The sequence below is a fragment of the Musca autumnalis genome, unplaced genomic scaffold, assembly GCF_047663935.1.
Source record: "Musca autumnalis isolate F117 unplaced genomic scaffold, ASM4766393v1 scaffold_1, whole genome shotgun sequence".
In the NCBI taxonomy this organism is placed as follows: domain Eukaryota; kingdom Metazoa; phylum Arthropoda; class Insecta; order Diptera; family Muscidae; genus Musca; species Musca autumnalis.
Window position 1 is genome coordinate 226,123,416 of NW_027411644.1, and position 72,089 is coordinate 226,195,504.

The window sequence follows — 72,089 nt, forward strand, 5'->3', positions numbered from 1 at the left end:
GTATTAATTGGAAGTTTGTGTTCCCAGTGTGTAGAAAGACTATTCATATACATAAAAAATACAACAACTCGCATTGTATATTAGGGATATAACCAAAAAAATACAACTTCAGTACCATATGCGGAATATTGTCCTGATAACGAAAACGCGTGTTTTAGTTCGATTCGGTGCAAAAAGTTTCTGCACCGACTGCGATTACTAAAGCCATTTTGATATTTTTTAATTTGCTTTGTTTGAATAAATATTTATAGAAAACAAATACTATTCTCAAAGGCAAAGTCATTAAAAACAGTCTGTAATTTTCGTGAATTCGTTGCAAATGACCACATATTCTCTTGACCGATAGGTACAGTAAATACAAACATAAAATTCGCGAGTTTATAAAGAAAAACAAAAATTGCAATATTGTCAAAGGTGCATTAAATGCAAATTGGTTTAGAATGGTGTGATATTGATTTTAAATAATAAATAAGTTATTACAAAAAGCGTATATGCCATTATAACAAATAAAATTAAACAAGTATAAAGTCGTTAAGTTCGGCCGGGCCGAACTTTTTATACCCTCCACCATAAAATAGCCTTAATTAAAATGGAATAATTAGGGTCCTATCACAATTTTAAGTGGAACAACTTTTCGACAATGGATAGACGCCTACTGTCTCCCACTATTGCTTAAATTACACTGTGAACACAAATGTTGGGGCAGAGATAATTCCTTTTGGAGATGAAAGCCATTGGTGTGTGTATATTAACAACCCCGAAGGACAGATGCGCCGTGAGTCGAACTTCCGTGTTATGGCGTGATGAAGTTTTTGCAAGAGACCCTGTAAGCCATCATGAATTAGCATTATATCTTTGTTTGTTGTTTTTGTAGAGCACTTAAGCAACAGTGAACAAAGAAATAACGCTAATTCCTGATGGCCCACAGGGTCTCTAACAAAAATTTCATCACGCCATAACGCGGAAGTTCGACTCACGGCGGATCTTTCCTTCGGGGTTCATAATATACTCACCAAGGCCTTTCTTCCCCAAGAGGAATTTCTGTGCCCCAGGCTTTCACCTCTATTTTGTTGCACAGTGTTATCTAATCTAATCTAAAAAAATGTGTTCAGCTAGGTGAAAGGTACCACCAACGGGGCTATATCAAAGAGTCAACCTATCTTTAAATTTTTTGGCGGAGTTTCATTAATTGAGGGTAGTTTCATCAAAACAATGTAGACAAAATTGTAGCTAAAATTCTCAAAATACCGATCATTACAGCTAGTACGGTTAAAAATTGCAGCTAAAATTCTCAAAATACCGAAAATCAGGAGGTACCGATATATGGGGGCAATACCAAAACATGGACCTATGTTGACGATGTTTGGTGGAAATGTTTAATGACCACTGAGAACCTCAAATGTCAAATTGCAGATAGTTCGGTCACAAATTGTAGCTAAAATTCTCAAAATACCGAAAATCAGGAGTTACCGATATATGGGGGCTATACCAAAACATGGACCTATGTTGACGATGTTTCGTGGAGATGTTTTATGACCACTGAAAACCTCAAATGTCAAATTACAGCTAGTTCGGTTAAAAATTGTAACTAAAATGCTCAAAATACTGAAAATCGGGAGGTACGGTTATAAGGGGGCCATACCAAAACATGGACCTATGTTGACGATGTTTGGTGGAGATGTTTAATGACCACTGAGAACCTCAAATGTCAAATTGCAGATAGTTCGGTTACAAATTGTGGCTAAAATTCTCAAAATACCGAAAATCGGGAGGTACCGTTATATGGAAGCTATAACAAAACATGAACCTATGTTGACGATGTTTGGTGGAGATATTTCATGACCACTGAGAACCTCAAATGGCAAATTACAGCTAGTTCGGTTAAAAATTGTAGCTTAAATCCTCAAAATACCGAACATCGGGAGGTACCGATATATGGGGGCTATACCAAAACACGGACCTATGTTGACGATGTTTGGTGGAGATGTTTAACTAAAATGCTCAAAATACCGAAAATCGGGAGGTACGGTTATAAGGGTGCCATACCAAAACATGGACCTATGTTGACTATGTTTGGTGGAGATGTTTAATGACCACTCAGAACCTCAAATGTCAAATTGCAGATAGTTCGGTTACAAATTGTGGCTAAAATTCTCAAAATACCGAACATCGGGAGGTACCGTTATATGGGGGCTATACCAAAACATGGACCTATGTTGACGATGTTTGGCGGAGATATTTCATTACCACTGAGAACCTCAAATGGCAAATTACAGCTAGTTCGGTTAAAAATTGTAGCTAAAATTCTCAAAATACCGAAAATCGGGAGGTACCGATATATGGGGGCTATACCAAAACATGGACCTATGTTGACGATGTTTGGTGAAGATGTTTAATGACCACTGAGAACCTCAAATGTCAAATTGCAGATAGTTCGGTTACAAATTGTGGCTAAAATTCTTAAAATACCGAAAATCGGGAGATACCGTTATATGGGGGCTATACCAAAACATGGGCCTATGTTGACGAGGTTTCGTAGAGATGTTTTATTACCACTGAGAACCTCAAATGGCAAACTACAGCTAGTTCGGTTAAAAATTGTAGCTAAAATTTTCAAAATACCGAAAATCAGGAGTTACCGATATATGGGGGCTATACCAAAACATGGACCTATGTTGACGATGTTTCGTGGAGATGTTTTATGACCACTGAAAACCTCAAATGTCAAATTACAGCTAGTTCGGTTAAAAATTGTAAATAAAATGCTCAAAATACTGAAAATCGGGAGGTACGGTTATAAGGGGCCATACCAAAACATGGACCTATGTTGACGATGTTTGGTGGAGATGTTTAATGACCACTGAGAACCTCAAATGTCAAATTGCAGATAGTTCGGTTACAAATTGTGGCTAAAATTCTCAAAATACCGAAAATCGGGAGGTACCGTTATATGGAAGCTATACCAAAACATGAACCTATGTTGACGATGTTTGGTGGAGATATTTCATTACCACTGAGAACCTCAAATGGCAAATTACAGCTAGTTCGGTTAAAAATTGTAGCTTAAATCGTCAAAATACCGAACATCGGGAGGTACCGATATATGGGGGCTATACCAAAACATGGACCTATGTTGACGATGTTTGGTGGAGATATTTCATTACCACTGAGAACCTCAAATGTCAAATTGCAGATAGTTCGGTTAAAAATTGTGGCTAAAATTCTCAAAATACCGAAAATCGGGAGGTACCGCTATATGAGGACTATACCAAAACATGGACCTATACCCATATCCTTTGGGATATAAGTTTGTTGATCACTAGGAACCCTAAGTGCCAAATTATAGCTAATTCGGTCTGCAAATGTGGCGAAGAACGTCAAAATAAGTCAAATCCGGAGGTACCGTTATATGGGGGCTATACCAAAGAGTGGACCGATATAGCCCATCTTCGAACTTGACCTGCCTATGGAAAAAAATACCCTCGCGTGCAAAATTTCAGCACTCTATCTCAATTATTGCGGACGCTAGAGTGATTACAACAGACGGACAGACAGACGGACAGACGGACATGACTAGACCGTCTTAGAATTTTATCCTGATCAAGAATATATATACTTTATAGGGTCGCAAATGATTAGTTCAATGTGTTACAAACGGAATGACAAACTTAATATACCCTCCATACTATGGTGGAGGGTATAAAAATGCATAACTGAACTTCAATGCATTTGGTGCGGAAACATTTTTCGCGATTGAGAAAAAATTACACCGATTTCATAGTACTTTTTCATGCTCTACACGGCTGTGCGGTGGTATTTTTGATATTTGCAAAAAATGCAAAAAAGTTATAACCCTAATGTATATGTTTTAATCCAGCCCCGGGAACGGATATTTTCGAACCCAGATTGATGTAAATATTGTGTGTTGTTAATTGTTAATGTTTTGGATAGGACAACGATTATGCCCCAGGTGAGCTCTTTTAAAGGGGTTTGCTAAATTTTTCTTCCGAAGTGGATCTAACTTGGTATTTTGGAATCTCAGGGGTAAAAAACCTAAAATTTATTATTATTATAATGACATGTCTCCGAGATTTGGTGCATTTGTCAAAACAGTGTATTTCAACAAAAGTTGCCAAACTTAAGGAGCACCTGCTGAGCTTAAATTTAGTCCCAATTGCGTTACAAAAGGTCGCAAAATGCTAGAGATATAGAAAAATACGCTCAGGTATCCTAATTTGCAATTTGTGGAATTTTATATTTTTTTATTTCATTTCTGTTGGAGATATTCCAAGGAGAGAACCTGATAATAAGAGAAGACTGTGCTATAAATTAATACCAAAAGTGTTAATGGTAAAATATCAGAGCTAATATTAAAGGCACTAAGCTAGCCAATATTAATATTTTATCCAAAATTTAAGCATTTCAAATTACCAGTTTAATGTACATAAATAGCATAATTTTTTAAATTCACTTCTTTAACTTTTTTCATTCCCACAAAATAAATAACCATCTAATGTTTGAATGTCTAATTCTAGTTGATCGCTGAAACCCCATATAAACTGCCAAAATAGAAAAGACAGCGGTGTGACACTGTGTGACCTTTGGTGCTTCCTCCCTCAGTTCTTCTTAATACCAATACATAAAACTATGTATAGTAAATTGAAAAAAAATATGTATTAAAATTTAATGACAAATAAACATTAACTTATGTCGTATATACATACTTTGACTTATGTTTCTTCTTCCACTTGAAGAAGTTTGTAAAAATTTATCTCTGCTGTACACTCTCCATAAACTATGGCCTCAACCAGACCTTCCACATAAAAAACTACCCAAAAGCAACAGACTCCAAAGTCTGTTTTCTAGTAATGAAGTTGTTAATGGAGTTACAAAATAGGCATGGCAACGAATTCCAAAGTCATAGACGGAGGTATGAGGCAATATCCTCGTAACTAACAACAGCGAAAAGATGGGACTAGCAAGAATGCAATGCGTTGCTAGTGGTGTGGTATGAACGCAGTGTACACTCTGGCTTGACGCACATCAAATAATGAATAATTTTCAGAAACAAAACAAAAAACTTTTAATTAAACATCGTAATTTTCTGTATTTTAGTTGTTTTATATTTTCTGTCGCTTTTCTTTTTCTTTCATTCTTTAATTTTGATAGACTATTTCCGGGTACCAGATTTTTGTTGTTGCTATTCTGGTTGCTACTTAAAAATAATATCGCAATAAGCGAAAAAAAAAACTTCTAAATGTTTGTAGTTGGTGCCGCCATGAAACAAAAACTGTATAACGAAGGAATTGTGCATTCAAATCATTTACAAAGTGGGTGGTGGTCGTTTTGGAATTTTTGTTTGCCTCACAAATCCAGTTCGTTTGTTCCACAGCCAGTTGTCGCTAGTTTTTAGGCTTCTGTTACCAACAGCAATGGGGGCTTAAAAACAGTGGAGACACATTTAAATTAAATTAAATTATACATTTGTTTTGTAGTTCTTCGTGGAGTTGTTTTGGTGATTTCATTTAAAAGCATTTCATGAAAATTAAGCAATGGTATTTTTTCTTTAACGGTGGTTTGTGATTTAATGGATATTAAAAATGGTTTCTATGAATACTTTGCTACTAAACAGTGGAACTATTGTGATCATAAGCGTTAAGTCACATTTACTAAAATAATATATTCCAATGAAGTTTTTTGTTTTCGTGTTTAATATACATTGTGTCTACTTCGTGATGTTGCATCTGTTGCATGATTTGATTTATCGGAGGATATAAATTATGTTATTAAATTGACACGTTTATTATAACTGCATTAATACTTAATATCATACATTAGTAAATTTCATGGTGATAGAATGCATACCCACCCACATGACATTTTTGTACCCTACATCATGGCACATAGTAACTCTTGATAATTAATATGGAATCACTTCTTCACCACTAAATTTCTTTAAAAAATCCACACTGTGTGGCCACTGTTGTGGGTTTTAAGAATCATAGAAAAATTTTTGTGTTTCTTTAATAATCTTTAATAAAATCCACGTTTTGTGGCTTTTAAAAATCATAGAAAAATCCGCGTTTTGTGCTTCGTTAAAAATCTTTAAAAAATCCGCGTTTTGTGCTTCTTTAAAAATCTTTAAAAAATCCACGTTTTGTGGCTTTTAAAAATCATAGAAAAATCCGCGTTTTGTGTTTCTTTAAAAATCTTTAAAACAATCCACGTTTTGTGGCTTTTAAAAATCATAGAAAAATCCGCGGTTTTGTGTTTCTTTTAAGAATCCTTAAAAAATTCAAGTTTTGTGTTTTATTTTAAAATCTTTAAAAAATGTTGTTATACCGTCTATGCGGTATAACAACACTATTTCTTTTCTCATAAAAATAATATCCCTGAAGATGACTGTCGATGACAGCCGAAATATCGGATAAATAAAAAAGAAACAAAACACGAACATCTTTGTTTCATTTGACCAAAAGCCAAAATAAACCCACCAAACCACCAACAGGTCAACAATAATCACAACAACAATCTTTAAAAAAATCCACGTTTTGCGTTTCATTGAAATCTTTAAAAAATTCACGTTTTGCGTTCCTTTAAACATTTTTAAAAATACACGTTTTATGTTTCTTTGAAATTTTTAAACAATTTACGTTTTTTATTACAGTGTTTTATTTAACTTGCCTTGGTGTGTGTTTAGTTCAAATCTGGTAACTCATTTTTAACACGGTTGCAGTTGACCAATCGAACTAAAACTTTGCACACTTCTCAGATTTGGATGACAATACACGAATATAAATCAAAACCAATATTGGTCCATTTTTACACTGTTTTACAGTGTTTTATCTAATTTGCTTTTTAAATCTGGTAACTCATTTTTCACATAGTTGCGGTTGACCAATCGAACTTAAAATTTGCACACTTTTTAGATTTGGATGACAATACATGAATATGAAATCAAAACTAATATTGGTCCATTCTTACAGTGTGTTTACGGTGTCTTACTTGACCCCCTTTTCAAATCTGGTAACTGATTTTTAACACGGTTGCAGTTGACCAATCGAACTAAAACTTTGCACACTTTTCAGATTTAGATGACAATACATGAATATGAAACCAAAACAAATACGGGTCCATTGTTTCCTATAGCCCCCATGTAACGGTACCACCCGATTTCCGGTATTTTGCTTTTCAAATCTGGTAACTCATTTTTCACATAGTTGCGGTTGACCATTCGTACTTAAACTTTGCACACTTTTCAGATTTGGATGACAATACATGAATATGAAATCAAAACTAATATTGGTCCATTCTTACAGTGTTTTTACGGGGTCTAACTTGACCCCCTTTAAAAATCTGGTAACTGATTTTTAGCACGGTTGCAGTTGACCAATCGAACTAACACTTTGCACATTTTTCAGATTTAGAAGACAATACATGAATATGAAACCAAAACCAATATGGGTCCATTTTTTACTATAGCCTCCATATAACGGTACCACCCGACTTCTGGTATTTTGAGGATTTTGTCTCCATTTTTAGCCCGAATTTGCTGTAACTTGGCATTTGGAGTTCTCAATAGTCCAGGAACTTCCCCACTAAAAATTGTGGACGTAGGTCAAGGTTTAATATAGTATCCATATAACTGTACCACCCAATTTCAAGCATTTTAATCTATATTTTCTGCTCAAATGGACTGTAATTCGGCATTTGGGGATCTCAGTGGTCAAAAAATGTATTTACTAAAAAGTTTAAAATAAAAAATAATTTAAAAAAATTAAGTTTCAGTGTTTTATTTAGAAATGCACTTAAAACTAAAAAATAATTTGTCGCTTAGCCTCAATATATACATTCTTTCTCATGATAGAATTTCTCAAACAAAACGCTTGCCGTTTAATTTTGCCACCATTCATAATTTAAATGCAAGCGTTTTATTTGAGAGATTCTATCATGAGAAAGAATGTATATATTGAGGCTAAGCGACAAATTATTTTTTAGTTTTAAGTGCATTTCTAAATAAAACACTGAAACTTAATTTTTTTAAATTATTTTTTATTGTTTCTCTAAAAATATTTCAAAAAATCCACCTTTGTGTTTCCTTAAAAATCTTTAAAAATCCACGTTTTGTGGCTTTAAAAAAAATCCACGTTTTGTGGCTTTTAAAAAAAAATCTTTTAAAAATCCACGTTTTGTGGTTTTTAAAAGTATCTTCAAAAATCCACGTTTTGTGGTTTTTAAAAAAATCTTTAAAAAAACACGTTTTGTGGTTTTAAAACAAATCTTTGAAATATACACGTTTTGTGGTTTTTTAAAAATTTTTAAAGAATACAAGTTTTGTGGTTTAAAAAAAATCTTTGAAATATACAAGTTTGGTGGTTTTTTTTCTTTTCCTTAAAAATATTTTATTTTGTGGTTAACCCACCTCATTATATGCCCACCTTAATGTGCATATTTCTACGAGTCCCGCTATTTATGAGTTTACCATCAGTCATAACACTCGATGTAATGGAATTATTTTACTTCGGTGCATATAAATGAGAATCATTTCCACAGTGTGTGAATATAATTCTCATTCGCTTCCTTTTGCTACCCACATAAGTATTTCGGTTTTCGACACTAGAAGTGGTGAAGTGCTGGAGTTAACCGAGGATATACGAAGTTGACGTGTGGCAGTGTCCGCAGTCGCCTAGTACCCAACATAACCGAAGCTTCCGCGATTAGTTCGCTTCCGCGATTCGTTCGCTTCCCTCTAAATACGATCGTCTTCTCGTTCCAGGCTGACTAAACCTAGGGGCCCCAACAAGAACCACCAACCCGACCACCACAGCCGAATCCAAAGCCGAGGGTTACAACACGATCGCACAAAGCCGACGACATCTAGCCGGGTATCATCAGCCCGAGCAGAGGGTTATCAATCACACCAAGTCGACGGCACTTAGCCGAGTATCATCAGCCCGAGCCGAGTGTCACCAACCCGACTACACCAAGCCGAGTGTCATCAATCCGAATACCACAAACCGCTTCAACACGACCACATCAACCCAAATACAACAAACCGAGTCCCTCCAACACGACTACACTAAGCCGAGTATCATCAAACCGAAGACATCAACCCGAGTCGCTTCAAACGACTACACCAAACCGAGTATCATCAACCCGAGTCACTTCAACACGACTGCAGAAACAACAATACAACAAGCCGAGTCCTTTGGTACGAGTACTACAGCCGAGCATCAACACAACAACCACTACCACTGTGTACGATCGAGCCAACTACCACAACTTTACCAACATCACTCTTTCTCCTGTCGCCCGAAGACGATTGACTGCGAGGCCACAGTAAGATTCCAACCAGCTGAGAAGAATAACCAACATATCGACGCCTCCAAACAATAGTATGCTAAGTCGACTTAGCATGTTTTCAAGTTCTTTACATTTTTATATTTAACGTTCTTTAACTTAAATTCTGTCAAATTTTGGTAATGATCGGACACTCCGAACAGAAGTTATAAACAAATATTTACTTAGCATAGTACTGAAGGTCAAAGAAATTTCCAAACTTTTAGAGCTTGTCCTGCAAAACTCGCTTTTCGGAATTAGCAAACTATTATTTGGAGGTGTCGAACGTCCTTTAATTTAAATTCTGTCTAATTTTGGTAATGATCGGTCAATCCGAACAGAAGTTATAAACAAATATTGACTTAGCATAGTACTGAAGTTCAAAAAAATGTCCAAACTGTGAGAGCTTCTCCTGCAAAACTCACTTTTTAGACTTAGCATACTATTATTTGGAGGTGTCGATATATAATTGCATATATCACATAAATTTCCACATGTTAATCATAAATTAAGCACCAAGATGTGATAATAATGAATTGAATTGTCATCACTCGTGGGTCCTTGAGTTGACCCTGGCTGCGACTGAACTCACCTCAGCCTTAGACAAAACCCTCGTTTTGTGGACAAATTCACTTTAAGACCTGCTCTCGAATCACTTTAATTTTCATTGAAGCAACTTGTATTCGCTGCCTCAATGACGGCAGTAAAATTTTTGTTCAGGGGCAAGTCCATACTTCTTGAGAAAACAGTCCGAAAGTTGTAAAAAACCCCTATGGCACCATATGTAGTGGCTGGAGAGCTCGAACCGAATACTGCGTTCGTTCGCACTTTGGATATTGTAATATTTCTTCGAATATAGGTCCACTCCTTCCGGTACCTCCCCCACAAAAGTTCGAAAATATTCCCTAAAATGGTACCCACGATTTCTCATAGACGTAGCAACCAATTTGGTCCAAACTTTGGATCTCTAAATATTGTCAAAACTTAGTTTATGTTCAAATTTGGGCCATATCTGTCCAATCCCTGTGGTACCACACACACAAATGTTCAACATTTTTGTGTGGTTCGAGGATTCTTTGGACATTTTTATCGAAGGTTTTCCTAGTGTCCCTGTTTACAGAGATATTATGTTTTTCGTAGGCTAGTATGATAAAAAAGCCCTATCTATCGATACCCCACAAATTTGTGAGCTTTAATTCTATCCATACTTTTGTCGGTGCATACGCCCAAAATTTTGAAAACCCCTAAATACATAAGTTTTTATTTTTGGGGAAAAAGTATTTCAATCCACATAGGCTGAGGGTATATCTCTGTCGGCAAAGCCGACTGATACTTTTTTACTTGTTAAAGATATTTTTAAAAAATCCACGTTTTGTGGTTTTTAAAAAAATCTTTAAAATAATCCGCGTTTTGTGGTTTTTAAAAAAATCTTTAAAATAATCCGCGTTTTGTGGTTTTTAAAAAAATCTTTAAAATAATCCGCGTTTTGTGGTTTTTAAAAAATTTTTTTAAATAATCCGCATTTTTTGGCTTTTAAAAATTTTTAAAAAAATCCAGGTTTTGTGGTGTTTAAAAAAATTTTATAAAAATCTGCGTTTTGTGGTTTTACAAAAAATCTTTAAAAAATCTGCGTTTTGTGGTTTTACAAAAAATCTTTAAAAAATCCACGTTTTGTGGCTGTTAAAAAATCCACGTTTCCACAATCTTTAAAAAATCCTCGTTTATTTACTTACTTTCTTAGTTGGCCCATTATAGAACATTTGTTCCATAAACCGAACTAAGAAAAGATCTCCATTCTTCTCTGTTTTTCGCTTGACTTTTTGGAATACCGCGCCTTTTTATTTCTTCATCCACTTGTATGCTCCATCGAAGCTTAGGCCTGCCGATTCTGCGTGCCCCGCCATGTGGCATATATTCATACGCCTTTTTAGCGGGTTCATCATCGCTCATTCTTATGATATGGCCTAGCCAACGCAATCGTTGCATCTCGATACGTTTAACTATATTCATGTCTTTGTATAGCTTATATAGCTCGTGGTTCATACGACGTCAATATTGACCGTCAACGCAAATCAGCCCGTAGATCTTTCGAAGAATTTTCCTCTCAAACATACCAAGCACTGCCTTATCTGCTTGCGCAGGTACCCATGCTTCGAAGCCATACAATAGCACGGGTAGTATCAGCGTTTTGTATAGTGTTATTTTTGTTTGACGAGATGTGGCTTTGTTTTTAAATTGCTTACTTAAACCATAGTAGCATCTGTTGGCCAATACAATTCTTCTTCTTATTTCACAACTGATGTTGTTTGTTGTGTTTATGGCAGTGCCGAGGTAGACGAAGTCTTTAACTACCTCAAAATTGTAGGTACCAACTTCCACAGTTGGTCCGAGCTCTATGGACGCTTTGCGCGTCGACACCATCAATTTGGTCTTTTCGCCGTTTACCGCCATACCCACTTTCGCAGATTCTGCTTCGACCTTCCTAAAGGTATCAGTTACTTCCTCTACTGATCGTCCCATGATGTCTATGTCATCAGCATAGGCAAGTAACATGTGGCTATTGGTGTAAATTGTGCCATTTCTTTTGACATTTGCATCTCGTATTACCTTTTCCAGCAAAATGTTGAATAGGTCACACGAAAGGCTGTCTCCTTGTCTGAAACCTCTTTTGGTACTGAACTGTTCAGAGAGGTTCTTTCCAATTTTAACTGAGGACCTAGTATCAGTTAAAGTCATCTTACAAAGCCGGATGAGCTTTGCGGGGATACCAAATTCAGACATTGCATGGAATACTTTTGATCGGAGGGGACTGTCGAATGCTGCTTTATAATCGACAAAAAGGTGAAATGTGTCGATCTGCATCTCTTGGGTCTTCTCTAGGATTTGCCGCATGGTAAATATCTGGTCAATGGTGGACTTGCCAGGTCTAAAGCCACATTGGTATGGTCCAATTATTTCGTTGACCATTGGCTTTAGTCGTTCGCACAATATCCCTGACACTGTCTTATAGGCAATAGGGAGAAGACTTATGCCCCTATAGTTGGAGCATACAGTCTTATCTCCTTTCTTGTGGACGGGACATAGGATGCTCAGGTTCCAATCGTCGGGTACGCGTTCTTCCTGTCAGATGGTGCTAACTAGCTGATGCATACACCTTATCAGCTCGTCGCCTCCGGTTTTAAACAGCTCGGCTGGTAAGCCATCGGCTCCTGCTGCCTTATCATTCTTCAGTCGGTTGTTTGCTGTTTTTACCTCATCTTGGCCGGGCGGTATACATTCTATACCATCTTCTGGGATTGGATCTGTGGTATCATCGTCTTCGCTACTATTGGATACCAGCAGATTGGAGAAATGTTCCTTCCATATCCTGAGCACGCTATCTGTATCTGTTACCAGATTACCTTGCTGGTCTCTACAGGAGGATGTGCCTGTACCAAAGCCAACTGTTTGATGTTTCACTCTTTGGTAGAATTTTCGGACTTCATTCTGGCTCCTGTACACACTCCCGATTTTCCATTTCTCTCTGTTTCTTGCGGAAAAGACGTTTCTCTTCTCTCCTTTTCTCCCGATATCTCTCTCGTGCGCTACGCGTTGCTACTGATTGTAAAGTAGCTCTATATGCCGCATTTTTTTCTTCGGTAGCAGCACGACACTCCTGGTCATACCATGAATTCCTTTTTGGAGGTCTCTGGAATCCAAGTATGGATTTTGCGGCTGTTTGCATGGAGTGGGCAATAGTTTGCCATTGTGTTGTTATGTTATCGGGACAAGGAGTGCTCGCGTTAAGCAATTGGGCTAGTTGAGTGGAATATGCTGTGGCTATCTGTTGTGTTTGCAGCCTATCGATGTCCAACTTCCGCGTTGTGTCTGTTCGTGCTTTATTTGCAACGTTTAGACGGGTACGTACCTTTGCTGCAACAAGGTAGTGGTCCGAATCAATGTTTGCGCCTCGGAACGATCGTACATCCAACACGCTGGTACGCGTTCTTCCTTCCATCTATCACAACATGATCAATTTGATTACTTGTTCTTTGATCTGGAGACAGCCAGGTGCCCTTATGAATAACAAGATGATTAAATCTGGTACTGCTAACTACCATGTTTCTTGCAGCTGCAAAGTCTATCAGCCTCATACCATTGTCAGATGTTTCACTGTGGAGACTGAATTTCCCGACTGTTGGGCCAAAGATATTCTCCTTTCCAATTTTGGCATTAAAATCGTCTAGAATGATTTTAATGTCATGGGCAGGGCAACGGTCATATGTTTCTTCTAACCGCTCGTAAAATATATCTTTGGTCTGTTCGTCCTTTTCTTCAGTGGGAGCATGAGCGCAAATAAAGCTGATGTTGAAGAATTTAGCTTTTATTCGAATTGCAGCAAGTATTTCATTCACTGGGGTGAAGCTGTATACCAGATGTTTTAGTCTCCGACTAACTACAAATCCGCAACCAAACTCATGCTTTACGTCATGGCAGCTATAATACAGTGCGTCACCTTTAGGTGTTGTTGTGACTCCTTTCCCAATCCATCGTATTTCCTGTATGGCAGTAACATCGGCCTTGTACTTTTCAAGTACGTCTGCCAATGCGAAGACTGCACCTTCTCTATAAAGAGTGCGAACATTCCAGGTGCAGATTCGCAGATCATGGTCCTTAAAACGTTTGCGGGGTTCCTCAACTTTAGAGGGGTTTGTTTTTCTTTTCTTTCGTTTTTTCATAGTAGGCTGTTTTTTCTAGGGGAGGGTTACTAACCCGACGCCCAAACCCAAGTTTTTAACGTTCTTATGGGTGAACGGCACATGTTAGCTCACTACCTTTAATGGGTGTTAAAGGCAGTTCCCCAGGTGACACCACGGGGAGGTCAGTGTCCACTTGAGATGAAAGAGGTACCAAGATAAATCCTGGGCTTTGCCGTGTTAAAACCGGTCAGGACCGTTCCTTGGTATCTTCCATCCCCTATGTCACCCAATCCACGTTTCCACAATCTTTAAAAAATCCACGTTTTGTCATTTAAAAAAATATTTAAAAAATCCACATTTTGGGCTTCTTAAAACAAATCTTTAAAAAATCCACGGTGTGTGGTTTTTAAAAATATCTTTAAAAAATCCAAGTTTTGTGGATTCAAAAAAAAAAAAAAAAAAATAAATAAATAAAAAACCCACGTTTTGTGGTTTTTAAACAAAATCTTTAAAAATCCACGTTTCATGGTTTTTTATAAAAAATCTTTAATAAATCCCCGATTTGTGGTTTTAAAATCTTAAAAAATCCACTTTTTGTGATATTTAACAATCTTGAAAAAATCCAAGTTTTGTGATATTTAAAAATCCTTAAAAAATCGACGTTTTGTGATATTTAAATATCCTTAAAAAATCGACGTTTTGTGATATTTAAAAATCCTTAAAAAATCCACGATTTGTGTTTTCTTAAAAATCTTTAAAAATCCACGTTTTGTGTTTCTTTAAAAATATTTAACAAATTCAAGTTTTCTTTTTCTTTAAAAATCTTTAAAAATTCAATTTTTGTATTTCTTTAACAATCTTTAAAAACCAAAGTTTTGTATTTCTTTAAAAATATATAAAAATCCAAGTTTTGTGTTTCTTTAAAAATCTTTAAAGAATTCACTTTGTATGTTTCTTTAAAAATCTTTAAAAAATCCATGTCTTGTGTTTCTTTTAAAAATCTTTAAAAATCCAAGTTTTGTATTTCTTTAAAAATCTTTAAAAAAATTCAGGTTTTATGTTTATTTAACAATCTTTAAAAAATCCAAGTTTTGCATTTCTTTAAAAATCTTTAATCTTTGCATTTCTTAAAATCTCCCTCATGGCTTTTTACATTTATCGTTTTAATAATTCAATCGTTATAAACTGCATTTAATACGCATATTTATTATGTCATTGAAAAAATGAATTCATACTAAACAATTCTAACGCAAATTGTATTCAATTAAATCAATATTCAACTCATCATTAAAACACTTGTTGATGTTGATGGAATGATGAATGGATTGTTGGTAACGCCCCAACAATCACATTGCAAATCATTCGTAGGTGTAACGTAACGAGTACGGGTATCAGTTTGAGAGTATGACATGACATGACATTTGTACGCCTATAAAATCGCAAAGAAACAAATAAACAATCAGAAACGCACAACCATGCTATAGCACAATAAAGTGACAATGTTTGATTTTTTTATTGTTGCTACCTCGGCAATTCAAAGTTCGGATTTGTAAGCAGAATTTATTAGTGCTTTCAAGAACAATGTTGGGAAAATTGTAATTACGGTATCACTGCAATACTCTAAAGTAACAATTTGGGTGCCACGCTGATGATGGCGATGAGTGCTGGCATAAGCAATTGATGCCTGTAGTGGCCGCCGCAGCAACATCAATCCGTAGTGAAACTATAAAACACTCTTTGGAATTTCAAATAAAGCAATTACAAATGTAAATCAAGTCGTATTCATCGATTCATCTTTAGGCCAGGCACGCAGTATAGTGGCCGGCAAAATTTTTCAACAAAAAACGAACGAACTCCTGTTAAAAGTTACAGTTTTCTTCATCACTCGACGAAACTCCACATTGAACGCAAACTTTAACAAGACTATCTAACGAACAAAATGGAAAAAAGATTTTTAATTGTCCTGCCAGTTGTCCTGATATTGATGCCGTTTTTAGCATCTGCACAAAAACCACGTCGCGATGAGAACGTAAGCTAACAATTTAATTACTTTAGAGCCTTTAAACACATACATACATATATTCAAAAAAAGTGTAACAAAATGTGTAAAGAGAAAAAGGATTGAATGATTTGTAGTGTTTACGAGAGCGTATTTAATGTTTTTTTATTTTTAGATGTTTCGATTCTGATTCATAGTGAAATATTTTAAACCCGACACCAACTTCGATTCAGAATAATGTTTTCTGAATTTACTTTTATGCTTCGCTGGAAAATTAAATTTAAAAATTAATACCCCACAACATAACGTCAATTTCCTTGATTAAAATATTTCATTGCAATTTTAAATTGGATCGACTTTTGGAAGGGATTACAACTGCTTAAAAGCGTCCAAAGTGTCTGTGTTATGTAACGCCATCAGATGTGTCAATTTCATCAATGAAATTTCTACTCTGATTAACAAAATGAGAAATCAAGAAAACGAATCGCAATGAATGCCATAAGCTGGCGTTGTTGATTCCAATCTTAATTAACTTTGACACATTGCTGGCGATATTCACGAGAGCACTTGGCTGTAGGATAACGTGTGAAAAAACTGAGGGATATTTGTCTTAATTTATTTTTTCGTTTTTTGTTAAATTATTCTCCGTTGTACTTCAACGTAAGGCTAGTATTTGTAAGGTGTCTGGTAAAACACAATGTCAATAATTCGCATCAGAGTGAGTTTCTGTGTGTGTACTCATTGGTTTCTTCTCTATGTGTATTGTATTCATGAAGTGTCCATTTCCAATGATATCTGTCGTTTTATTCATTCTGCTCTTCTATCCTGTTTCCTTATTTCATATGTTTGTTTCATTTTCTTCTTCTTGTGGTTTCAGTATCCTCCACCAGAATTTCTCAAAAGATTTATCATTATCCACGATGTTTGCGTTGAAAAAACAGGAGTAACCGAAGGTATGTATGAATGAATGTATATTTTGTTGTTATTTTATACACGGCTGTAGTTTTTGGTATTTGAATTATTTTTAAGCTTTACTTTTTATACCCTACGACACAAAGTGGGAAAAAGTGCAATAAGCTGTTTAGTCCAATGACCAGTAACACCTAAGTATTTATTTGTCAGACACTTCAGACACTACTGCAGAACATTAATACTCCCATAGTCCGTTTCATTAACTAAAATTGTTCCCAAATTAGTTATTATTTTATTTATTGAAGATAGAATTAAAAAGTATTATCATAAGCCATAAAAACAAGCAAGTAAGTCGAGTAGCCTCCAACACAAGCAAATTATAAATAAGTATATAATTAAAAAAATTAAGTTACAGTGTTTCATTTATAAATGCACGTAAAAGTAGAAAATAATTTTTCATGATGGAATCTCTCAAATAAAACGCTTGCATTTGAATAAAAAATAGTGACAATATTGAACGGCAAGCCTTTTATTTGAGAGATTCCATCATGAAAAATTAGTTTCTACTTTTAAGTGCATTTATAAATAAAACACTGTTACTTAATTTTTTTAAATTATATACTTATTTTCTAGTTTTTAGTGCATTTAAAAATAGAACACTGAAACTTATTAATTTTATAATTAATTTTAATTTTTTTGTAAATACATTTTTAAGATTTTCAATTTTATTTGTGATTGTGGATGTGTGTAGTAGTGAATAGGTTAGACTGAATATGGAAAGGCAAGTTGAGAAGGGGAAGTTCGGAGAAGTTTGTTTGGAAGTTCAGAGGGGGTGGAAGTTCCTAACATCCACCTTCATAACACCATCCCTTCGAACAACCTCCACCGATCTTCCGAACAACCTCATCCAAACTTCCGAAAAATCTCCTCCGGACAACCTCATCCGAACTTTCAAACAAACTCCTCGGATCTTCCGAACAACATTCACTTTAAATCCGAACAACTTCCACCGAACCTCCGAAAAACCACCGCCGAACAACCTCCTCCGAACTTTCCCCTCCTAATATGCTCTTTCCATTTTCAACGGAACCCCATAACCAATTTAGGCCGAAAATGTAGATACAAACTTTTAAATGCCTGAAATTGGGTGGTACCATTTATAGGGGCTATATCAAAACCTGGACCTATGTCCACAATTTTTGGTGGAGAAGTTGGGAACTCGAAATCAAAGTTACAGTCATTTCGGCCCAAAAATTAATACAAAAAACACTTGAAATCGGGTGGAGCCGTAATATGGGGGATATACCAACACCTGGACCTATGTCACAATTTTTGGTGGAGAAATTTCTGTACCACTGGGATCTCCAAATGCCAAGTTACTAGCAATTCGGTATAAAAATGAAAATAAAATCCTTAAAACACTTGAAATCGGGCGGTACCGCAATATGGGGGCTATACCAAAACCTGGATCTATGTCCATAATTTTTAATGGGTACGTTTCTGTACCATTGGAAACCCTAGTTGTCAAAAAACAGCCAATACGGGCTCAAAATGACGATAAAATACCTTAAATCGAGTGGTACCGCTGGATGGGAGCTACAGGAAAAAATGGAACCATATTGGTTTTGGTTTCATATTCATGTATTGTCATCCAAATCTGAAAAGTGTTCAAAGTTTTAGTTCGATTGGTCAACTACAACTGTGTGAAGAATGAGTTACCAGATTTGAAAAGCAAATTAGATAAAAAACTGCAAAACAGTGTAAAAATGGACCAATATTGGTTTTGATTTCATATTCATGTACTGTCATCCATATCTGAAAAGTTTGCAAAGTTTTAGTTCGCTTGGTCAATTATAACTGTGTTAAAAATGAGTTACCAGATTTGAAAGGCATGTAAAATTGAACACTGTAAAAATGGACCAATATTGGTTTTGATTTCATATTCATGTATTGTCATCCAAACCTGAAAAGTTTGCAAAGTTTTAGTTCGATTGGTCAACTGCAACTGCGTGAAAAATGAGTTACCAGATTTGAAAAGCAAAATACCGGAAATCGGGTGGTACCGTTATATGGGGGCTATAGGAAAAAATGGACCGATATTGATTTTGGTTTCATATTCACGTATTGTTATCTAAATCTGAAAAGTGTGCAAAGTTTTAATTCGATTGGTCAACTGCAACCGTTTTAAAAATCAGTTACCTGATTTGAAAAGGGGGTTAAGTTAGACACCGTAAAAACACTGTAAGAATGGACCAATATTGATTTTGTTTTCGTATTCATGTATTGTCATCCAAATCTGAAATGTGTGCAAATTTTAAGTTCGATTGGTCAACTGCAACTGTGTGAAAAACGAGTTACCAGATTTGAAAAGCAAATTAGATAAAACACTGTAAAACAGTGTAAAAATGGACCAATATTGGTTTTGATTTCATATTCGTGTATTGTCATCCAAATCTGAAAAGTGTGCAAAGTTTTAGTTCGATTGGTCAACTGCAACCGTGTTAAAAAAGAGTTACCAAATTTGAACTAAACACACACCAAAGCAAGTTAAATAAAACACTGTAAAAACACTGTAATAATAATAAAAACAAAGTCTTTCTAGCTAAATCGCTCAGAATATCAAAAATCTTTTAAAAAAACCTTAAATCGGCGGAATCGTTATACATATTCGTGGATCTATAATAAGAATTTTATGCAAGGAAGTTTCCCTGTACGAGGGCTAAACGATAACTATCTGGCATAACAATGAAAACGCGAATATTTACCATCAAAAATAGTTTTACTGTTTTCTTAAGTAAGCTCTAGCATGATTTATACGCTTTTTCATGCGCTCAAACCAATCGTTTAATCCCGTTTTCCACTCCGATTTAGACACCTCCAAAATATGGGTTTTGAACGCTTTTATAGCAACATATGGCTACGAAAATCTTTGACCACTCCTCTTTTTCTTTATATGCTGGAATCAAATAAAGTCTTTGGATCCCCAGTCAGGGCTGTACGGCGGATGACCCATCAATTCCACGTTTTATCCGGTGAAACAGGCGCTGATTTGAATCGATGTGTGAGGGCTCACATTGCCATGATGCAAAATGATTCGTCTTGTCTTGTTCGTTTTTCGAATTCCTCAGGAGACTTCTGGCAAACAAATTGTAGTGTTCCACTCAGAATTAACCGTCCTACATTTCTGAAGCTGTATAGTCGCCACACCGTCAGTTTTGACGAAGAAACTGGCAACAATTTGCTTCGAAGTGCTTTATACATGAACAACTTTCTTCGGATTTGGCTCGCTTTTGAAGACCTAAACGGTCGATTCCTGTTTTTTTTTCGGGCTCCTAAGCATAGATACAAGATTCGTCGTCTGTGACAATCTTATAAACGTCGTTTGAAGCACAACGATCATTTTTATTCGCGATTTCTTTGCACCAATCCACAAGAGTCTCTTTTTGAGCGATTGTATAATTTTGCTGGATCTAACGAGAAAAATCAATTTTTGCAGCCAGGTGTTCATCCGATATCAAATGTTAGTTTGTGGAAGAAATGCCCAAGGATTCTTCTATCTCACGGTACATAACTAGGCTATTTTGCATTATCCCATCACGTGCAGCCCTCGTACATATGAAAACCAAATGCCAATATACAACAGCCAATACGGTTGGATTGCGTTTAGACCTCTTAAACTTTTACATACACTCCGGTTCATCTGAATAGAACCAACCATTATCTGCCTACAAATACCGTTATATCTGACGATAGGAGAGGAATTATAAATTATATTTTTGTGGACATGTAGAGTATATAGTAGCCGATATTTGTATACCCTCCACCATAGTATGGAGGGTATATTAAGTTTGTCATTCCGTTTGTAACACATCGAACTAATCATTTGCGACCCTATAAAGTATACATATTCTTGATCAGGATAACATTCTAAGACGATCTAGCCATGTCCGTCTGTCCGTCCGTCTGTCCGTCTGTTGTAATCACTCTAGCATCCGCAATAATTGAGATAGAGTGCTGAAATTTTGCACCCGAGGTCAAGTTCGAAGATGGGCTATATCGGTCCACTCTTTGGTATAGCCCCCATATAACGGTACCTCCGGATTTGAGGTATTTTGACGTTCTTCGCCACATTTGCATACCGAATTAACTATAATTTGGCACTTAGAGTTCCTAGTAATCAACAAACTTATATCCCAAAGGATATGGGCATAGGTCCATGTTTTGGTATAGTCCCCATATAACGGTACCTCCCGATTTTGGGTATTTTGAGAATTTTAGCCACAATTTGTAACCGAACTATCTGCAATTTGACATTTGAGGTTCTCAGTGGTCATGAAACATCTCCACCAAGCATCGTCAACATAGGTCCATGTTTTGGTATGGCCCCCTTATATACAGTATCGGCCAAAACTAAAGCACCCCCTCAGTAAATTTTTTTGAAATGATAATTTTTTTATGAAAACTAAATTATAAATTTATTTTTTATTTTTCTTCTTATTTATTTATATCTTTATGATTGAAAAATACAAAAATAAGGGGATCAGAATTTAATAAACTAAAGTTAAAATTCAAAAAACATTTTAGGTCGCAAATATAAGCGGACAAAACTAAAGCACCCCCCCATTTGAAGTACAGCAAAAACTACTGAAATCAATATTTCGTTGCTTATTCTCTATTCTGGATGACACAATCACATCTTTTAGGCATAAACGATACTAAATTATTAATTATTGCAGGCGAAATAATCGGTTTTCGGAAAATTTAGCTTAAATCCTCAAAATACTGAAAATCGGAAGGTACCGTTATATGGAGGCTATACCCAAACGTGGACCCAGGTCCACGATTTTTGGTGGATATGTTTTGTGACCACTAAGAACCCTAAGTACCAAATTACAGCTAATTTAGGAGGAAAATGTGGCTTAAATATCCGAAATACCGAAGATCGGAAGGTACCGCTATAAGGGGGCTATACCAAAACATTAGCCGATATTGTTCATATTCATCCAAAAATGATGCTACAGCATTCTCTGGTCAAATACTAAATCCCTCAGGTTTAAAAATTAGCAAAAGAACGAATTGCAAAAGAACTGTAGACGCCGGCTTATTCAGTCGACGACCAGCAAAAAACCTTCCACCTCCATGTTTTACAGCGTCTTTGCAATATTTAGGATTTAACGGTTGCCCATTTGGCCCAAGCCTTTTACCATCTGAATACTTTAAATTAAACATAGATTCATCGGAAAACAGTTCAAATGGGTCTTGGCGAATGCCAGTCTGGCTCCTTCATTTTTAGTCGATATGAAAGGTTTTTTTTTTGCTGGTCGTCGACTGAATAAGCCGGCGTCTATCGTTCTTCTGCAATTCGTTCTTTTGCTAATTTTTAAACGTTAGCGTATTGTATTTGACTAGTGGATGCTGTAGCATCATTTTTGGATGAATATGAACAATATCGGCTAATGTTTTGGTATAGCCCCCTTATAGCGGTACCTTCCGATCTTCGGTATTTCGGATATTTAAGCCACATTTTCCTACTAATTTAGCTGTAATTTGGTACATAGGGTTCTTAGTGGTCACAAAACATATCCACCAAAAATCGTGGACCTGGGTCCACGTTTGGGTATAGCCTCCATATAACGGTACCTTCCGATTTTCAGTATTTTGAGGATTTAAGCTAAATTTTCCGAAAACCTATTATTTCGCCTGCAATAATTAATAATTTAGTATCCTTTATGCCTAAAAGATGTGATTGTGTCATCCAGAATAGAGGATAAGCAACGAAATATTGATTTCAATAGTTTTTGCTGTACCTCAAATGGGGGGGTGCTTTAGTTTTGTCCGCTTATATTTGCGACCTAAAATGTTTTTTGAATTTGAACTTTTGTTTATTAAATTCTGGTCTCATTATTTTTGTATTTTTCAATTATAAAGATATAATAAAATAAAAAGAAAAATAAAAAATAAATTTATAATTTAGTTTTCATAAAAAAATTATCATTTCAAAAAAATTTACTGAGGGGGTGCTTTAGTTTTGGCCGATACTGTACGTACCTCCCGATTTTCGGTATTTTGAGCATTTTAGTTATAATTTTTAACCGAACTAGCTGTAATTTGACATTTAAGGTTCTCAGTGGTTATGAAACATCTCCACGAAACATCGTCAACATAGGTCCATGTTTTGGTATAGCCCCCATATATCGCTACCTTCCGATTTTCGCTATTTTGAGAATTTTAGCTACAATTTTTAACCGAACTACCTGTAATTTGCCGTTTGAGGTTCTCAGTGGTCATAAAACATCTCCAACGAAACATCGTCAACATAGGTCCATGTTTTGGTATAGCGTATACCATATAACGGTATCTCCCGATTTTCGGTGTTTTGAGAATTTTATCTGCAATTTTTAACCGAACTAGCTGTAATGATCGGTATTTTGAGAATTTTAGCTACAGTTTTGTCTATTCAAAAATAATCGCCAATATATGTAGGTCCATGTTTTGGTATACCCCAATATAACTGTACCTCCCGATTTTCGGGAATTCTCAGTGGTCACGAAATTTCTTCACTAAAATTCGTCAACATGGGTCCATTTTTGAGGGTCTACATTGTTTTGATGAAACTACCCTCAATTTGACTCTTGAAGTTCCCTGCAGCTATAAAACTTTTCCGCCAAAAAATTTAAAATAGGTTGACTCTTTGATATAGCCCCGTAGGTGGTACCTTTCACCTAGCTGAACACATTTTTTAGATTAGATTAGATAAAGTCTGGGGCACGGAAAATTCCTCTAGGGGAAGAAAGGCCTTGGTGAGTATATTATGAACCCCGAAGGACGGATCCGTGGTGAGTCGAACTTTCGCGTTATGGCGTGATGAATTTTTTGTTAGCGACCCTGTGGGCCATTGTCGAAAAGTTGTTCCACCTAAAATTGTGAAAGGACCCTAATTATTCCATTTTAATTAAGACTATTTTATGGTGGAGTGTATAAAAAGTTCGGCCCGGCCGAACTTATCGACTTTTTACTTGTTATACCTAACATGTTTCTCATAGGCTTTATAACGGTACTTTTTACTCGCTTTATGAAAAAATGTCAACATATTAGCATGTTTTAATGGTTCACCAGGATAGAACCACCCTAAGAATTTACACAAATCCTTTGTCAAATGTGGCAAACTTTAACCAAAAACTGTTTATAATTATAAATAAAGGCCGTGAGTGTTGATTGCCAACAAATATTTTGCAAAAAATTTGTATTAGGGTCTTGGGTCTTTGTTGCTTAGAGGAGCAAAAAATATTCATATGAAGAAATCGATAGAAACAATTTACAAAGTCAAAATTTCATATTGAATTATGTTCAAAATTTTCAAGACTACAATAAAATTACAAACAAGTCGCATTTGATAGGTTTATGAGTCCGAAACAGAGGAAATATTGTAAAGATATCTCAAATTTCTACCTTTCCAATCCAAAAATTGATATTTTATCTCAGGAAAGTGTGTGCAAAGCGATGGGTCCCACCCAGTTTCGTTGGCTTTGGACATCTATAGGTCCAAAAAATAAAGAAAATCCCACCGGCCTTTATTTATAATTATAAATAGTTTTTTGTAATAGTTTACCACATTTAATAAAGGATTTGTGTAAATTTTTAGGGTGGTTCTATCCTGGTGAACCATTAACACATGGTAATATTTTGACATTTTTCATAAAGCGAGTAAAAAGTAACGCATATGTGAAACATGTTAGGTATTGAAAATATCGGCTACTATATACTCTACATGTCCACCAAAATATAATTTACAATTCCTCTCCTATCGTAAGATATAACAGTACTTGTGAGCAAATATTGGTTGGTTCTATTCAGATAAACCGGAGTGTATGTACGTTAAATGGGGGGAACACGTTACATGAGGGGTAATACCAATTGTTTTCAGGGGCATTTACTGCCAATACGGTTGGCAAATGTGACTGAAAGCTGCAAAATACCTTAGTCTTTATAAATAGAAATCAAATGTCGTTCGTTGGTAATGGCATCAATTGAGAACGGCTGGACCGATTTGGATAATTATATTTTTGAAATGTTCGTCATAACCCAACTTAGGTTTTAATGGGAAAAAATTTGACCACGCCCACTTTTACGTCCACCTTTTTTAATTTTTATTTTTTCTACAAAAAATTCTGAACCGATTTTTCTGAGGTTGTCAGGAAATGTGCAGGGATGGCCCCCGGTTAAGCAATAGGCTACAAAGTTTGTTACAATGCTATATTTACATAATAACGCATGTATCTGTTTGGAAATAAATTTGCGAGACAATTGTGGTTGTGTCTCCGACCTTACCTACTAAGGGACCACACCCATATTTTAAAATATGTTACATTTACCAACTACTGAACCGATTTTCCTGAATGGGAATGTCAGGGATGGCCTCCGGTTAAAAGAGGATGCATATTTTCTTGAACTTCGAAGGAGGCGGGGTACTTTCCTTAGCCATATTTAAAAAAAAAAACGTCATATCTTTATGAATAAAAATCAAATACCGTCATAAACCAACTCAGGTTTTTATGGAAAGAAAATTTCAGCACGCCCACTTTTTACATTTTAAAATTTAATTTTTTTCTGCAAAAACTACTGAACCGATTTTCCTGAAATTGTCAGGGAATGTACAGGGATGACCCCAGAAAACAGGCTACATATTTTATGGCCTTAAGACCCGACCACGCCTGTTTTTATACCCTCCACCATATGGAGGGTATTATTAAATTTGTCATTCCATTTGTAACACATCGAAATATTCATCGGAGACCCTATAAAGTATATATATTCTTGATCAGGGTAAAATTCTAAGTCGATATAACCATGTCCTGTCCGTCAGTCCGCCCGTCTGTTGAAATCAAGATACACGTCGCAAGTTTTATGATAGTGCTTTTAATTTCTATTACTCCTAGGATGTTTGGTATTGCAAATGGGCTACATCGGTCCACGTTTTGATATAGCCCCCATAGAACGGCAACTCCCGATTTTCGGTATTTTGAAGGTTTTAGCTTCATTATCACACCGAAATGGCTGAAATTTCGTATTAAGTGTTCGTTTGTGGTATAAAACTTTCCCCCAGAATTTTGTTGGTATGGATCCACGCTTTCATATAGCCCCCATAGAACGGTACCTCCCGATTTTAGGTATTTTGAAGGTTGTGGTCTCAATATTACTCCGAAATTTGGTATTTGTTCTTCGTTGGGGGTACGAAACTTTCCCCCAGAAATTTGTCGGTACAGGTCCACGCCTTCATATAGCCCCCATTGAACGCCAACTCCCGATTTTCGGTATTTTGAAAGTTATGGCTACAATAATCCATTGAAATTGCTGAAATTTGGTATTTAGTCTTCGTTAGGGGTATTCAATTTTCCACCCTAAATTTGTTGGTATAGGACCACGCCTACATATAGCCCCTGAGAACGGTACCTCCCTATTTTCGATATTTTGAAGGTTGTGACCTCAATATTCATCCACTATGGCTGAAATATGGTATTTAGTCTTTGTTCGGATAATACAACTTTCCCACAGAAATTATTTTGTACAGGCCCACGCCTTAATGCAGCCCCCATAGAACGGTACCGCCCGATTTTCCGTATTTTGAAGGTTTTAGCTTCGTTATCATACCGAAATGGCTGAAATTTGGTACGTAGCCTTCGTTAGGAATATAAAATTTTCCCCCAGAATTTTGTTGGAATGGGTCCACGCCTTCATATAGCCCCAAAGAACGGTGCCTCTCGATTTCCGGTATTTTGAAGGTTGTAGCCTCAATATTTCTCCGATATTGCTTAAATCTGAGTTATAAAACTTACCATATGAAATTTGTCGGTATAGGTCCTCGCCTTTAGATAGCCCCCTTAGAACGGTACTTCCCGATTTTCATAATTGTGAAGGATGTGACGTTAATATCCCACCAAAATGACTGAAATTTGTTATTTAGTCTTTTATGGGGTTATAAAATGTCCTAGAAAAGAATATTCAGTATAGGTCCACGTCTTCCTATATCCCCCATGATTTACGGTATTTTTTAGGTTTTAACCACATTATCCTACTGAAATATCGTAAATTTGGTATTTAGTCTTCTTTGAGTCTAAAAACTTTACGCCAGAAATTTGTCGGTATAGATCGACGTTTTGATATAGCCCCCATAGAACGGTACATCCCGAATTTCCGTATTTTGATGGTTAGCGATATTGTTTTATCGAAAGTGCTGAAATTTGGTGTTGTCTTTTTCATAAACGAAAAAAAAAATAATTGTTCCATTTTACTTTAATACCACTCCTGGTGGAGGGTATAACAAGTTCGGCCCGGCCGAACTTAAAGCCCTTCTTACTTGTTTTAAATATGTTATATCTCCAACTAGCTGAACCCGGTGCGCTTCGCTACCCCAACTAGGATAAAGTATAATTACTATAATGACTATAATTATATTTACTTTAATTGTTAGCATTTTAATGAATAAATATAGCAGATACGAAAGCGTTATCTACCCGTTCAGTTCTGTGTATGGTGGTTTCGATATGTGTTGGTATTTTTCTATGCTGCAGGAGGTAACATTCATCTTAAATACTTTCCGACTGTAAGAACTCCTAAGTAAGTCATATTTACAAATTTCGTATACTCTTACACCCTCGATTTCGGCAGATTGGATTTAGATCTATCGGAGAATACTCAAGAAAAGAATTAAAATAGGAATAACACAAAGTTTGAGTGCCATAAGCTTGTAATTTTTTTTATTCATGGGAGTAATTATTTTCAACCTATTGTGGCACCTTAAATTACACTTAGGATAACTCAAACTTGTATTTAAAAGTTTTACTTCAATAATGATTTAGATATCTCATAAGTTAAATATAAGTAAATGTTTCCTCTTCGCCCATTACGAAGTCTCTCAGATATACGATATTTAATTACTTACTTACTTAGCTGACCCATTACAGAACATTTGTTCCATAGGTGCTTCGCACTCTGGAATACCGCGCCTTTTCATCTCATCAGCCAATTCTGCGTGCACTGCCAAGCGGTCCGTATTTATACGCCTTTTTAGCGGGTTCATCATCACTCATTCTTATGGTATGGCCTAGCCAACGCAATCGCTGCATCTCGATACGTTTAACAATATTGATGTCGTTGTATAGCAGATACAGCTCGTGGTTCATGCGGCGTCGATATTCACCGTCAACGCAGATTGGTCCGTAGATCTTTCGAAGAATTTTTCTCTCAAACACACCAAGCACTGCCATGTCTGCTTGCGCAAGTACCCAGGCTTCGGAGCCATACATCAGCACGGGTAGTATCAGTGTTTTGTAGAGCGTTATTTTTGTTTGACGAGATGTGGCTTTGTTTTTAAACTGCTTACTTAAACCAAAGTAGCATCTGTTGGCCAATACAATTCTTCTTTTTATTTCACAACTGATGTCGATTGTTGTGTTTACGGAGGTGCCGAGGTAGACGAAGTCTTTTACTACCTCAATATTATAAGAACCAAATTCCACAGTCAGTCCGAGCTCAATGGACGCATTGCGCGTCGACACCATCAACTTGGTCTTCTCACCGTTTACCGCCAGACCCACTTTAGCAGATTCTCCTTCGACCTTCATAAAGGTATCAGTTACTTCTTTTACTGATCGTTCCATGATGTCTATATCATCAGCATAATCAAGTAACATGTGACTATTGGTGTAGATTGTGCCACTTCTTTTGACGTTTGCCTCTCGTATAACCTTTTCCAGCAAAATGTTGAAGAGATCACACGAAAGGCTGTCTCCTTGTCTGAAAACTCTTTTGGTACCAAACTCTTCGGAGAGGTTCTTTCTTATTTTAACTGAGGACCTCGTGTCAGTTAAAGTCATTTTACAAAGCCGGATGAGCTTTGCGGGGATACCAAATTCAGACATTGCGTGGAATACCTTTGATCGGAGGGGACTGTCGAATGCTGCTTTATAATCGACAAAAAGGTGAAATGTGTCGATCTGCATCTCTTGGGTCTTCTCTAGGATTTGCCGCAGGGTAAATATCTGGTCAATGGTGGACTTGCCAGGTCTAAAGCCACATTGGTATGGTCCAATTATTTCGTTGACCATTGGCTTTAGTCGTTCGCATAATATCCCTGACACTATCTTATAGGCAATAGGGAGAAGACTTATGCCCCTATAGTTGGAGCATACAGTCTTATCTCCTTTCTTGTGGATGGGACATAGTATGCTCAGATTCCAATCGTCGGGTACTCGTTCTTCCTGCCAGATGGTACTAACTGGCTGATGAATTCACCTTATCAGCGTGTCGCCTCCGTTTTTGAACAGCTCGGCTGGCAAGCCATCGGCTCCTGCTGCCTTATTATTCTTCAGCCGATTTATTGCTGTCTTTACCTCATCTTGGCTGGGCGGTATACATTCTATACCATCTTCTGGGATTGGATCTGTGGTATCATCGTCTTCGCTACTCTTGGATACCAGCAGATTGGAGAAATGTTCCTTCCATATCCTGAGCACGCTATCTGTATCTGTTACCAGACTACCTTGCTGGTCTCTTCAGGAGGATGTGCCTGTACCAAAGCCATCTGTTTGATGTTTCACTCTTTGGTAGAATTTTCGGACTTCATTCTGGCTCCTGTACATCTCGATTTTTTCACACTCCCGCTTTTCCATTTCTCTCTTTTTCTTGCGGAAAAGACGTTTCTCTTCTCTCCTTTTCTCCCGATATCTCTCTCGTGCGCTACGCGTTGCTACTGATTGTAAAGTAGCTCTATATGCCGCATTTTTCTCTTCGGTTGCAGCACGACACTCCTGATCATACCATGAATTCCTTTGTGGAGGTCTCTGGAATCCAAGTATGGATTTTGCGTCTGTTTGCATGGAGTGGGCAATATGTTGCCATTGTGTTGTTATGTTATCGGGACAAGGAGTGTTCGCGTTAAGCAATTGGGCTAGTTGAGTGGAATATGCTGTGGCTATCTGTTGTGTTTGCAGCCTATCGATGTCCAACTTCCGCGTTGTGTCTGTTCGTTACGTACCTTTGCTGCAACAAGGTAGTGGTCCGAATCAATGTTTGCGCTTCGGAACGATCGTACATCCAACACGCTGGATGAATGTCTTCCATCTATTACAACATGATCAATTTGATTACTTGTTCTTTGATCTGGAGACAGCCAGGTGCCCTTATGAATATAGAGATGATTAAATCTGGTACTGCTAACTACCATGTTTTTTGCAGCTGCAAAGTCTATCAGCCTCATACCATTGTCAGATGTTTCACTGTGGAGACTGAATTTCCCGACTGTTGGGCCAAAAATATTCTCCTTTCCAATTTTGGCATTAAAATCGCCTAGAATGATTTTAATGTCATGGGCAGGGCAACGGTCATATGTTTCTTCTAAGCGCTCGTAAAATATATCTTTGGTCTGTTCGTCCTTTTCTTCAGTGGGAGCATGAGCGCAAATAAAGCTGATGTTGAAGAATTTAGCTTTTATTCGAATTGCAGCAAGTCTTTCATTCACTGGGGTGAAGCTGGATACCAGATGTTTTAGTCTCCGACTAACTACAAATCCGCAACCAAATTCATGCTTTACGTCATGGCAGCTATAATACAGTGCGTCAACTTAAGGTGTTGTTGTGACGCCTTTCCCAATCCATAGTATTTCCTGTATGGCAGTAACATCGGCCTTGTACTTTTCAAGTACGTCTGCCAATGCGAAGACTGCACCTTCTCTATAAAGAGTGCGAACATTCCAGGTGCAGATTCGCAGATCATGGTCCTTAAAACGTTTGCGGGGTTCGTCAACTTTAGAGGGGTTTGTTTTTCTTTTCTTTTGTTTTTTCATAGTAGGCTGTTTTTTCTACTTGTAATTGACGTCTCTCCTTGTATCCTCCTTGACTTTGACGTCTCTTCTTGTATCCAAATTTGAACCGATTTCAATATAGTTTGGTAAATATATTCTTAATTTTCAAAATTTAATATATTGTCAGGAAAATCTGTTCAGCGGTTTTTGAGTGCATAAATAACAAACAAACGTATATACAAACATTTCCCTATTTTATAGATATAAAAGATGATTTATTTTCCTTACTTTTTCTTATGGAGATATGGACCTTGCGTGTTTATGTAATACGACCGTACAACAGTCTGCATTTTAGTGAAAAAGTAGGTATTTTTGTAAGCACGCCGTTAATTTTAGATAAAGTCCATAAAAAGTTGTCATTAAAACTTATTACGACGGGCCAGCAACGTGGACCGGTGTCTGTTAGTTTGGGCATAAAATATCTCCACCTAAAATCCTAAAGAAACCTAGTTATTCCATTTTATTTCAGAATATTTTACAGTGAAGGTTATACGAATTAGGCCCAGCCAAAGTTAACGATTTGTTCTTTGTTTATTGTCTTAAAGTCAATATTACAGACAATAGATATTCTGCACTACAAATATTGAAAGCTCAATAATCTCAGTGTTGCACATTTTGAGTACATCCGCCAGCGTGCAGATCATGGTCCACCATTATGTGCCTTCCTTCGAGATTTTCTACTTTCTTTAAAGTGTCTATCAACGGTGGTGTTATTTACCCGATGTTTCATCCCAAGCTTTATCGTCTTATCATTTTGAGTAGTATTGAATGAAGTTTCCCAGGTGACAACAAAGAGGAACCAAAATTAATCCTGAAAAAATCCATGTCAACACTGATTATGACCGCCGTTGCTTGGCATCAAATGTTCATCTTAAAGTATTTTGTCCTCTGAATATTTTCAGTTTTTTCTCTTCTATAGGCTCATTTTTCAAGCTACAACTGGTTATCACATTGTCGGCATTGCCATCCCCAGTGTCAGTCATGCTCTTCTTCATTTCCATTGTTAATGGTCATTGTTTTCTGACTTGTCGTTTAAGCTTTAATTGACAAAGAAATTAACTCACATCAAATGTATTAATTCTTCTTTTTTTCATGCCGTTATTGTTGTGTGTGTGCACGTGTGTTTGTCCAGAGGCCATTAAGGAATTCAGCGATGGAGAAATACATGAAGATCCGGCCTTAAAATGCTACATGAATTGTTTATTCCACGAAGTAAATATTGTCGATGATGATGGCGAGCTTCATTATGAAAAATTGAAACGTGTTTTGCCCGATGAACTGACACAATATGTCCAGCATATTATCGATGCCTGTGAATCTCATGTGCCCCAGGGTAGTAGCCAGTGTGACCGAGCTTGGTCTTGGCATGTTTGCTTTAAGCAAACGGATCCAGTGGTAATAACCATGACCATTTACTGATTGTTGTATTTTAGATTATTCAAATTGTGTTTTTGTTTATTTGCTTTGTGCCTATTTTCAGCACTATTTCCTACCCTAAGTTCATGGAAAGGACGGAAGATGGTTTTGTTTTATTTATTCAATTAAAATATGCATTATTTATGTGTTTATTTAACAACTTGTTGTGGTTGAGGTTTCAATATTTTTGATTTTTTTGTCGATAATCTGTATATAATATATTTATTTAATGGCAAGCAAATTGCATGAAATGCAAGCAACAAATTTGATTTATTAATCCGTGGAATAAGTGTTTTAACTTATGTTGGATAAGTACTAATATGGGGTCCTAACGTTGTCAGATTAAACTCAATAAGTGGTGTATAAAACAATCTAAGAAAATTCATTACAATAGTTTGTGAAATTGGTTATATGGCCAAGTCCAGGATTTACAATCAAGTCCATACAAACCAAGAAAGAAAGTACCAGTCAGCTGTGCTGACAGAGATATACCCTCAGCCACTGACCAAACAACAACAAAACCAAACACAATAATTATGCCGAAAAAAATGCACCGTTGTAAATGAGGCCGCTGGAACATCTTTGAAAAAAGAATCAAAACGATGCGAGAGGAGCTCTTAAACTTCATTTTTCCGCATTTTGTGTGGGAGGTACTGGAGGGAGTGAAGCGATATAGTCCATATCCCAACCTGATACATGACTGGATGAAATAATACGATGTGCAAAGTCTGCACCAATCAGAAACTACCTGCGGGAATTATCTTGCGGATTTGCCATTTTGATTGGTACCGTCAGAGTTTCTTGGAGCTTTTAGGCCACTATCTCAGGGAGTATGGACTTGCGCAAGAAAAGAAGTGTACCGTCGTAAAGGTAGCCGCAAGGCAATACAATCCGAGAGAAGCTTTTAAACTTCACTTTATCCGAATTTTTGTGGGAGGTACCCGAAAGAGTGAACCGATATAGTCCATATTCGAACCCTTTATATATCTGTAAGGAATAATAGGATGTACAAAGTTTGGGTCAAATCGATTGCTCCTTTCAAGAGGAATCGTTCGCACCGTTATACTGAAAAATTTTGAACATTTGTGTGGGAGATACCCGAAGTTTGGATAAAATAGTACTATACCCAAAATTTGGTTCGAATCGCTTGATCCGTTCGAGAGTTATCGTGCGCACCAGCCGGACATACAAACAGATGGACGGACATGGCTAAATCGTCTCCAAATTGTCTGAAACACATTTCGTCCAAACATACTTGGGGTCTAAAACCGTTATTTCGATGAGGCACATTTTTGGTCGTATCAAAGTGTATATACCCTTTCAAGCCTAAAGGCTGAGGGTATAAATATGTTTGCTAGAGTCTAGTGGTCAGGCCACGTCATTAAACTTGCCCTTATACCATGCACCATAGTATGTCATGCATTGAAATTATTTGCGTTATTCTTGATCAGGTTAAAATTCTTAATCGATATAGTCATATCCGTCTGTCGGTCTCTTGTAATCACTTTAGCGTCCACAATAATTGAGCTAGAACGCTATAATTGTGCACCCTTATACCTTTTTTATTCATATCAAGAACAAGTTCGAAGATGGGCTATAGCACCCCATGTTTTGGTATAGCCCCCGTTTATTTTGGTATAGCACCCATATAACGGTACCTCCCAACAACCGAACTATCAGTAACTTGCCATTTAATTTTCCTAGCGGGACAAAAATTGTCTACATGGGTTAATGTTTTGCTAACGACGCTATATACAAATTTTCCCGATTTTCGGTATTTTGAGGATGTTGGCTAATTTTTGTTTCCTACCTACTACCTGTAATTTTAAGTGTAGGATTCTCAAAAATTTTAAAAATAGGTCTATGTATTTTTGAGGATGTTAGCTAAACTTTTTGACCGAACCATATGTAATTCAACATTTGTGGTTTCCAGTGGTAACAAAACTTCTCCACCAAAAATTGTCAACATAGGTCCATTTTTTGATATAGCTCCCATATGATGGTATGGTATGTGTTTTCAGGAGTTTAGTTACATGTGTTGACCGAACTATCTATGTATATGTCATTTGACATTTGAGTTTCCCAGTGTTAACAAAACTTCTCCATTAAAACTTGTCAAAAAAGGTCCACACTTTGACATAAAGGTGGGGCCCAATTGAAGACATTTCAAGACGCATTTTCTGACCTAGTTCAGAGCATTTTATGGTGGAGGGTATAAAAAGTTCGGTCCGTCCGTACTTTACGCTTATTTGTTTTAATTTTACAGACGTTGCAAAGCAGAAGGAGGGAGGAAAGGAGAACAGTTGTGGGACGCGCTGCAACTATGTCCCTGTCTAAATACAATAGTAGGAAAATACAGGAATTCCGCTAAAAGAAAAGGGTGAGCAAAAAATAAATATCAGATTATTCATATAGTCATAGAAAGAAATGATTACCATTTATCAAGAAAGAAAGCTCTGAAGTCATGGACCGTAAACTTTCGGTCTATTCTTAATAACGGAGAGACTTGTATGATAGTAATATTATGGGAAACGAATTAGCAGATGAACCAGGTGGCTCTACCTTGAGATAGCTTATGGAACCTGAAAGCATGGCATTCAAAACAATCTGGTCAGCGATTTCTCAACGATAAGTTAGGGTTGAGAATCACTGTAGCAAGTACGGACTTGCCCACGAAGGAACATTATATCGCTGTGAATAGATAAACTATGAGCACCTTTAGTGAAAACTTCAAAATGATCCTCGAACAGCCTTTAAAACGAATTGATGTGAGTGGGGTAGAAGAAGAAGTTGTCCAAAGGTACGTTTGAAAAAATTTTATGATGTGAAAATTTTTGGCCGAATCGGTCAGTTCAGTTAATACGGTAGAGTGTACCGTTGGAAGAGGAGCCGCCGTTGACATGTCTGACCGACATAGCCCATGTTCCAACCTGATCTATGTCTGGAAGATATATTACGATGTCCAAAGTTTTGGCGAAAAAAGGCTCTTCTAAAAGAATAAGAATAATTATGGTAGGGTCTCCTATAAGCAGACATGAGTATCCCATAAGGAGAAGACTTAGGTGTTTTATAAGACTTGAGTTTTTGTTTCGTAAGAAGGCTAAAGGTCCTCTATTAGGAGAGGTAAGGTCTTCTATTACCAGACATAGGGCCTTCATTTAGAAGGCCTAGGATCTTCCATAAGAAGATGTATGATCTTTTATTCTGTTAGAAGAAGTAGGGTCTCCAAAAAGAAGACTTTGGGCTTTCTATAAGAAGATTTCGGTTCTTCTATAAGACTTCAGCTTTCTATAAAAACTTCGGGTCTACATTAGAAAACTTGATGTCTTTTATATGAAGATTTTGAGTCTTCTATAAGAAGTCTTTGGCTCTTCTATAATAAAACTTTAAGTCATCTATAAAAAGACTTCGGATCTTCTATAAGAAGTCTTCGGTTTTTTTTTATAAGAAGACCTCGTGTCTTCCATAGAAAGATTTCGGTGCTTCTATAAGAAGAATTCGGGTGTTCAATATGAAAACTTTAGGTCTTCTATAAAAATATTTCTAAAAAAAGACTTCGGTTCTTTTATGAAAAAATTTATATAAGAAGGTCTTTCATGAAAAGATTTATATAAGAAGACTTCGGGTCATCTATAGGAAAATGTTATGTCTTCCATAATAAGACTTCTGGTATTTTTTAAAAGTGTTCGGGTCTTCTATGAAAATACTTCCTGTATTCTATAAAAAGATTTCGGGTCTTCTATAATCAGACTTCTTTTAAAGGAAGACATTGGGTCTTCTATTGAAAAGGTAGGATCTTTTATAAGAGTACTTAAGAGATTCTATAAACAGACCTGGGGTCCTCGTTAAGATGACTAAGAGTCTCAATTAGAAGACGTAGAGTCTTCTGTAAGGGTTTTCTATAAGAAGACGTAGGATATTCTAAATGAAGACGTAGGAGCTTCTATTAGGAGATGTAGAGTCTTCTGTTAGAAGAAGTAGGATCTTCAATAAGGAGACTTCGGGTCTTCTATAAGGAGACTTCGGGTCTTCTATAAGGAGACTTCGGGTCTTCAATAAGAATCTTCAGGTCTCCTATACCAAAATTTGAGGTCTATTATAGAAAGACTTCGGGTATTAATTTCATAAGCAGGCCTAGGGTCCTCTTTAAGAAGACTGAGAGTCTCTATTAGAAGGCGCAAAGTCTTCTGTAAGAAGACGATGGTTTTTTTATAAGAAGACGTAGGATATTCTATAATAAGGCGTAGGAGCTTCTATTAGGAGATGTAGAAGAAGTAGGGTCTTCTATAAGAAGACTTCGGCTTTTCTATAAGAATCTTCCGGTCTTCTATACAAAAATTTTGGGTCTTTTATAGAAAGACTTCGGGTCTTGAATACGAGGGCTTCGGGTCTCTTATAACAAAATTTCGATGCTTCCATAAGAAGACCTCGGTCTTCTGTAAGAAAAATTCAGGTCTTCTATAAGAAGTCGTCGGTTCTTCTATACAACGATTTAGGGTCTTCTATAAGAAGACTTCGGGTATCCTATAAGAAGAGTTCAGGTCTCCTATAAAAAGATTTCGGGTTTTCTGTAAAAAGACTTCGGGTGTTCTATAAGAGGGCTTCAGGTCTTCTATAACAAGACTTTGGGTCTTCTAAAGGAAGGTTTCGGGTCTTCGAAGACTTAGAGTCTCATATAAGAGACCTTCGCGTTTTTTTACAAGATAACCTCGGGTCTTCTATAAGAAGTCTTTCGTAAGAAAAATTCGGTGCTACTAAAGGTATGGTATGGTCTTCTAAAAGAAGATTTCGGGACTTCTATAAGAATCTTCGGGTCTTCTATAAGAAGACTTTGGGTCTTTTATTGAAAACGTAGCATCTTCTACAAGAAGGTCTTCTTAAGAAGACTAGGAGTCACCTATATGAAGATTATTTGATAAGAATATGGGGGTAACCTACAAAAAGACTATATGGCTTCTATAGAAAGTATAAGGGTCCACAATAAGAAAAGGTTATACGAATTTTTCTGTAAAAGACTTAAGCTCTCATATAAGAGAATAGTCAGTCTGCTATAAGACCAGGGTATTTTATAAGACCAAAATCTTCTATACGAGTGGAGGATTCAGGATATTCTATAAGAAGACCTGTTATTTTAAAGACGCCAATTTTTTTTTTTTTTTGATTTGGGCTTCCTTAAGAAGTTTCGGAATATTTTATGGGAATGTCTTATGATGTAATGCTTTCTATCAGTAGAATTTGGATTTACTTTGAGAAGACATATAGGTTTCTATAAAAACGTATACGACTGAAGGATTCAGGTGTTCTTTAAGAAGCCATAGCCAAAATTGTTTCATAGAGCCCATTTCCATTTGCTTTGTTTAGCCTTTATAGGCAAAACTTATTTTTGGTTTTGAAATAACCGCCAGAGATGGTCCTTATTACAATTTTCTAAAAGTTATAAACGTCAGCAAGGCCATTTACCTGTATAAAACTTATAAAAAGTAATAAACGTCGTAAACCTTTGTGATATTCAATAGAGATCGTCTCAAATTGACGAGAAAGGTAATAAGTGGACACCGGATTTTAGCATGTTTTTTTATTTCTTATCCGATTGGACTCAAATTTTGGATCTAGACGTTTTGAGGGTAAATTTTTCGATATTTGAGGTAATATCAAAAACATGCAAAAATATGCTAAATATGCTAGTGTTTTTTGAGGAAAATCGTCAACCTCTTTGTGTCAAACTGCAGCGCTATTGATCTATTTGGGCGTGAGCATTTTGCATGCATTACTGATTCCAAAACAGCGTCGCCCAAGAATTTCCATCAATGTTTTAGTATGTATGTATGAGTGAAGAAAACAACAACCACATGATGTTTATTGTTTGTTTTCATTCACTTAGGGGTAGTTTACACTATATGTAAATGTCATATGACATGAAATTTTCCATCATTATATAGTCGCCAATATTGGGGATTTTCCTTACGCCATTTACTTTGTGCGTCCACACCAGTAAAAATGTAATGAAATTACGTCTCCACATTGCCTGCGTGGGTAGATATGGAATGTTTTTATTTCATGTCATATGACATTTACATATAGTGAAAACTACCCCTTACACTGTAAGTGAGAGAGAGAAGCAAATGCAAAAACAACTCAATGGGCGCCCTCACTATACTGTCTTTGCAAAAAGCGCGTCCCTGCTCCAAAAGGAACGTCTTTTTCTCGTTTCTGAGTAATCAACTAACGTGCACCGATAAAATCTTCTCAATTACCTCTGGCTTCAAATATGGCGCCATCATAACATTTCGTTTAGGCGATTATTCTGAAGATGATCAACGGTAGTCCCAACAGATTTTTGGTGTATTGTTTGAGATCTTCGGTCCGAAGTTTTTGGGACACAATCTTTAATCACAAAAAATGTTGGTTGATCGGACTTCACGTTTGTTTTCCTCACTGAGGTGCATGCAATTCTTTCTACAAGTTCCTTCCATCTGTTTAGAGAAAGTAATAGCCCGATCGAGTTGACTTTCATAGGCATATATGTACATTAGGGATATAACTTTTTGCACTTTATTTGCAGATATCGAAAATACCACCACATAGCCGTGTAGAGCATGAAAAACTATTATGAAATAAGGTGTAATTTTTTCTCTATCGCAAAAAAAGTTTCCGCACCAAATGCATTGAAGTTCAGTAATGCATTTTTTAATTTTATCTGTTATAACAACATGTTTGCTTTTCATTAAAATTTTTATTTTTTTTTTTTTTGTAATCTAATTTAAAATCATTATCAAAGCGTTCTGGACCAATTTGTTCTCAAATCGCGCCATTTCGGACCATATTACGATTTTTTTACACTATTGCAATTTTTGGTTTTTCTTTATAAACTCGCAAATTTTATGTTTATATTTTTGTACCTAACGGACAAGAGAATATGGTGTCATTTGCAACAAATTCGCGAAAGTTACAGACCGTTTTTAATGACTTTGCTTATGAGAAATGTATTTTTGTCTATAAATATTTATTCAAACAAAGCAAATTTAAAATTATAAGTAGAAAAAATATCAAAAGGGTTTTAGTATGTAATTGCGGTCGGTGCTGAAACTTTTTTCATCGAATCGATCTTAGAAACGCGTTTTCATTATTAGGACAAAATTCCCCACATGGTGTTGTATTTTTGTAGAAAACAAATACGATTCTCCCGGCAAAGTCAACAAAAACAGCCTGTAACATTCGCGCATTCTTTGCAAATGACCCCATATTCTCTTGTCCGACAGGTACAAAAAATATAAACATAAATAAAGAAAAACCAAAAATTGCAATAGTGTCAAAAAATCCTAATATGGTCCGAAATGGCGCGATTTGAGAACAAATTGGTCCAGAACGCTTTGATAATGATTTTAAATTAGATTACAAAAAAATTAAAATTTTAATGAAAAGCAAATATGTTGTTATGACAGATAAAATTAAAAAATGCATTTCTGAACTTCCATGCATTTGGTGCGGAAACTTTTTTCGCGATAGAGAAAAATTGACACCGTATTTCATAATAGTTTTCCATGCTCTACACGGCTATGTGGTGGTATTTTTTTGGTTATAGCCCTAATGTACATATGTATGTAGTAATTCAATTCCAACAATGTTTAATTATTATCTTTTACAATTATACTTTTGTTTGCTTAAGTCCCCCATTGGCTTAACTTCATCATTACTTTCTTTACAGAGAGTAATGTTCACAAAACGCACTGACAGCCTGAAAAATTTACTGAACGCTACCAATATCATGATTTCATCCCGGCGAAGGGAATTATCAATTGGCTTTTCAGTTTTTGAAATGATGGTTTTTCTAGTGAAAACCTGAACTCTTTAAGCAGAATAATGCTCACTTTTCGGCGTTTTCAAAAAAACACCAGAACAAAATATTTGCAAGCTGACAGCACGATTCAACTAAGAAATCATCGATTTATGTAAGTTGAAATCACATCAACACAGTTAGCTGTGAGTATGTTGTTGGAATTGGTGATGGTCGGATAATACTCGTATTTAGAGGTCGGAATAGGAAAAAAAACTTATTTGGAGAAAAAACCAACGTTTTATTCCAAAGCAAATATCTCAGCGTCTATAAGGGGTATACCAAAAGCAAAACCATTTTTTCGATTTTAATTATAATAACGAATATTCGATTGGGGACTTTCCAAAAGCAAAGTCTGACCATTTTTCCATTTTTTTTGAAAGCAATTTTGATCGGTGGTTAATGGGTGATGGTCTGATAATATTCAGGTTTCGGAATGGGCAAAAAAACGTATGTGGACAAAAACTAAAAGTTTTATTGTTATGTGAATATCTCTGCTTTTAGTAGTTGTATTCCAAAAGCAAAGCCCGTCAATGGATGAGGAAAATATCACCTTTATTATGATGCAAAATAGGTTGGCGCCCATTCCGCTTTCCGATTTTTATACCCTCCACCATAACATGGATGGTATAATTATATTTGTCATTCCGTTTGTAACACATCGAAATATTCATCGGAGACCCTATAAAGTATATTCTTGATCATGGTAAAATTCGAAGTCGATGTAACAATGTCCGTCCGTTTGTTGAAATCAAGATACAGCTCGCAATTTTTAAGATAGAGCTTTGTAATTTGGTATAGAAGTGTATATTATTCATATGATGTTTTGCTGAATTTAGTTTGGCTAAAGGTCGAATAAAACAATGTTTATTTTATTGTTTTTGAAGTTGTATTGTTTCCAATATTTTGACTGTTATCGACAGTCATCTTCAGGGATATTCTACGAAAAACACAATATATTATTGGTATTGCAAATGGGCTATATCGGTCCACGATTTGATATAGCCCCCATAGAACAGTACCACCCGATTTTCTGCATTTTGAAGGTTTTAGCCGCATTATTACACCGAAATGGCTGGAATTTGATATATAGTCTTCGTTGGGGGTATAAAACTTTCCCCCCGAAATTTGTCGGTATAGGTCCACGCCTTCATATTGCCCCCATAGAACGGTACCTCCCGATTTTCGGTATTTTGAAGGCTGTGGCCACAATAATCCACCGAAATTGCTGAAATTTGGTATTTGGTCTTCATTTGGGGTACTAAATTATTCATATGAAATTTGTCGGTATAGGTCCGTGCCTTCGTGTAGCCCCAATAGAACGGAACCTCCCGATTTTCGGTGTTTTGAAGGATGTGGCCTCAATATTCCTCAGAAATGGCTGAAATTTGGTATATAGTCTTCATTGGGTGTATAAAACTTTCCCCCAGAAACTTATCGGTAAAGATCCACACCTTAGTACTGCCCCATAGAACGGCACTTCCCTATTTCCGGTATTTTTCAGGTGGTGGCTTTAATATTCCACCGAAATGTCTTAAATTTGGTATTTGGTCTTCATTTGGGGGATTAAACGTTTGTAGGTATAGATTGACGTTTTGATATATCACCCATAGAACTGTAACTTCCGAATTTTGGTATTTTGAAGGTTAGCCAAACTGTTTTACCGAACTTTGGTACTAAAATTTGGTATTTATTTTTCTTCATAAACGAAAGGAAACTAAGTGTTCCATTTTACTTCAATACAAGTTCGGCCGGGCCGAACTTAACGCCGTTTTTACTTGTTTTATTTGAATTGTATCTCAGCTTTGGTTGGATGCGTTTCAACAATGAAGACATTCTGAGTTTTAAAATGTTCCCAATTACGTTACCAATATTGGTTAAATGCTTGTGATGCTGAAAAAGATGCAGGGATATCCCAATTTCCAATTTATATAATTTTAGTTCTATGTCAGATATTTCTGCTTCTGTTCGAGATATGAGAGAGTTTCATAATGAAACTAAACCATTTGAGCTTTAAATTAATTCAAAATATGGCATTTATGGTAAAATATCAGAGTTATTTCAAAAGGCGCTAAGCTATCACACTTTTAATATTTTGAAGTTTTTACTTTAATGAGAAATATCTCTGCTTATATTTGGTGTATTAACATGTTCGCGGACGCAAGCAAATTCAGAGAGGTGAAAAAAATGACTCCCAATTATTTTCGAAATTAGTTTTTTTGTTTTTTTTTATTAATTATTGATTATTATTATTATTTTATTTATTATAGAATGTATCTTGTTGAAATAAATCGTATTATGTATATTAATCACCAAAACTTAAGATTGTATACAAGTAAATGAACATAAATTGGCTGACACGTCATTTTGCATCGGAATGCTATAGCATTCACGTCCGCAAACGTGTTAAAGATATGTTAAATGCCAATCAAGAAGATCAGCAAGGCTTTCAATCAGTACGAGGGCTGAACGATAACTATCTGGCCTAACAATGAATACGCGAATATTTATCATCAAGAATAGTTTTATTGTTTTCTTAAGTAGTCTCCAGCATGATTTATACGCTTTTTCATGCGCTCAAACTAATTGCTAAATCTCTTTTTCCACCACGATTGAGACACCTCTAAAACATGGTTTTTGAACACTTTTTCAGCAACTTCTGGCTACGAAAACCGTTGACCGCGCCTTTTTTCTTGATATTCTAGAATCAAATGAATTCATTGGATCTCCAGTCAAGGCTATACGGCGGAGGACCCATCAATTACGACGTTTTGTCCGGTCAAACAGGCGCTGGTTTGAATCGATGTGTGTTTTCAAATCAAATGAAGTCATTGGATCTCCAGTCAAGGCTGTACGGCGGAGGACCCATCAATTCCACATTTTGTCCGGTCAAACAGGCGCTGCACAGTGCGAAATTTGGGAAGTTTAGTGGAACTTTAAGGGATTTTCAAAGTACATGAAATTAATTAAACTTTTATCGAATTCGTTAGCTAAGTACTCCACTGCAAATGGTCCATACACAGTTTGCCGATTTACTCCACGAAACGACTAAAAAATGCACTTAACGTTGCACTTTTGTTTAATATTTTTTTTTTTTTTTTTTTGTAAGAAATGTATTTTTGATTCATTAAAAAAATGGAGTGGCGCGGACAAATGGTAAGTCAGTATGCCATGATTTATTTTTCTTAATATTTTACAAAACAATTATGATATTTTACCCTTTAAAACAATGCAAAAAACCATTATTGTTTTCGTGCAATTTTAGTCGGAAAGAAGTGATTTTTTGAAGTATTCAAAATTATAATTTTTATTTTCCGTGGACATTTCAAAAGTGAGTTCCGTACATTCACGTGTTATGATATATATAATCTGAAAGATTGGATTCTCCTCTGTTTGCAAAGCTATAAAACTGCTGCGGTATCGCGCGGTCTTTGGAGATATTCAAGATTTTCTAAAAAGACTTCGGGAATTTCATTCAGTTGCATTTTCCAAAAGTGGAAGGTAAAAGCGACAATGAATGCCATTATTGACTGTGTTTTGAAGAAATGGACTCACTAATTGTAACAATTATAATCTCTGTAAAATTAAGAAACCCCTCGCAATTTGTCATAGTTTTGACCTCTAAATATTGGTGATTTACATATAGTGCAAAATGTTTAGATGCTGCGGTGCATATACCAAAATACGTTAAAAATTGTAATGCAGTGCAGACCTGAACTTGATCTGAAAGACATTATCAACAAAATTAATGGTGCAGACCTGCTGAATGGACCAATAAACATTATAGATACAATCGAAAACAAAAAATATTGACATTTTACTCCTTAATAGACATGTAGGGTTGTGGGGCTTCACCCAGAAGTGGACCTATGTTGACAGCTTTTGTGTGAGGAGGTTTTTTATTCGCTAACATCTTAAAATTTACATTTGCATAAAAATCGGCTGCAATTTTTGTCTTTAACCTTTAAAATACCCAATATGAGGGAACCCGGCATGTGGGGGCTTTTCCAAAACGCGAACCTATATTGAAAATATTCTGTACATAAGTTTTCTATCCGCTGAAAACTCAATATATCAATTTGCATCAAAATCGATTGAAAAATGAATATAAAACGTAAAAACGTCAGCCACCGTTACATGAGCGTACAGGAAACCGCGGGTCTACGTGGCCCAATTTGAGCCCCACACTGTCCACTAATATAAGAAACATTTGTGCAAAATTTTAGGAATCTACACCTTTTCCTTTAAAAGTTATTAGTAAAGTTCCGCTAAAGTGCTCATATTTTGCACTGTGCGCTGGTTTGAATCGATGTGGGAGAGCCCACATTGTCATGATGCAGAATGATTTGTCTTCTCTTGTTCGTTTTTCGAATTTCTCAGGAGACTTCAGGCAAACAAATTATAGTGTAACACTCAGAATTAACCGTCCTATATTTCTCAAGCCGTATAGTCGCCACACCGTCAGTTTTTCTGAAGAAACAGGTAACATTTTGCTTCGAAGTGTTTCTTACATCAACAATTTTCGTTTCATTTGGCTCGCTTTCGAAGACGCAAACGGTCGATTCCTGTTTGTTTCAGCCTCCAAAGCATAGATGCTAGATTCGTCGTCTATGACGATCTTATAAACGTCGTTTAAAGCAACACGATCGATTTTATGAACAATTTCTTTGAACCAATTCACAGGAGCCTTTTTTAGCGATTGTCCAATTTTGTTGGATCTAACGAAAATCCATTTTTACGTCGATGTGTTTATGCAATATCAAATGTTAGTAGGTGGAAGAAATGCCCAAGGATACCTATATCTCACGATGTATAACATGGCGATCTCGCATTATCAACGACCGATTTTGGGCGACCCTCACGACATTTGTTTTTTGGCGAGTGCCGACCACGGTTGAATTCATTAAACCAGTTTTTCATAGTCCTATAGGAAGGTCCTTTATCGACATACAAAGATTTAATTTGATCGATACACTCTTGCGGTGATTATCCACGTCGAAATTTGTGAAAAATTCATGGACGAAAATTTTCAAAAGTAAATTCCATTTGTTTTTGCAAAGAGTGCTTTTTTCAAGTCACTGCAAACAACACATAACATGGTCGTACGATAAACCTTCCTGAGTGAGTCTGGACTAAAAACTATCAAACTTTCCAAAAAAAATTCAAATGGCGCCAGGCAATACGCGGTATTACATATGCCAGGGGTTTTTGTGCAGCCCTCGTACCAAGTAGGTATCGACAGTAGTCAAATATAAAATTAAATATTGATTATTTTGGTCAAATAGGTGAAAACACAGGGATAGTTGTGTAGGGTATCACATGGTCGGCCCCTTTTGGAAATCAAGCTTAACAAATAAAGTTTATTTATAATGCTTACTCTGGCATCTCCAGAAATAGACGCATCATATATTTTTGTCGTTTCAAAAAAAAAAAAAAAAGTACTCTGTGCTGTTATTAACAAATTCTCAGAATTAAATCAATTTTATTTTTATTTACATATATAAAATAATTCAATTTAAAATATACATTTTACCAAACCCCTTGAATGTGTTGGTGTATTCCACGAAACTTATGTTCTTGTAATTCTTTTATTTCTCATCTGTCACCAGTAAAATAAGTTATACCAAAAAGTAGTGCTGAAATTGTTATTGAAGGAAGGTGTTTCGTTACTAATTGACATTAATTGTTTAACTAACATAGTTGACACTTACCACAGGATCAGCTCTTTTCCAACAACTGTGCAACCAAAATGCTCTCTCACAGGTTGTATCACCCTTTGGATAAAGACATTTTTTGCCCATGTTTACTGCCAAGTCATGCATGGAATCGGGCATCAAATCCAATACCTTTTCCAGGTGTACCTCACCGTCGTCATGCAACACATCCATTTCGTCGAATACACAATACATGTAACACTTGAGCAGTTCGTCCTCATGTATTTCCTCATCGCTGAACTTTTTAATTGCCTCTAGAACAGGTATAAGAAGATGATTGGGTAAAAAACACACAAAAATGGGATATAAAAAATGCAAATGAAAATCTATATATGAGGTCTCCATGCAATAGGAATTTGGCAAGAGTTTAACTTGTGAAAAATTTGCTCGACGAATTGAAAGAAAGAAAAAAATGGTTTAGTTGTTTTATACATTACTCCCCCCCAGATTGCAGCACTTCGAAAAGTTTGTAATGTTATTCACCTTTTATTTTTACTTTCGCAATTTACATGTTTGGAATTCAGAATAAATCTGACCTCATTGTGATAGAAGTTCTAGATAAATTTATTTATTTTCCTGGTGGTTGGAGTGACCACCTCGATCACAATTTCTAGAGAACTTCTGTCCTCATCAAATTGGTAATGTTTTATCCTAATATGATTACATATATTAAATTAGCTATCAAGATTAGTTATACTCTGGAATGTGGATACACCAACATGTTTGGAAGAGGGCAAAAGATCACATCTTACGTTGTCAACTCAAAGACCCTTTTAATAAATACTTTATTTTTATTCCAATACAATCTCTCTCCATAATAACATACCATCAGTTACACCAGTTTTCGTCACACATGTGTCATGCACCGGTCTAAGTTTAGCCAATAGTTCCGGTGGTGGATACTGCAAATAAAAAAATGAAATACATTAATTTTTTCATAACTTCATTCCCTTCATTAAGTGAAAGAGAAAATAAAATGTTTAAACCATATGTGGGGCTTTAAAATAAAATCCTTCCACGAATTTGAAGATATTTTTGGCACATGTTACCCCATTTCGAAACAACGGAAAAGTCAATATGTCATGTCCGTTGTATAGTAAACAGTAGAGATAGTGCAATTGCCAAAGAAATCCATAAATGAAATGACAGAAAACTGAGAAAAAAAAATATGAAGAAGCATATAAAGTGTACAAAAATATAAATTTATAGTAGCAAACAGAGATACATTCATACATAAATATGTACATATAATCATGATGATGGCTGAAATGGACTGCAGAAACCATATAAACCGCAAAGTAAATGCATACATATCTTTATGAAAATACATAAATTCACATAAAATTCTTAAGCAGTTGCACATGTGGCTAAATGAGTCCAAATGATTTTAAAATGCAACGCCAATATGATAAATAAACAAGTAAAAAAGTAACAGTCGGCTTTGCCGACAGAGATATACCCTCAGCCTATGTGAATTGAAACTGTCATCTACGGATAGATCGAATGTATTTAGTATCTTTTCAGAATTTTGTTGCCCTTTTTGGCCATTTGAATTTGCCGACAAAAATGTGGATTAGGATTGAAGTTCAAAAGTGTTGCGGAGCAGGTACTTGTAAGAACGGACCGACATAATCCATTATGGAAGTGGGTCTTATTTTGGGAGTCATATTTTTCGATAGCTTTCGCGCCCACTAGCCATTTCAGTGGGTCATCGTATAACTTTTGGACCAGTATATCAGGAAGCATGGATTTGCCCACCGAAAACATAATATCGTTGTATACAGGACCACAACCGTATAGCATCGGTATACATTTCCAAAAGATCTTCGAACAAACCCTAAACTATACTTACACAGAAATGTTGAACTTTTGTATTGGAAGATCCAAAGTTTGGACCAAATGAGTTGCCCTGTCCAAGGGATTTCGTGCATACCATTTTAGTGACATTTTTTAAATATTGGGGGGAAGCACCGGAGGTTGTGGACCGGTATTGCCCATCTTCGAACTGCAACTAAGTTTAGACAAAATATGACGAAGGCCAATTTTTTATACCCTCAGCCTTTAGGCTATGGAGGGTATATACACTTTGATACGATGAAAATGTGCCTCATCGAAATAATGGTTTTAGACCCAAGTATGTTTGGACGAAATGTGTTTCAGACAATTTGGAGTCGATCTAGCCATGTCCGTCCGTCTGTCTGTCTGTCTGTCCTGCTGGCTGGAGCGCACGATAACTCTCGAACGGATGAACCGATTCGGTTCAAATTTTGGCTTTCGTAATATTTTGCCCAAACTTAGTTTAAGTTCGAACATGGGCTATATCGGTCCACTCCTTCCGGTACCTCCCCCACAAAGGTTCGAAAATGTTCGGAAAGTTTGTGCGCACGATAACTCTTGAAGGGAGTGACCGATTTGGTCCATACTTTGTATAGCGTAAACTTTCTACCAGGGTAATATGAGGTTCCAATATGGTCTCAATACGTCCACTCCTTCGGGTACCTCCCACACAAAATTTCGGAAAAGTTCAGTTTCGGGCCATCTCTCGAATCGCTTTGATTTTTGTTTTAGAAACTTGTATTCACTGCCCTCCATACGACGGTACATGTACCATCAGGGGCAAGTCCATACTTCCTGAGAAAATAGCATGAAAGTTGCAAAAAACCCCTATGACTCCGTGTGAGGGGTTGGAGCTCAAGATAACTCTCGAACGGATCTGCCGATTCGGTCCAAAATATGGCCTTAGTAATATTTTGTCCAAACATAGTTTAAGTTTGAAGATAAGCCACATCGGTCCACTCCTTCAGGTACCTCCCCCACAAAAGTTCAAAAATGTTCGGAAAAATTGTTCGTACGGTAACTATTGAAGGGAGTGGCCGAATTGGTCGATACTTTACACATCCTAATATATCTACCAGATATGGATCAGGTTTAAATATGGACTATATTTGTCTACTCCATCCGGTACCTCCCACACAAAATTTCGGATAAGTTCACTTTAAGACCTCATATCGAATCACTTTGATTTTTGTTGAAGCAACTTGCATTCGCTGCCTCAATTACGAAGGAAAGAGTTTTTTTAGGGGCAAGTCCGTACTTCTTGAGCAAACAGCCCGAAGAGTGTAAAAACCCCCCTACGGCACCATATGTAGTGGCTGGAGATCCACTTCCATAACGGTCAATGTCGATCCATTCCTTTTAGTATCTCCTCCGCATAACTTTTGATCTTTAATCCTAATCAAATTTTTTGTCGGTTCAAACGCCCAAAATTTTTAAACCCACTAAATACATACGTGTTTTGGGAAAAAATTGTTTCAATATACACAGGCTGAGGGTATATCTCTGTCGGCAAAGCCGACTGATACTTTTTTACTTGTTTTTTACCAAATCAATTCGAGAGTTATCGTGATCTCGAACCACTACATATGGTGCCATTGGGGGTATGGACTTGCCACTGACAAATCTTTTACCGTGGTATTAGAGGCAGGGAATGCAAGTTGCTTCAACATAAATCAAAGCGATTTGAGAACAGGTCTTAAAGTGAACTTATCCGAAATTCTGTGTGGGAGGTACCCAAAAGAGTGGTCCATATTTTAATCTGATCTATATCTGGTAGATATATTAAGATGTGCAAAGTACGGACCAAATCGGTCACTTCCTTCAAGAGTTATCGTACTCACAATTTTTTCGAACATTTTTGAACTTTTGTGGGGGAGGTACATGAAGGAGTGGACCGATATGGCTTATTTTCGTACTTATAGTAAGTTTGGACAAAATATTACGAAGGCCAAATTTTTGGACCGAATCGACAGATCCGTTCAAGAGTTACCTTGCGCTCCAACAACTACACATGGTGTCATCGGAGTTTTTTGTAACTTTCTGGATATTTTGTCAGGAAGTATGGACTTGCCCCTAATGAAAATTGTACCGTCGTATGGGGGGCAGTGAATACAAGTTGTTACCTCAAAAATCCGAGTGATTCTAAAACTGGCCCTAAACTGAACTTTTCCGAATTTTTGTGTGGGAGGTACCCGAAGGTATGGACCGACTGAGTCCATATTAGAACCTTATCCAAGTTTGGTAGAAATTTAACGATGTACAAAGTATGGACCAAATCGGTTACTCCCTTCAAGAGTTATCGTGCGCACAAATTGTTCGAACATTTTCGAACTTTTGTGGGGGAGGTACCGGAAGGAGTGGACCGATATAACCCATGTTCGAGCTTAAACTAAGTTGGACAAAATATTGCGAAAGCCAAATTTTGGAACAAATCGGTTCATCCGTTCACACCGGCCAGGCAGACAGACAAACGGACGGACATTGCTAAATCGACTCCAAATTGTCGGAAACACATTTCGTCCAAACATACTTGGGGTCTAAAACCATTATTTCGATGAGGCACATTTTGCCCGTATAAACGTGTATATACCCTTTCTAGCCTACAATTATGGTCATAGGCTCACATTTAATTGTGGCCCCACGTAAACGGAACCACCCACTTTCGGATATTTTGACGTATTAATCTAAATTTTTAGATCGAACTAGAAATATTTTGGCTTTTATGGTTCGAAATGGTCAAAAAACTTCTCCACCAAAAATTGTGAATATATGCCCATGTTTTGGAGGTATTCTAAAGGTTTAAACTACATATTCTGAGCGAAAAAAAACGAATCTACAAAAATGTGGACATAGGACTACGTTTTTAAGTGTGTATCTAAATTTTCGGTTAAAATTTGTAGTAATTTATCATTTTGGATTCGTAGTGATCAAAAAACATCTCCGCGAAAAGTTTTGGACATAAGTGCACCCTTTTGGAAAAGCCCTTATAAAACGACATTGGGTTGTCATTTGGCATTTAGGGTTAAAAGTGGTTAAAAACCACAACTTTCAAACAAATCCAGATGCTTATGGAAGTATAATCACGGTGCTCTTGAATCAAATTTAAATGAAAGGTGCTTACACCTGGGAAGTTTTTGCGGATTCTGAAACTACAATGGTAATAGATGAGAAAAATCAAAAAACAAAAAAAAAAAAAAAATCGCCGGAGCGCTTTTTAAATAAATCGCGATTCAAGTTGACATTTTTAGGGGCTGTTTATGTTTTCACGATTTTGCTTAGAAACCGCAAGTCCTATCTAACTGGACATAAAGAAAATGTTGTAGCTGTAAAAATTCTCTACAATGCACTGACTGTATCCCCCCCTTATAAAACAATGTAATGAAGGGGGCGCCTTAACTAAGTTTTAAAGAAAACCGCTTACACAGGGGAAGTTTTTGTGAATTCTGAAACAGCAATTTTCATAGATGAGAAAAATCCAAAAACAAGAAAAAAGCTGTATGGATTTTTAAATAAATCGCGGTCAAAATTCACATTTTAGGTGTTTTTTAGGTTTTCACGATTTTGCTTGGAAACCGCAAGTCCAATCTAAATAGAGCTAAGGAAAATTTTGTAGCTGTGAAAATTCTCTACATGATTGACGCTTATGATTTGTTCTCAGGCTGTACCATTTTTGAGATAAAGAAGCTCAGTTTACATTTTTAGGTTTTGTTTGTTAGGGTTTCGCGATTTTGCTTGAATACGGCAAGTCTTCTCGGCATGGGACCTGAGAAAATCTTATAGCTGTGAAAATTCTCTACAAGACTGACGTATGTAATTTTTCCTAGGTTGTACCATTTTTTTAGATATACAAGTTTAAGTTGGGAAATTGCAGTCATGACATTGTTTTATAAGGAGACGATACAGAATTGAATTGAATTTGTATTGTCCCAATTTCAACTTCTATATCTCAAAAGTTGTAAAACCTACGAAAATATCATTAAGGTCAATCTTGTAGAGAATTTTGACAGCTACAACATTTTTATTTAATTTATTTAAAAAGCGCTCCGGCGATTTTTTTTTGTTTTTTGATTTTTCTCATCTATGAACATTGTAGTTTCAGAATCCCCGAAAATTCCCCAGGTGTAAACACCTTCCATTTAAATTTGATTCAAGAGCACCGTGTAATGTATATGTATGTGGACTAAAAAGTACTTGTACCGTCCAAATGAGGCAGCTACTACAAGTTATTACAATAAAATCAAAGGAATTTGAGAGCAGCTACTAAACTGCATTTTTCCGAAATATTTTGTGGGAGCTACCCTAATGAGTTGACATATATAGATCATCTTCGAACCAGATCTATGTATGGACGTAATTTGTTACTGCTTTCGAAAGTTATCATGCGCACCATTTTAAAGAAAATTTTTTTTAGCTTTTGTGGAGGAGATAGGTTTGGACAAAATATTACAAATTTTGGACTCAATCGGTTGACCCGTTCGTGAGTTACCATGCGCTACAACTACTACACATGGTGCCATAGTGATTTCTTTTACATCTTTCGGTCTATTTTCTCAGGAAGTATGGACTTGCCTCTGTTAAAACTTGTACCGTCGTAATGAGGACAGCGAATACGAACTGTTGCAAAAAAATCAAAGCGATTCGAGAACAGGCCTTAAACTGAACTTTTCCCAAATTTTTTGTGGGTGGTACCCGAAGGAGTGAAACGATAGACTCCATATTCGAACCTGATCTATGCCTTACAGAAATATTACTTTGTGAAATGTATGGACCTGGGCCCTATTCCACGAAACAACTTATGAACTTATCATGTTGCACTTAGCAATATTTTTGACAATTTGCAAACTTTTCCGTTCCACAGAAGTGATAAATTGCCAATGATACGTTGAGTTTGTTAAGATTTCAAAAAAAATGTTGCTCTCTTTTCTATTTTTGTTCCACAAACGTCCTCTACCGCTAAGTGAAAAGTTGTAACTGTAAAGTGTATTTTACTAAAATTTTGCAAAAAGTGTTCTCTTTCGTTCCACAGAAAAATTTGCATTTTGTTTTTGCAGACCAAATTTTGATAAGTTTGTCTAACGTCTATCCCGTTCTCTTTGCCAATGTACATTGTTAAAATAAGTAAAGTTTTTAAAACCTTACGAAGGTAGATTTTGTTCGAAAATATTGAAAACACGGTAATGACAAGAAATTATAAGGATCCACCCCCTCTGAACATCCCTCTCCCCACTTCCACCCTCAGAACTTCCACTGTGCCAACCACACGCCTCTGAACTTCCACCCTGCGAACAGCAACACTCCGAACTTCCAACCTCCCCACCCCACAAATCACTTAAACTAAACTCTATTTCAGAGTTTTTTATTTTTATTTTATTTTATTTTATTTCCATTTTATTTTTATTGGTGTTTTATGTTAATTTTATTTTTATTTTTTTAATTTTTATTTTTTTCCTTTCTTACTTTTAATAATACCAGTTTCTTTTCATTTTTGTTCTCGCGTCCCATTTTTACATGTCTTATTTATCATTGCCAAGTAGAAAATAATGCAATGATAATTACAAATTCTGTGGAACAAATAGCATCCACACTTTGCAAGAGGACGGAGAGATTTGCCAAGATGGCGGAAAAATTAAGCAAGAGAGCACAATCACTTTGCGAAAGAGAACACTGATAGTCAAATTTGCTAAGTACAAAAAGAAACTGAAAAGTAATTTTGTGGAACAAAAAAAATTATCACTTGGTAAGTGCTAAGTAAAGCGATAAGTTGTTTCGTGGAATAGGTCCCTGATCAGTTGGATACTGCCTTCGAGAGTTGTCGTGCACACCATTTTAGCGAAAAGTTTTGAATTTTTATGGGGGATGTACCCGAAGGTGTGGACCGATATGACCCATCTTGGAATATAAGCTAAGTTTGGACAAAGTTTTACGAAGACCAGTCAGACAGACCGACAGACGACGGACGAACATTGCTAAATCGACACCAAATTGTCTGAAACGGATTTCGTGGTTCTAAAATGACACATATCGGTCCTCTTCTTAGGGTATCTCAGTTCATTTGTGTCTAAGAGCAGTTTAGGGTCTGTTCGAAGATCCTTTAAAAATGTATAACAATGCTGTCCATTGTGGTGGTGTTTACATCGATTTTATGTTTTCCTTGGACAAGTCCATGCTTCCTGACATACTGGTCAGAAAGTTATACAATGACCCACTGAAATGACCATACCTATCGAAAGGATATGACTCTCAAAATAAGATACACTTCCGTAATGGGCCAAGTCGGTCCATTCCTTTAAGAACCTCCTGCGCAACACTTCTGAACTTTAATCCTAATTCGCATTTTTGTCGGCAGGTTGAAAAGTCCAAAAAGGGCCACAAAATTCTGAAAAGACCCTAAATACATTCGATCAGTCCGTATATGAAAGTTTCAATTCACATAGGCCGAGGGAATATCTCTGTTTTATGTTTGCCTTACTAATGCGAAGGTCATTTTATAGTGATATTTAAACTGAACTGTTATGCCCTAAGAGGAGTATTCAAAATCAGGAGTTCACGGAAGTCCCACACATTCAACCATTATGCTACGTTTCACGGGTGATACAGTCCACTCATCAGGCATATTACAAAGTTTTTTTAGTGGGTGAAGGAAGGCTAAGCTGCGAAACTTGCATTTATACGTAAATCATTCGGAAATTTTATATATTATAGTTCGACTATATATATACTAAAAATGGTTCGACTTGGTTGACAATCCTGTTTTTCAATGCTGTTATACAAATACTATGGCAATTTTTCCATCTGTGTAAGTATTTGTTCTTCCGTATCACAAGATTTGATCAACAATATTTGTCATTGGAAGCTTTGACAGGTTGATGGGTGGCTCAGAACGCTGAGACGCCGGCAACCGTGTCACATGGTTGTAAGAGACCCAAGTTCCAATCCCAGCCTGGCTCCGCCTGAGATCATTCAATTATTCCATTGTATTGCTTATCCAAATAGATCTGGGACAATGTAAATTAAATTATAAAAATTAATTTTTTAAATTATATCTTTAAAAATTTAAACCTAAGCCGTTTTTCCTTCCTAAAACACTGTACAATATAGTTTATATGTGCATATATGGTATTTATTTATGCACATTAGACTGAACCAAAAATAACAGTTTTCTGTTGTAAAATATTTTTCATTTCATCAATAAGACGAACATTTTCGGTTTCTGAATTAGCAATTTCTGTTTCTTCGACGACTTTTTTTATTTGCAAACTCGACGAGTTACAGCTCATATACTAGAGTTTCGCATAATTCAACACAAAATTTGTTTAGTTTAGTTTATGAAGCATTCAAACACTTCAAATCATGCTTGATCTTGGCCAGAAATTTTGCACTGATATCTGGCTATCTGTTGGCAAAATATGGTCCAAGTTATTTTAGTTTTTGTTTAAAATGTTTTTATGTTGGGAAGTCAAATTTCAATTGACAAATTAAAACGCGTTTTTCTAGAAATTGGATTTTTTTGCCACTCTTTGAGAAAATGAGGGATATGTACACTAAAATTTTGAGTAAAATAAAGTAGTGGTCCACACATTTTTTCATTTCATTTTAGTTTTTTTGTGGTCATATGCTCCTCATTAGAATAAAAGGGAATAAATCATAATATTGCATTTAAATGCTTATTTTTTAGGGATCGTCTAATTCAAATACTTATATTTGTATGTATGTATGTATGTATGTTAACAATGCATATATGAATGCATGCCACAAATAACAACAACTTACGGTTTCATCTCGACGTGGAACAGTCTGACTTTGTGCACCGACCATAAAGATTATGGCCACAAGTAATATGCCATAAAGCAATGCTACTGCTCTCATTATGGAGTTATGTCCTTGAATCCACACAGCACACCAAAATTATGACTGTAATAATATTGGTTATGTTCCAACGGACTTTAGGCTAGATATGATGGCAACTTCTAACTGTCTGTTTGTTAGTCTTTTACCGTATTATGATGTTGGTCACCACCGCCACATAAAGGCTAAAACGTTGCCAAAAGATATTTGTGATTTGGACAAGATTTTATGGAGTTGGTGGCCGGCAATTGGTGTTAGCTTGAATGTACTAAAGTTGTGGCAACTTTTATGGTCAACCAAGTTTACAGCACTTTTGTCGTTAAGTATTCCAGTAATCAGGTGGCAGGATATAGTTGCCCGTTTTGGATGATGGTTAGGCAATCAAAGTTGGCACAAAACACATTAAAATTATTGAAAAATTCTCCAAATACGTTGGCGTTGTTGTCTATTTTATTTGAAAGTAAACTTTAGAATATTTTACTTTTACGTTTTATTTGGTATTTGCGGTTACCGTATTGTGTTTGTTCGTAGGAGCGTTAATGCGTATGAGATTTTCAAATGTTCAATATATTTAAGTAATTTCTAGTTTTGTATCACACAACTAATATTTTGTTCGTTTGCTTACACAAGCACACTACTTATATACGAGTATGCACCTAGGTATGTGTGAGAAAAATGCAATCGTTTATGGATGAGTAATTCCAAAAAGTAATCGAATCGCATAGAAGCATTAAATACCTACTAAGTTATTAAATGAAAAATATACTTTTTGATACATTGCTTTTTGCAATAACTCTTAGAAATAATTTTTAATAAAAGCTTAAAATTTACCAATATTGCCTATTTGCAATTCATAATGTATCTAAATGGAATTCAAGTAAATTCTTTGCGAAAAGCATTTCATTATCCAAAATATGTTATTAATGAACAAATATTTCAATAAGACAATTAGGATGCCAAAGAAAAGAAAAAAAAAACACAGGCATGACATTAAATAAGTATTGATGGGAGCTTTTTGGGAAAACATTTATTGATTTGCTCTATTTAACATTTCGAGTACAAATTGATGTGCAACTTTAAGATGAAATGAATTGTTTTTAATTATTTTTAGATTCACTTTGTCAGTTTTGTTAAGATGGTATATAATGATGGTATATGCAATTTAATAGGTCAAAAACGTGTATATTATTATGTATATTTCGACGAAATCAGTGTCAGACAATTTGGATTCGATTTAGTCTGTCTGACTTGAGTTGAAGCAGAACGAAGCAACCAATCTGGTTCAAACTTTGCACCTCGTAATATTTTCTTCAAACTTACTTCTTCCCGACGATAGCTCTTGATGGGAATAATACTGAACAAGTATAGGTTGTTAGAGGATCAAAGTATTAACAAATAAACGTTAAATTCGGCCGGGGCGAATTTTTATACCCTCCACCATGAACTAGTCTTAATTAAAATGGCATAATTAACTTCCTCTCACAATTTTAGGGGGAATCATTTTTCGACCATGGATATCCCAAATGCCTAATTATCTATTTTAATCTAAACAAGTAAGAACGGCGTTAAGTTCGGCCGGGCCGAACTTGTTATACTCTCCACCACAAGTTTTATTGAAGTAAAATGGAATAATTAGTTCCCTTTCGTGTATGAAGAAGACTTAATACTGAATTTCAGCAATTTCTGTAAAACAATGTGAGGCACCATTCTCATTGGGCGGCTATTTCAAAACGACGATCTATACCGACAAATTTCTGACGGAATATTTTTAGACTCAAAGAAGACTAAATACCAAATTTCCTATATTTCGGTAAGAGAATATGGCTGACGCTTCTATGGGGATATAAGAAGACGTGGAACTATACTGATAAAACTCTTCTGGAATATTTTATAACTCTTGGAAGACTTAAGTTCAGCCATTTCGGTGGGATATTGACGTCACAGTCTTCAGTATTACGAAAATCGGGAGGTACCGTTCTAAGGGGGCTATATCGAAACGTGGACCTATACCGAATTTTAGTCGGAAATAGGGCAATATGAAAGCGTGGATCTGTGCTGACAAATTTCTGGCGAACAGTTTTATATCACATTGAAGACTAAAAACCAATTTTCAGCCATTTTGGTGGAATATTGAAGCCACAACCTTGAGTATACCGACCTATACCGACAAATTGAAAGGGGAAGTTTGAGTACCCCCAACGAAGTCTAAATACCAAATTTCAGCCATTTTGGTAGGATAATGAAGCTAAAAGCTTAAAAATACCGAATATCGGGACGTACCGTTCTATGGGGGATATATGAAGGCGTGGACCTATACCGACAAAATTCAGGGGGAAAATTTTATATCCCTAAAGAATACTACGTACCAAATTTCAGCCATTTTGGTAGGATAATGAAGCTAAAACCTAAAAACCCGAAAATCGGGAGGTACCGTTCTATGGGGGCTGTATCAAAACGTGGAACGATATATCCCATTTGCAATACCAACCATCCTACAAGTAATAAAAACTTCTGTACCAAATATTGTCTTTCTATCTTCAAATTTGCGAGCTGTATCTTGATTTCAACAGACAGACGGACGGACGGACAGACGGACATGGTTAAATCGACATAGAATTTTATGCTGATCAATAATATATATTTCTTTATAGGGTCTCCGACTAATATTTAGACAAACGGAATGACAAGTTTAATTATACCCTCCATATGGTAGAGGGTATAAAAATATGTTCAGCCAGGTGAAAGGTACCACCTACGGGGATATATCAATGTGTCTACCTATCTTTACAATTTTTGGTGGAAAAGTTTTATAATTGCAGGGAACCTCAAAACTCAAATTACGGGTAGTTCCGTCAAACAATGTAGCTAAGACCCTCAAAATACCGAAAATCAGGAGGTACCGTACTATAGGAGCTATACCAAAACATGGACTATGTTTACGATTTTTAGTGATAAAGTTTCTTTACCAGTGAAAAATCAAATGTCAAATTACAGCTAGTTCGATTTTTGGTGGAGAAGTTTCGTGACCACATAAAACCTCAAATGTCAAATTGTAGCTAAAATTCTCAAAATACCGAAAATCGGGAGGTGCCGTTATATGGCAGATATACCAAAACATGATCGAATGTTGACGATTTGTGATGGAAACTTGTCGTGACCCCTGAGAACCTCAAATGCTAAATTACAGCTAGTTCGGGTAAAAATTTTAGCTAAAAACTTCAAAATACCGAAAATTGGGAGGTACCGTTATATGAGGGCTATACCAAAACATTAATCTATATTGACGACCTTAAATGCCAAATTACAGATAGTTCGGTTAAAATTTTAGCTAAAATCCTCAAAATACAGAAAAGCGGGAGGAACCGTTATATGGTGGTTATACCAAAACATGGACCTATATAGACGATTTTAGGTGGAAAATTTCCTTGGTCACTGAGACCTCAAATGTCAAATTACAGCTAGTCCGGTTAAAAATTTTAGCTAAAATTCGCAAAATATCGAAAATCGGGTGGTACCTCTATATGGGGGGCATATTGAAACATGGACCTATGTTCGCGATTTTGGTGGAGGAGTTTCTTGAACACCGAGAACCTCAAAAGACAAATGACAACTAGTTCGGTTAAAATTTGCAGCTAAATTTGTCAAAATACCGAAACTCGGGAGATACCGTTATATGGGGGCTATACCAAAACATGGACCTATATTGACGATTTTTGGTAGATAAGTTTTGTAGCCACTGAGAATTTCAAATGTCAAATTACAGGTTGTACGGTTAGTAGCTAAAATCCTCAAACTACCGAATATCGCTAGGTACAGTTATATGGGGGATATACCAAAACATAGACATATGTTGACGATTTTTAATGGAGGATTTTCGCGAACATTGAGAACCTCAAATGTCAAATTAAAGCTGGTTCGGTTTTGTGGCTACTGAGAACCTCAAATGCCCAATTGGAGCTAGTTCGGTTAAAAATTGCAGCTAAAATTCTCAAAATACCGAAAATCGGGAGATACCGTTATATGGGGGCTATACCAAAAAATGGACCTATGTTGGCGATGTTTGGTGGAGATGTTTCGTGACCACTGATAACCTCAAATAACAAATTACAGCTTGTTCGGTTAATATTTGTAGCTTAAATCCTCAAAATACCGAAAATCGGGAGGTACCGTTAAATGGGGGCCATATCAAAACATGAACCTATGTTGATTATTTTTGGTGGAAAAGTTTCGAGGCTACTGAGTACCTCAAATGTCAAATTACAGTCAGTTCGGTGAAAAATTGTGGCTAAAATCTTCAAAATACCTGAAATCGGGTGGTACCGTTATATGGGGGCTATACCAAAACGTGGACCGATATAGCCCATCATCCAACCTGAATGCAAACAAACGATGCATTTTCCCAAAATTTCAGCGTCATATCTCCATTTTTATGGATGCTGGAGTGATTACCACAGACGGACGTACGGACACGGACTGATCGGCTCAGAACTTTACCCTGCTGAGGAATATATGGGGATTTCTAAGTGAAACCGGACACATTTTCTTTATTTTTTGCTGTGGTGATGCTGCTCATCAACAAAACATTTTAGTATATTTTCAGTGTTTTTTCGACCAAAGGCTCCAGAGATATTTCGACTTGAATAAATCGAATTCTGTTAAAACTACGAGGACAGTTCGGAAACTTCTTAGCCTAGCACAAAAAGCGCGGTATAAACAGAAAAAAGTTAAGTGTTTTGGAAACTTCCATCTCTGTTATGAACACATGTTAAATTTTGTTTCGATCTGGCAACTATTTCATATAGAAACAGGTGTTCAAAAAAGATGCATCCGCAATTTTTTTACAATGGAAAAATTAGAAATGCGTGCTGTCATTAAATATTTACATAAAAAAGGTTTATCGGGTCAAGAAATTCATAATGATATGGTGAATGTGTTAGGTGAAAGTGCTCCTTCATATGCAACAGTAAAAAATTGGGTTGCTGAATTTAAACGTGGTCGTACAAGCATTGAAGATAAACCACGTAGTGGACGTCCAAAAACAGCAACAACAACAGAAATTGTAGCCAAAGTGCATGATATGGTATTAAATGATCGACGAATAAAAGTGCGTGAAATTGCTAATATCATGGGCATCTCAAATGATCGAGTCCATTTAATTTTGCATGAAGAACTACAGATGAAAAAGCTTTCTGCATAATGGGTGCCGCATTTGTTAACAGTCGATCAAAAATGCATAAGAATGAACATTTTTCAAGCTTGTTTGGATCGTTTTAAGCGAAATAAAATGGATTTTAAGCGTCGTTTCATAACTGTTGATGAGACATGGATCCACCACTATACTCCAGAGACAAAAGAACAATCTAAACAATGGACTGAAGCTGGAGGAAGTGCCACAAAGAAGGCAAAAACAATTCAATCGGCTGGTAAGGTTATGGCAACGGTTTTTTTGGGACTTAAAAGGTATTTTATTGATTGACTATCTGCAAAAGGGTAAAACAATAAATTCAGAGTACTATTGCAACCTTTTGGACCAATTGAATGTACAAATTCGAGAAAAACGTCCTGGCTTACAACACAAAAAAATAATTTTTCATCAAGACAACGCACCAGCGCACAAGAGTGTTTTTACAATGGCTAAAATCAACGAATTAAAGTACGAGTTGCTTGACCACCCACCTTATTCTCCTGATTTAGCCCCCAGTGACTTTTACTTGTTCCCAAATCTAAAAAAATTCCATGCTGGCAAGCGTTTTACCTCAAATGAAGATGCAATTACAGTTGTAAACCACTATTTTGAAGACCTTGAGGAAAACTATTTTAATCATGGGATAGAATTGCTAGAAAAGCGTTGGACTAAGTGTATTGAAGTTTCAGGAGATTATATTGAAAAATAAAAATATTTTTGAAAGACTAACTATTCTCTTTCATTGATAGGCTAAGAAGTTTCCGAACTGCCCTCGTATATGCAAAGAAATACTCATAACTTCTTTAATATTGGTCCAATATATTTTTGAAGATTTTAACTAAATGTGGACAGAGAACTCCAAATTACCAAATATACTACGCGTTCAGCTGTAATTCGACTTTTCGAGTTCTCTGTGAAAAGGAAATATCCCTATTAAATTTTTGGCAAATATTCACATTTATTCAGATTTTCCACAATTAAACGGCTCAACTTTTCAAAAAGCCCCTAAATTTTTCGATAAGTTTATTCTATTAAATTTGGAGAAACATTAATTTCTGTTGGGTAATCGGTTTTCGTTCTTTCCATACATAGATTAAAGTCTCAATTTCTGTCCGAAGGTATACCTCATACAAAAACTGTGATTGTACCTCCACCATAATATGGAGCGTATAATTACATTTGTCATTCCGTCTCTAACACATCGAAATATTCGTGAGAGACCCTATAAAGTATACACATTAGGGTTATGACTTGTTGACCTTTTTTCTCAAAAAATATTTCCTGTAGCAAGAACAGTTCATTCATTCTATTAATGACTAAAATAAATATTAAACAAGCGAGAAAAGGCTATAGTGGGAGCGGGGCCGACCATGTGATACCCTACACCACTACCGCTGTGCATTAGCTTTTCACTCGTGAACATTTCTTTAGGGAAATACTAAAGTTTTTACCTATCTGGGTTTTTTACCAAATAACATAAGGAGAACTGAACCAAAATAATAAATATTTAATTTTATATTTGACAACTGTCGATACCTACTTGGTACTGATTGAAAACTTTGCTGGTCTTCTTGATTACCAATTTAACATGTCTTTAGTACACCAAATAGAAACAGAGGTATTTGTCATTAGAGTGCAAACTTCAAAATATAAAAATTGTGATAGCTTAGCTTTCTTTGCAATAACTCTTATATTTTACCATATCTCAGCCTAGGATGTCTTCATTTTTGAAATGTATCCAACCAAACCTGAGATACGCGTCAGTACAATTCAAATAAAAAATGGGAAAGTGGTATGTGCGCCAACTTATATTGCATCATAATAAAGCTGACATTTTCCTCGTTCATTGACGGGCTTTTCTTTGTAAAACGACTACTAAACTACTACTTTGAATTTTGTCCACATTCGCCAAAACAATAAAATGTATAAATTATGCTTCCAAATCCATAAATTGTGCGGTAATACACATATTTCCTTGGGGTGTATGTAAACTTTTGTCCCTATCATTTTTTGGTTTTTGTAAAATTTACCGTTATATGTAATATGGAATATTCTTTTGTTGTATTAAATATTGTTTATTAGTGATAAGAGATAACACTGCATAATTGGAATTTCATAAAAACCATTACTTACTCTAAAAACCGAGATTTATGAGGTGCATGTAAACTTTTGTCCCTAACTGTGAAAAATGCATAACACTAATATACATATATTCTTGATCTTTATAAAATTATATGTCGATATAGCCATGTCCGTCTGTCCTTCCGTCTGTTGACATCAAGGTACAACTCGCAATTTTAAGATAAAGCTTTAAAATTTGGTACAGAATTTTCTATTGTTGTTGTTGTTGTAACAGTGTTTTTGTTATGTTTATTTGTTCGTTCCTCTGTTCAATCTGGCTCTGGGTCTATCTCCAGTTCAAAAAAAGTGGCTGCTTCGATGGGATGTAGCCATAGATCCACTGGAGTTAGATGGGTAGGTTTGGCGGGGCAGTTAAAAAGGTGTTGTGTGTCGTGCGGGCCCATGCCGCATACTGGGCAGATGTCTTGCACGGTGCGATCGATTTCCGCCCAATAAGAATTTAGGCGACTGCAATATCCCGAGCGTAGTTGGGCCAAAACTACTCTAGTTTGTCGTGGCAGCTGACGCTCCTCAGCTGCGATAGATGGAGGATGTACTCCAAGTACTTTATTCACACTATAGTTACTTAAGGCCTTGGCAACTGCGTCCTGCTTGATATGCTTGTTGATCTAGGGGTTCTCTCCTGTATCGTTGGACCTCTCCCTCTAGAGCATGGATATCCTTCCTGATCTTCCTGAATGGGCCGGGCCTACCCACAAGATGGTGATTGGGATGGCTCACACGATAACATCCAAGCAGGTACTGCAACGAAAGCATCTCATTGTGTTGCTTTACAGGAAGAATTTTTGCCTCCTCATGTAGATGGTCCACTGAAGATTTGAGAAGGCACCCTGTCGCTGTTCTCAAGGCTGCATTTTGGCAAGTTTGAATCTTTTTCCAGTTCGAATCACACAATATCGGGGACCAGACTGGAGCCGCATAGCTTACCACAGACCGACCTATCGCGTTATATGTGGTCAACAAGGTTTCTTTATCTGCACCCCAAGTGCTGCCGGCCAGGGACTTGAGGACATTGTTCCTACTTTTCAACTTGTCGCAGATAGCTGTGGCGTGTGCGCACGACGTGAATGTAGTGTCGAATGTGACCCCTAAAATTTTAGGGCAGTTTGTGGTCGGAATTCTGCTACCGTCGACCACGACATTCAACTCACGTCCAAACTGCGCTGTCCATGTGGTGAACAGAGTGGCTGTAGATTTTGTGGGGGAAATCTGCATATTCCTCGAATGGAAAAAGGTGGTAAGATCAGTTAAATAGTTGTTCAGTCTCTCACAGATGTCATCAGGATAGGTACCCGACGCCAGGATCGTGCAATCATCCGCATACGTCACGATCTCAATGCCGTCTGGAGGGGGTGGAATACAGGCGAGGTAGAGGTTAAACAGTTCCGGATATATCACCCCACCTTGGGGAACTCCCTGTTTCACTCTACGGGGTTTGGACTTCTTATTCCTGAATTCCACGTACGACTGGCGTCCACACATATAGTTGACTATCCAACGTTACAAGCTTGGCCGGAGGGTTGTCTGCTCAATGTCCTCAAACAGCGTGGAGTGCCTGACTGTATCAAAGGCTTTTGATAAGTCAAGAGCCACCATCACTGTTCTATCGCACGGCCGTCTCTGGTTGAGTCCTTTACAGATATATGTAGTAATGGCGTGCAGCGCTGTTGTCGTGCTGTGCTGCTTACGGAATCCATGTTGATGATCGGCAACTTGATAGCTATTTCTGATACTGGGGAGGATCAAGGCCTCAAGTGTCTTTGCTACGGGCGACAAAAGCGAAATCGGTCTGTACGATTCACTTTTGCTGGCATCCTTGCCTGGCTTCCGTAGTGGGTCCACCCTGCCCATTTTCCAGACTTCGGGAACAACGAGGGTGGCTAGCGACAAGTTGAAGACTTTGGTGAGATACTCGACTCCCGGCTCATCCAGCTGCTTCAACATTACCATGGAGATTCCATCAGGGCCCAACGCTTTGGATGATTTAGCGTTTCTGATGGCATTGGCAACATCATCCATTGTAAATTGTGGTGGTTCATCCTCGGCAGGAAGAGATCTGATGCGACGTAATACTCTTCTCTTCGCCCTGTCACTCTCGGGATGCTCGACAAACTGTCGATTGAAATTACTTGCGCACCTCTTCGGGTCAGTCAACGTAACGTCGCCAAACGTGACTGAGGTCCTATCTTCCCTTCTTCCAGGGTTCGAGAGTGACTTAACCGTTGCCCACAATTCACCTATACCGGCTCCAATGTTGCAACTCTTCAGATGATTTAACCACTTGCTCCGCTTATGTTCGCCGACCAGCCTGTTAACTTCCAGTGTCAGCTCCCTGACTCTGGGGTCGTCGGGGTTGGTTCGACAAGGCTCATCACGTTCATTTGCTAATCCCGTCGCCTCTGCTGGGAAATTTGGTCTTACTTCGGGTATTCGACCAGCAGGTATATGGCGAGCGGCTGCAGCATTGATGATGTCTCTGAACGTCCTTTCCGCTACCCGAACATCAGAAGGATTGGGCAATTCTCTGAAGCGGTGATTGGTGAACTCTCTGAAACTCGGCCAATCAGCTATTTTATGATTGACGAACGTGCGGCGTTCAGAGGTGATGAAGTCGGGTGGTCTGCTAATGGAGACAATTATGGGGAGATGGTCTGATCCAAGGGAAATGACGGGTTGCCAGGTAACGTCATTTGTCAGACCAGGTGACACGATGGATATGTCAGGCGAACTGTGACACTCTCCTCTAATTCTGGTAGGGGCGTCCTCATTGACCGTGCAAAACGTAGAGCTATCAATCTGCTCAGCCAGCGCTGTACCTCTCTGGTCGTTTCCGAGGGCCGAGTGCCACATCTCATGATGCGCATTAAAATCCCCCAGGACCAGACGATTATGACCTTGCAAGAGCGGGCTAATGTCAGGCCTATAATCATGGATACAGCTATTTCTCGGCGGGATGTATACATTGAGCAACTCTATCTCGGCAGCTCCACACCTGACTGCTACCCCCATACATTCCATGGTTGACATTTATTATTTAGTCTTTTTTGGGGCTACAAAACTTTCGACCAGAAATTTGTCAGTACTAGTCCACGTGCCTCCGAATTTCTGTATTTAAGCCCCATTAGTCTTCTTCAAAACTGTTTCCCAGAAATTTGTCAGTATAGGCCCACGTTTTGATGTAGGCCCCATGGTACGGCACGTTTTCCAGAACCTTTCTTCCAGAAATTGCTCCCAAAAATTTGTCAGTTTAGGTCCACGGTTTGATGCAGGTCCCATGGAATGGTACCTCTCTATTTTCCTCATGTCGCGTCGAAATGGCTAAAATTTTTTATTTAGTCTTCTTTAAACACTTTCCCAGAAATTTGTCAGAATAGACCCACGTTTTGATGTAGGCCCCATAATACGGCACGTACCGATTTTCGGTACTTTAAAGATTTTAGCCTCATTATCACACCGGAATAGCTGAAAGCTTTTTCGCACAAAATTGTCAGTACAGGTCCACATTTTTATGTAGCCCCCCATAGAGGTATACCTCCCGGTTTTCTGTATATTAAATATGTTACCTTCATTACAACACCAAAATGGCTAAAATTTAATACTTAGTCTTTCTTGGGGCAACCAAATTTTGTTCCAAAAATTGTCGGTACAGGTCCACGTTTTGATATATCCTCATAGAACGGTATCTCCCGATTTTCGGTATTTTACAAGTCTTAGCCTCATAATCACATCGAAATCGCTGAAATGTATTATTTAGTCTTTTCTTGGGGCTACAAAAGTTTCAGAAGTTTGTTAGCATATGATCACGTTTTGATGTTGCCCTGATTGAACTGTATCTCCCGATTTTCGGTATTTTAAGAGTTTTACCTTCATTATCGCACCGAAGTGGCTGAAATTTAGTATTTGGTCTTCTTTCGGGCTGCAAAACTTTCGACCAACAATTTGTCGGTACAGGCCCATGTTTTTATGTAGTCCCCATAGAAGGGTACCTCCCGATTTTTGGTATTTTAAATGTTTTAGCGCCATTATAACACCGAAATAGCTGAAATATAATATTATGTCTTTCATGGGGCTACGATTTTTTCTTCAAACAATTTGTCAGTACAGGTCTACCCCATGGAACAGTATCTACCCTTTTTCGGTATTTGAAGCCTCATTATAACACGAAATGGCTGAACTTTCTCCCAGTAAAATGACGTCTTTAAGTGTTGTTGTAACACACATCCATTTCTCCACGCTCCTGTAGATGAATTCTCAGCACTCATATATTATTCTCCTATGGAAGGAAATAATATACAGTTACCATAACATTTTTTGTGCGAATCTAAGGAATGAGGTCGCGAAAGAAGATGGGGTTCCAAATAAGAGAAGTAGCATAAAAACTGAAATCGTTTGGAAGTCTAGTATCACATTAGGAAGTAAATAACCTCAATCAAGAAATTATGCCTATGCCCCAACTTGCCAATTTGAAAAAATCGAAAATTTTTCACTGGCATACATTGATAAAAAATTCATGTCGATCGGAGAAAAGTTGACAGATTGATTTTCGAATGAAATAAGCGAATATGAATTAAAATTTAGAAATTTTAATTACATTTACAAATGGTGTAGATGGGAATGATGTTTACATATCTTACAAAAACAAAGAATCCATCATGTAATTAGGCCCCTGATTTGACTTAGTCCCATACCGATTACCGCTCTTTTTAATTTATTCGATTACTCTTCAAACATTTGTCACAATGCAACAACAAAACAAGTTCACTATTAAATACTAATTAAAAGTGCTTAATTGCACATTGCATTGTAATATTGCTTTGATAGACAGTTTCAATGTTTAGTTATGTAATTTTTGTTTTAACAAACACACCAACACAAAAACATGTTTATAACGTTGTATTACAAAACCCCCTAAAGCCAATTTCTAAATCAAAAATAAAAATTGTCCTAATTAACTTTAAGTGCTATTTGTCTAAGTGTCAAAATCAATGACAAATAATCTCTGTCATTAACACCAGTCATGTTGTTTATTTTATCAATCAAAAAGACACCCAACTCAAACTAAAGCATTTGTGATAGATGTTTGTAATAAATGTTTGTTGAATTAATGTTATTTTCAAAATATTTGAATTTGTATATCCTCAAATGTTACAAAGGGTATTAAATCTCTGTGCATTATTGAAATAATGGCTTAGATCGCACATAAATATATTAAGACGAATTCCGTTTCGAACGATTTGTAGCCGACCTGTCTGTTTGGCTTGTTAAAACGACCTGGCCCAAACTTTGTACAAACATAGATCAAGTTACGAGATGGACTATATCATTCGATCCCATTGCGAACTACAAAAATCATTTTTTTTCATTAAATGCAGTTTAGGGATTTTTCGAGAATCGTTCTAGAATTTTTAACGAATGTAGTCCTTGTAATCCTGATTACGGTGACATAATTTTTTGGTAGACAAACAAACATTCAAAATGTTCGTGGCACAAGACTGCTGTATTTTTAGCATAGATATATATCATTCTGGTACTCTATAGGAAATAAGAACTTTGCTATACCCGGACCGAAGTCGTTGTCGGACTGAGAGCATCCACACCGGACATCGTTTGCCAATTGCTATATTGTGTGTCACTTAGGAAGTATAGATAAGGATGGAACGACCAATGTTTCCTTATCAAAGGGGATAAAATAAAATTGCGCTCCCGGCAGAAATTATTGACGGTGGATAGGTAGTCGGACATCTGATTACGCCGTGAATGTTAACGCGTGATGTAATTATGGAACAGTCATTAGGGTACGAAAACATCGAAATTTTTCTGGTGGATTTGGGAGTGTCGCAAGATAAAGAGTGAAAAGACCTCAACTGCGGCACTTGCGGGGTAAGATTCTTTATTAGTAGCGGATTTTTAGTGCCTCAGAATTGGAAGCAATCTATTGCACCGAGCTTCTTCAACATGAGCATTGATATGCCATCCGGACCAAGGACTTTGGATTTGGAGGTAACTGTCTTCACTTCACTCTATGGAAAGATATAGGTTGCAGATCTCTCTTGAGATTCTTGCATCTCACTGGACGTTGAATAAATTGGCGGCAGAGTTGTGTAGCACACTTTTAAGCATCGGAACACGTTATCGAAAGCGATAGCTGTGAGGTTTTGGTAATTTTTGAAAAGATAAGTTCTTTAGTGCCGACCAAAGCTGCTTCGAATTCTGTTCCACGGTTTAAGACGTTCCAACCACCGAATGCCACGGTTTAAGACGTTCCAACCACCGAATGCCCTGGATGGAAAGTTTGATCTGATGAGAGGAATTCTGCCCTCTGGAATAAAAAGCTTAACCACCTTGCTATATATTTGCCTTAAAATTTTTAACCCTCCGTTGGACACCTGAGTCTAGCCAGGCCTTTTTCATTTTATTTTGCATTTTAAACTGGGTTAAAATAAAGTTATGGACCTGAGATTTCAGGTAGCTTCATGAAATTTTCTTACCTTTCCAACGAAAGAAACATGAAGTCAAAAGGATCACCAGAAAAGGAGCTACAAGGATTTTTTGACATACATATCACATTCGTAACACATGAGTCTGGCCAGACCCCACCTATTTTTTATTGAAAAATTTCCAAAAATTTTCTTAAAATTGGTTTTTTTCTAAATTATTTGACAGAATGAATACCATTTTATGAAATTTGTCGCATTTCACCCTACCATGTCTTCAAAATTGCACGTAAAAAGGTCGCAAAAGTAGGAGATGGGTTTGAAATCAGTGTACGTACCACAACCTAAAAAAATCCCTTGGAAATAGGGTTACACATTTATTTTAGACAATTTTACACATAACTGGACAAATAAAACCCATTACAAAGCCTTTATGCTCTTTTTGTGGGGTGGAATGGTTCAAATATAGGATTCTCTATATGAATTAGAAGAAAGTCCTTAGGACATATGCCCTCATTTACCTATTGATATTATCGTTATTGCACTGCAATAAGCTGTAAAGTTATAAAATAGACCCTATTCATTCAGAGTAATACCCCAAAATAAAATATAGTGCATTGAAGTTATATATAAATAGGATTTTCGAGCATAGAGACAAGAAAAGTAAGAATTTTTACTCCATAGGCATATGTCCGTTTTTAGTACCTTGATAAAATTTATTAAATTTAGTGTTTTTCGGTATGTTTTTTTGATTAGGATCCTTAAAACATATTCTACAACTTTTTATACGAAAATATTAATTAAGTTTACTAAAAAATTTATATTTATTACATGGGTCTGGCCAGACTCATGTGTTACGAATGTGACAAACAATATCGGTGTCCAACGAAGGGTTAAACCTTGCTGGCGCATGAGGGTCGCGACAGTGGACGCAGGTATTCATCCTTTAATTTGGTGAAGACTTGCAGTTTGGTTTTATTATAATTCATGATGGTGCGTTGATCGGGCTATACGAAATCGCTGGGTTTCTCTGTTGAGGCCAGTATTGGAACATGATCTAATTTTTAAAGCGACCTTTGTTTGTCAGAATATAAATGTCCGGAGAGCTCGAATACCTGGCAGTAATTCTTATAAGGAAGTACTAGTCAATGAATTGTAAATAAATAAAAATTCATAGCTGAGCCAGTCTGCCCCGGCTAAGGTTTGAACCTGGGGCCTCTCCAACAAACCGACAATGTTTTCGAGGTCTTAGCGTTCTAAGCCACTGCCAATCTATCACATCCAACTTCCGAAATAGAGGACATTACAATTCATTAAGGAAAACCCCCTTCGATTTGTACAGTAGGGTTATAACCAAAAAAATACCACGCCAGTACCATGTGCCGAATATAGTACTGATAACGAAAACGCGTTTTTCGTTTCTTTTCGGCAAAAAAAGTTTCCGCACCGACTGCGATTACTAAAGCCTCTTTGGTATTTATAACGTCAGCATTTATGCTAACGAGGGTATATGGGCAATATTATTGAAAATTTAACATCGTTGAAGCCAAGTTTTACCCCTTTATAACTCGCGAATAGTGGATGTATATTGTACAATTTAAATGCTTTTGGATAAAATGAACTGATTTTAGACTTGGCAAAAAATATTGGCCTTCGAAGTTGATTTGCGTGGAAGCTGTGGCTATATTTATGTTACAAAATGGGTAAAAATGCGTTGAAGCCAAGGTGACTTTTTTTGTTTTCTCTCGATTTGTGATTAAACCACATACATATTTCCCGATTTTCCTGTCAAAGTGAAAGTAGAAGACAACTAAATAAGGATCATCCCACCAATGCACGATGGGGCCAATAGCAGGTTTTCGAGGCAAAAAGTCAATTTTTGAAGTGAACAATTTGAAAAAAATAATAACGGATTTCGATTGCCAACACTCTGAATCACTAAAAATAAAAAAATAAATCAATCTGGTAACATCACATAGCGACATACTGATCTGGCAATGGTGACATATTTTCTTATGCATCATTTTCCGACATTCATTATAAATAAGTAGTGAAAGCATTTTCGGCGCCAAAAAGAACATTTCAACATTTTTATATTTTTTAAACATAGAAAGTTCTTCAATGGGTATGCAAAATAAGATAGTGTTAACAAATAATAAAAATGCTATGTGTGGTAAATGTATTTCTGAGTTAAGATGTTATGTCTTTTTTGGAGTATTTCGCTTTGTTATCCATGTGTTCTCTGGAGTATAACTTTTGAGATCTAGGTAGATCTAGGATATTATATATATGTGGTGAAAGGTATTAATGTGTACTATCATTTTGTGAAAAAATTAGCTGCGCCTATCTGCGCCTTTTCATAAAAATCTGATTTCAGATGTCGTAATACTTAAAAATATGGAAATTTTTATGTTTGGTTGGCGAAAAATCGGAAACCCATTAATGTTACCAATTGGATTTCGGAAAAATGTAATAGACATATATAATATATAATTTCAAAGATATCGCAAACATTGGCTTTTGTGGCGGAATCTTAGCCGATTTTTACTAAATTTGGAACCTTTTTTTATTAACTTACAACAAAGCACAGACAAAACCATGAAATTTGAACATATGTATATAGGGGAGCTATTTCTATATCTGAACCGATTTCAATATAACTTGACAAACTTATTTGTAGTCCGAATTCCGTAACGTTTTCCAAATTTTATTGTAATTTGATGGAATTTGCATGCTTGGTCAATCATTTTCCTGAAATCGGGCGAACATATATATGGAAGCTATATCCAATTCTGAAACGATTTCAATATGATTTGCCAAAAATGTTTCTAGACCAAAATCCGTCACACATTTCAAATTTCATCAAGATTGGACATACATAGCGGGATTGGTGCAC

The 72,089-nt window shown here is 36.5% G+C and overlaps 2 protein-coding genes and 2 long non-coding RNA genes across 4 annotated transcripts; 3 read left to right on the forward strand and 1 right to left on the reverse strand.

Moving 5' to 3' along the window:
- The first annotated feature begins 7,084 nt into the window (after window positions 1-7,084).
- LOC141391516 (uncharacterized) lies at window positions 7,085-7,464 on the forward strand. Its single transcript, XR_012409668.1, has 3 exons — window positions 7,085-7,200; window positions 7,263-7,359; window positions 7,422-7,464. It is a non-coding gene; the product is annotated as an uncharacterized lncRNA (long non-coding RNA).
- A 7,914-nt stretch (window positions 7,465-15,378) lies between these two features.
- On the forward strand, window positions 15,379-32,466 carry LOC141389183 (pheromone-binding protein-related protein 6-like). Its single transcript, XM_073960315.1, has 4 exons — window positions 15,379-16,047; window positions 16,895-16,970; window positions 31,920-32,182; window positions 32,268-32,466. Exons 1-4 carry the CDS (start codon window positions 15,958-15,960, stop codon window positions 32,283-32,285), a joined length of 447 nt encoding a protein of 148 aa, XP_073816416.1. The 5' UTR covers window positions 15,379-15,957; the 3' UTR covers window positions 32,286-32,466.
- Window positions 32,467-34,467: 2,001 nt separating this feature from the next.
- LOC141389185 (uncharacterized) lies at window positions 34,468-43,843 on the forward strand. Its single transcript, XR_012409001.1, has 2 exons — window positions 34,468-34,583; window positions 42,691-43,843. It is a non-coding gene; the product is annotated as an uncharacterized lncRNA (long non-coding RNA).
- Window positions 43,844-45,488: 1,645 nt separating this feature from the next.
- On the reverse strand, window positions 45,489-56,082 carry LOC141389184 (general odorant-binding protein 83a-like). The gene is made up of 5 exons (XM_073960316.1): window positions 55,944-56,082; window positions 55,358-55,877; window positions 46,578-46,653; window positions 45,749-46,005; window positions 45,489-45,673 (listed from the first exon to the last, which is right to left on the reverse strand). The coding sequence occupies exons 2-5, from the start codon at window positions 55,451-55,453 to the stop codon at window positions 45,656-45,658; spliced, it is 447 nt and encodes a 148-aa protein (XP_073816417.1). The 5' UTR covers window positions 55,454-55,877; window positions 55,944-56,082; the 3' UTR covers window positions 45,489-45,655.
- Window positions 56,083-72,089: the final 16,007 nt, after the last annotated feature.

Coding starts and splice junctions, on each gene's coding strand:
- LOC141389184 (XM_073960316.1), bottom strand. CDS start 55,453: ATGAGAGCAGTAGCATTGCTTTATGGCATATTACTTGTGGCCATAATC. Junction 46,654..55,357: donor TTCCACGTCGAGATGAAACC/GTAAGTTGTTGT, acceptor TTTTATTTGCAG/TATCCACCACCGGAACTATT. Junction 46,006..46,577: donor GAAAACTGGTGTAACTGATG/GTATGTTATTAT, acceptor TACCTGTTCTAG/AGGCAATTAAAAAGTTCAGC.
- LOC141389183 (XM_073960315.1), top strand. CDS start 15,958: ATGGAAAAAAGATTTTTAATTGTCCTGCCAGTTGTCCTGATATTGATG. Junction 16,048..16,894: donor AACCACGTCGCGATGAGAAC/GTAAGCTAACAA, acceptor TTGTGGTTTCAG/TATCCTCCACCAGAATTTCT. Junction 16,971..31,919: donor AAAAACAGGAGTAACCGAAG/GTATGTATGAAT, acceptor GTGTTTGTCCAG/AGGCCATTAAGGAATTCAGC.